This window comes from Arachis stenosperma, chromosome 1 (genome assembly GCF_014773155.1).
Source record: "Arachis stenosperma cultivar V10309 chromosome 1, arast.V10309.gnm1.PFL2, whole genome shotgun sequence".
NCBI lineage: Eukaryota > Viridiplantae > Streptophyta > Magnoliopsida > Fabales > Fabaceae > Arachis > Arachis stenosperma.
This window is the reverse complement of record NC_080377.1, coordinates 131,191,841-131,263,929: the sequence shown is the minus strand read 5'-3', so window position 1 is coordinate 131,263,929 and position 72,089 is coordinate 131,191,841. Positions and strand designations below refer to the sequence as shown.

General features: G+C 34.4%; 5 protein-coding genes across 6 annotated transcripts; 3 read left to right on the top strand and 2 right to left on the bottom strand.

Moving 5' to 3' along the window:
- The first annotated feature begins 16,955 nt into the window (after positions 1–16,955).
- On the top strand, positions 16,956–23,622 carry LOC130941988 (uncharacterized). Of its 2 annotated transcripts, none has more exons than XM_057870684.1 (14): positions 16,956–17,207; positions 18,588–18,678; positions 18,902–18,986; positions 19,110–19,194; positions 19,289–19,358; positions 20,027–20,096; positions 20,765–20,810; positions 20,904–21,078; positions 21,159–21,367; positions 21,574–21,648; positions 22,467–22,542; positions 22,784–22,864; positions 23,052–23,131; positions 23,223–23,622. In XM_057870684.1, the coding sequence occupies exons 1-14, from the start codon at positions 17,101–17,103 to the stop codon at positions 23,299–23,301; spliced, it is 1,329 nt and encodes a 442-aa protein (XP_057726667.1). In that variant the 5' UTR covers positions 16,956–17,100; the 3' UTR covers positions 23,302–23,622. The 2 variants fall into 2 exon arrangements, with proteins under 2 accessions (XP_057726667.1, XP_057726727.1); XM_057870744.1 differs by having other exon boundaries at positions 19,289–19,337; positions 23,223–23,619.
- A 7,168-nt stretch (positions 23,623–30,790) lies between these two features.
- Positions 30,791–37,293, top strand: LOC130933355 (uncharacterized). Its single transcript, XM_057862950.1, has 14 exons — positions 30,791–31,265; positions 32,154–32,244; positions 32,464–32,548; positions 32,826–32,910; positions 33,137–33,206; positions 33,794–33,863; positions 34,556–34,601; positions 34,715–34,958; positions 35,038–35,243; positions 35,566–35,640; positions 36,114–36,183; positions 36,372–36,452; positions 36,829–36,908; positions 36,985–37,293. Exons 1-14 carry the CDS (start codon positions 31,150–31,152, stop codon positions 37,061–37,063), a joined length of 1,398 nt encoding a protein of 465 aa, XP_057718933.1. The 5' UTR covers positions 30,791–31,149; the 3' UTR covers positions 37,064–37,293.
- An 11,997-nt stretch (positions 37,294–49,290) lies between these two features.
- Positions 49,291–51,189, bottom strand: LOC130935039 (uncharacterized). The gene is made up of 2 exons (XM_057864588.1): positions 50,875–51,189; positions 49,291–49,836 (listed from the first exon to the last, which is right to left on the bottom strand). Exons 1-2 carry the CDS (start codon positions 51,187–51,189, stop codon positions 49,291–49,293), a joined length of 861 nt encoding a protein of 286 aa, XP_057720571.1.
- A 365-nt stretch (positions 51,190–51,554) lies between these two features.
- Positions 51,555–52,212, bottom strand: LOC130935032 (protein ALP1-like). Its single transcript, XM_057864578.1, has 2 exons — positions 52,110–52,212; positions 51,555–52,018 (listed from the first exon to the last, which is right to left on the bottom strand). The coding sequence occupies exons 1-2, from the start codon at positions 52,210–52,212 to the stop codon at positions 51,555–51,557; spliced, it is 567 nt and encodes a 188-aa protein (XP_057720561.1).
- An 11,561-nt stretch (positions 52,213–63,773) lies between these two features.
- LOC130933023 (uncharacterized) lies at positions 63,774–69,535 on the top strand. The gene is made up of 4 exons (XM_057862517.1): positions 63,774–64,040; positions 64,366–66,177; positions 66,294–66,486; positions 68,842–69,535. Exons 2-4 carry the CDS (start codon positions 64,565–64,567, stop codon positions 69,058–69,060), a joined length of 2,025 nt encoding a protein of 674 aa, XP_057718500.1. The 5' UTR covers positions 63,774–64,040; positions 64,366–64,564; the 3' UTR covers positions 69,061–69,535.
- The last annotated feature ends 2,554 nt before the right edge of the window (positions 69,536–72,089 follow it).

Here is a 72,089-nt window from a genome sequence, read left to right as displayed (position 1 = left end):
TGGTTATCGTCCAATTCTGCAATGGTCTGGAATAGAATCAAATTCAAACAAGCCATTTTTTGGATATTCCAATTATAATGTAAGTTAAATATATGATATTTTGTTCATTTGTTCTTGCCTGCTTCATTTCATCGTGTTTTGTTGTTTCATTTTAGACAAGAAAAAAGACTTGGTGTAGTATATTTGTTTGGGCTGACATTGGATAAGAGAAAAGTGTTGGAATAGCAGATTCTGATAGAGTCAATGGTAGAATGAAGATGAACCTAGCATGGAGGGTTGGGAGGTTGGAAAATGATGTAAGAAGTCAGAAATTCATGACCAATTTGTTGATTGTAGCTGTGTTTATGATGGTAGTATTTTTGTTAGTGATGTGTTACAAATTTTGAAGAAAAAATTATGGAAAGATTCGTGTGTAATGTAATGTAATGGAATATGTATTGTTGGTGCACGAAATTGCAATCACACTTTTGCAACTCCGCACAACTAACCAGCAAGTGCACTGGGTCGTCCAAGTAATACCTTGCGTGAGCAAGGGTCGATCCCACGGAGATTGTCGGCTTGAAGCAAGCTATGGTTATCTTGTAAATCTTAGTCAGGATATCAGAAATTATCAGGATTGATTGTAAAAAGCAAAAGAACATGAAAAAGGTACTTGTTTTGCAGTAATGGAGAATAGGTTGAGGTTTGGAGATGCTCCATCTTCTGAATCTCTGCTTTCTTACTGTCTTCTTCTTCAAACACGCAAGTCTCCTTCCATGGCAAGCTGTGTGTAGGGTTTCACCGTTGTCAGTGGCTACCTCCCATCCTCTCAGTGAAAGCGATTGCATATGCTCTGTCACAGCATAGCGGAATTCATCTGTCGGTTCTCAATTAGGCCGGAATAGAATCCAGTGATTCTTTTGCGTCTGTCACTAACGCCCCGCCTTCAGGAGATTGAAGCACGTCACAGTCATTCAATCATTGAATCCTACTCAGAATACCACAGACAAGGTTTAGACCTTCCGGATTCTCTTGAATGCCGCCATCAGTCCTAGCTTATACCACGAAGATTCCGATTAAAGAACCCAAGAGATAACTACTTAATCTAAGGTAGAACGGAGGTGGTTGTCAGTCACACGTTCATGGTTGAGAATGATGATGATTGTCACGGATCATCACATTCATCCGGATTAAGAACAAGTATTATCTTAGAATGGAAGCAAGCATGATTGAATAAGAAACAGTAGTAATTGCATTAATCCATCAGGACACAGCAGAGCTCCTCACCCCCAACCATGGGGTTTAGAGGCTCATACTGTGGAAAGAAACGTGTAAGAAATGTTATGAGGTCATAAGGTACGGATACAATGTCAAAAGATCCTATAAATAGTAAACTAGTATCCTAAGGTTTGCAGAAATGAGTAAATGACAGAAAAATCCACTTCCGGGCCCACTTGGTGTGTGCTTGGGCTGAGCAATAAAGTAATTTCGTGTAGAGACCTTTTCTGGAGTTAAACGCCAGCTTTCATGCCAGTTTGGGCGTTTAACTCCAAGTTTTATGCCAGTTCCGGCGTTTAACGCTGGAATTTCTGAGGCCGGATTGCTACGCAGGTTTGGGCCATCAAATCTTGGGCAAAGTATGGACTATTATATATTGCTGGAAAGCCCAGGATGTCTACTTTCCAATGCCGTTGAGAGCGCGCCAATTGGGCTTCTGTAGCTCCAGAAAATCCACTTCGAGTGCAGGGAGGTCAGAATCCAACAGCATCTGCAGTCCTTTTCAGTCTCTGGATCAGATTTTTGCTCAGGACCCTCAATTTCAGTCAGAAAATACCTGAAATCACAGAAAAACACACAAACTCATAGTAAAGTCCAGAAAAGTGAATTTTAATTAAAAACTAATAAAAATATACTAAAAACTAACTAAAAGATACTAAAAACATACTAAAAACAATGCCAAAAAGTATACAAATTATCCGCTCATCACAACACCAAACTTAAATTGTTGCTTGTCCCCAAGCAACTGAAAATCAAAATAGGATAAAAAAAAGAGAATATACTATAGACTCCAAAATATCAAAGAAACATAGCTCCAATTAGATGAGCGGGACTAGTAGCTTTTTGCCTCCGAACAGTTTTGGCATCACACTCTATCCCTTGAAGTTCAGAATGATTGGCATCTATAAGAACTCAGAACTCAGATATTGTTATTGATTCTCCTAGTTAAGCATATTGATTCTTGAACATAGCTAGTGTATGAGTCTTGGCTGTGGCCCAAAGCACTCTGTCTTCCAGTATTACCACCGGATACATACATGCCACAGACACATAATTGGGTGAACCTTTTTAGATTGTGACTCAGCTTTGCTAAAGTCCCCAATTAGAGGTGTCCAGGGTTCTTAAGCACACTCTTTTTGCTTTGGAACACCACTTTATTTCTTTCTTTTTCTTTTTTTCTTTTTTTTCGAAATTTTTTTTTTTGTATTCACTGCTCTTTCTTGCTTCAAGAATCATTTTGATGATTTTTCAGATCCTCAATAACAGTTCTCTTTCTCCTCATTCTTTCAAGAGCCAACACTTTTAACATTCTTAAAACAACAAATTCAAGAGACATATGCACTGTTCAAGCATTCATTCAGAAAACAAAAAGTATTGTCACCACATCAAACTAATTCAACTAGTTTCAGAGATAAATTTCGAAATCCTGTACTTCTTGTTCTTTTGTGATTAAAGCATTTTTCATTTAAGAGAGGTGATGGATTCATAGGACATTCATAGCTTTAAGGCATAAACTTTATTAATTTTATTAATTAAGAACAAGACTCAAATATAGATATAAGATGAGACTAGAAATAGAAAAACAAGAACAAAAACGAAAAAAAAAATAGGCTCCTAATGATAGAGGTGTTCACAGAGTTAGGACTCAACAACCTTGATTTTGAGAAGTGGATGCTCCCTCAGCTTGAGAGGAGAGCTTTTGGCGCTTCATCTCTTGGATTTCACGCCCCTGCTTCTCTTGTTCCTTTAGCAATTTGCAGAGCATGCAGTTCTGATTCTGCTGTTCTTCCTTCAGTTGCTCCATAGTCTCTTGCAACTTGGTGATAGATGCTTCTAAGCTGGACCAGTAGTCAATTCTTGGAAATTCAGGGAGGAATTCCTGCGCCCTCCTCTTGATGGAGTTGTCTTGCACTTGTCCTTCCATTGACTTCTTGGTGATTGGGTGTTCAATGGGTATGAACTCATCTACTCCCATCTTCACCCCAGCCTCTTTACAGAGCAAGGGAATCAAGCTTGGATAAGCCAATTTGGCTTCAGTGAAATTCTTATTTGCAATTGTGTAGATCTCACAAGCAATCACATGATGGACCTCCACCTCTTTTCCAAGCATAATGCAATGAATCATCACTGCCCTCTTGATGGTGACCTCAGAACGGTTGCTAGTGGGCAATATGGAACGCCCAATGAAGTCTAGCCAACCCCTTGCAATTGGCTTGAGGTCTCCCCTCTTGAGTTGGTTTGGGACACCCTTTGAATTGGTTATCCACTTAGTCCCAGGGAGGCATATGTCCTCTAGGATTTGATCCAACCCTTTATCTACTCTCACCATCCTCCTATTAAAGGAGTCAGGATCATCTTGCAGTTGAGGTAACTTGAAGATTTCTCTTATTTTGTCCAGATGAAAGTACATAACTTTCCCTCTGACCATAGTTCTGTAGGTATGGTAAGCGGTTCCAGTCATTCTCTGCTTATCTGTTAGCCACAGATTTGAGTAGAATTCCTGAACCATGTTCCTTCCAACCTTTGTCTCAGGATTGGTTAGAACTTCCCATCCTCTGTTTCGAATTTGCTCTTGGATCCCCGGATATTCATCTTCTTTCAGATCAAATTTCACTTCCGGGATCACTGACCTCAGACCCATTATTTTGTGATAATGGTCTTCATGTTCTTCAGTTAAGAACTTCTCTTGATTCCAAAGATTCTTTGGATTATTCTCTTTCTTGCCTCTTAAATTGGTTTGTTTTCCCTTAGGAGCCATGATATTGATGAATCTTGGCTTAGTGATCACGGAAAAGCACACCAAACTTAGAGATTTGCTTGTCCTCAAGCAAAAGAAAAGAAAGAAGAGAGAGAGAGAAAGAGGAAATTCGAATGGTGTGGGTAAAGGGGGTTCCAAACGTGAATTTATAAGGGAGGGGAGAAGAGATTTCGAAAAAAATAAAAATTTGAAAGGAGATTTGAGAAGATATGAAAAGAAATTGAGAAAAGGTTGAGTTTTTGAAGAAGATTTGGGATTAATTTGAAATAGATTTGAAGAATGGTTTTGATTTGTGAAGATTTGAAAGTGAATGATGAAAGGTTGAAGTGCATTTATGTAGAAGAGTATGGTTAAAAAGAGGAAAGTTTGAAAAAATTTGAGTTGAAAACAAAAATGTGGTCCCCCCACCTTTCTGGCGTTAAACGCCCAGAATGGCACCCATTCTGGCGTTTAACGCCCATTTGTTACTCTTTTTGGGCGTTTAACGCCCAGCCAGGTGCCCTGGCTGGCGTTAAACGCCAGAAATCCTTTGTCACTGGGCGTTTTTCCAAAACGCCCAGGATGCTGCACACCTGGCGTTAAACGCCCAGAATGGTGCCCATTCTGGCGTTTAACGCCCAAAATGGTACCATTACTGGCGTTAAACGCCCAGAATGGTGCCCATTCTGGCGTTTAACGCCCAAAATGCCCCTTACTGGCGTTTTTTCGCCAGTAAGCTCATTTTCTCTGCTTTTTTGAGCTGAATCCTTCTGTAACTCTGTGAATTCCTTCATTTTTGATACTTGCCTCTGTAAGAACAATTCATACAACTTTCTAATGACTGGGTTACCTCCCAGCAAGCGCTTCTTTACTGTCTTTAGCTGGACTTTCACTGAGAATCACTCAAGCCTCAGTTTTGAGCATTCCTGCTCAAAATTTCCTTCAAGATAGTGCTTGATTCTCTGTCCATTTACAATGAACTTTCTGTCAGAATCAGTATCCTGAAGCTCAACATATCCATATGGTGACACTCCTGTAATCACATACGGACCCCTCCACCGGGATTTGAGTTTTCCTGGAAACAACTTGAGCCTAGAGTTAAAGAGCAGAACTTTTTGTCCTGGCTCAAAGACTCTGGTTGACAATCTCTTGTCATGCCATTTCTTTGCCTTTTCCTTATAAATTTTTGCATTTTCAAAGGCATTGAGTCTGAACTCCTCTAGCTCATTTAACTGGAGTAATCTTTTTTCACCAGCTAACTGTGCATCCATGTTTAGGAATCTGGTTGCCCAGTAGGCTTTATGCTCTAGTTCCACAGGCAAATGACAGGCCTTCCCATACACCAGTTGGTATGGAGAGGTTCCTATAGGAGTCTTGAATGCTGTTCTGTATGCCCACAGAGCATCATCCAAGCTCTTTGCCCAATCCTTTCTTCGGGCTATTACAGTCCGTTCTAGGATTCTTTTTAGCTCTCTGTTAGAGACTTCAGCTTGCCCATTTGTCTGTGGATGATATGCAGTTGCCACTTTATGGCTAATTCCATATCTAACCATAGCAGAGTATAGCTGTTTGTTGCAGAAATAAGTGCCCCCATCACTGATTAGCACTCTGGGGACGCCAAACCTGCTGAAAATGTTTTTCTGGAGGAATTTCAGTACAGTTTTGGTATCATTAGTGGGTGTAGCAATTGCTTCTACCCACTTAGATACATAATCCACTGCCACCAGAATATAAGTGTTTGAGTATGATGGTGGGAATGGTCCCATGAAATCAATTCCCCATACATCAAACAATTCTATCTCTAATATCCCTTGTTGAGGCATGGCATATCCGTGAGGCAGGTTACCAGCTCTTTGGCAACTGTCACAGTTACGCACAAACTCTCGGGAATCTTTATAGAGAGTAGGCCAGTAGAAGCCGCACTGGAGAACTTTAGTGGCTGTTCGCTCACTTCCAAAGTGTCCCCCATACTGTGATCCATGGCAGTGCCATAGGATCCTTTGTGCTTCTTCTCTGGGTACACACCTGCAGATCACTCCGTCAGCACATCTCTTAAAGAGATATGGTTCATCCCAAAGGTAGTATTTGGCATCTGAAATTAGTTTCTTTCTCTGCACATAACTGTATTCTTTGGGTATGAACCTCACAGCTTTATAGTTTGCAATATCTGCAAACCATGGAGCTTCCTGAATGGCAAAGAGTTGCTCATCTGGGAATGTCTCAGAGATCTCAGTAGAAGGGAGGGACGTCCCAGCTACTGGTTCTATCCGGGACAGATGATCAGCCACTTGGTTCTCTGTCCCTTTTCTGTCTCTTATTTCTATATCAAACTCTTGCAGAAGCAATACCCATCTGATAAGCCTGGGTTTTGAATCCTGCTTTGTGAGTAAGTATTTAAGAGCAGCATGGTCAGTGTACACAATCACCTTTGATCCCACTAAGTAGGATCTAAACTTGTCAATGGCATAAACCACTGCAAGTAACTCTTTCTCTGTGGTTGTGTAGTTCTTTTGTGCATCATTTAGAACACGGCTAGCATAATAAATGACGTGCAGAAGTTTGTTATGCCTCTGTCCCAACACTGCACCAATGGCATGATCACTGGCATCACACATTAATTCAAATGGTAATGCCCAATCTGGTGCAGAGATGACTGGTGCTGTGACCAGTTTAGCTTTCAGGGTCTCAAATGCCTGCAAACACTGTGTGTCAAACACAAATGGCGTGTCAGCAGCTAGCAGGTTACTCAGAGGTTTAGCAATTTTCGAAAAATCCTTAATAAACCTTCTGTAGAATCCTGCATGCCCAAGAAAGCTTCTGATTGCCTTAACATTGGCAGGTGGTGGTAATTTTTCGATTACCTCTACCTTTGCCTTATCCACCTCTATTCCCCTGCTTGAAATTTTGTGCCCAAGGACAATTCCTTCAGTCACCATAAAGTGACATTTCTCCCAGTTTAAAACCAGGTTAGTCTCTTGGCATCTTTTCAGGACAAGTGATAGGTGGTTAAGACAGGAGATGAATGAGTCTCCATATACTGAGAAGTCATCCATGAAGACTTCCAGAAATTTCTCTACCATATCTGAGAAGATAGAGAGCATGCACCTTTGAAAGGTTGCAGGTGCATTGCACAGACCAAATGGCATTCTCCTATAGGCAAACACGCCAGAAGGGCAGGTAAATGCTGTTTTCTCTTGGTCCTGGGGATCTACTGCAATTTGGTTGTAGCCTGAATAGCCATCCAAAAAGCAGTAATAATCATGACCAGCTAATCTTTCCAGCATTTGGTCTATGAATGGTAAAGGAAAATGATCCTTTCTGGTGGCTGTATTGAGTCTTCTGTAATCAATACACATGCGCCACCCTGTGACTGTCCTTGTAGGAACCAGTTCATTTTTTTCATTATGAACCACTGTCATGCCTCCCTTTTTGGGAACAACTTGGACAGGGCTCACCCAGGGGCTATCAGAAATAGGATAAATAATCCCAGCCTCCAGTAATTTAGTGACCTCTTTTTGCACCACCTCCTTCATGGCAGGATTTAGCCTCCTCTGTGGTTGGACCACTGGTTTGGCATTATCCTCCAACAGGATCTTGTGCATGCATCTAGCTGGGCTAATACCCTTGAGATCACTTATGGACCACCCAAGAGCTGTCTTGTGCGTCCTTAGCACTTGAATCAGTGCTTCCTCTTCCTGTGGATCTAAAGCAGAGCTTATAATTACTGGAAAAGTGTCACCCTCTCCTAGAAATGCATATTTTAGAGATGGTGGTAGAGGTTTGAGTTCAGGTTTGGGAGGTTTATCCTCCTCCTGAGGAATTTTCGAAAATTCCTTTACTTCCTCTGGCTCTTCCTGATCAGTTTGAGCATCTTTGAAGATGTCCTCAAGCTCTGATTCTAGGCTTTCAGTCATATTGATCTCTTCTACCAGAGAGTCAATAATGTCAGCGCCCATGCAGTCCTCTGGTGTGTCTGGATGCTGCATAGCTTTTACAGCATTCAACTTGAACTCATCCTCATTGACTCTCAAGGTTACTTCCCCCTTTTGTACATCAATGAGAGTTCGTCCAGTTGCTAGGAAAGGTCTTCCTAGAATGAGAGTTGCACTCTTATGCTCCTCCATTTCCAACACCACAAAGTCAGTTGGAAAGGCAAATGGCCCAACCTTGACAATCATGTCCTCTATTATGCCTGATGGGTGTTTAATGGAGCCATCAGCAAGTTGGAGGCATATCCTGGTTGGTTTGACTTCTCCAATCAACCCAAGCTTTCTGATAGTGGATGCAGGTATTAAATTGATGCTTGCTCCAAGATCACATAAAGCTGTCTTGGTGCAAGTGCCTTCTAATGTGCATGGTATCAGAAAGCTTCCAGGATCTTGAAGCTTTTCTAGTAAGCTTTTTAGAATGACTGCACTGCATTCTTCAGTGAGAAACACTTTTTCAGTTTCTCTCCAATCCTTCTTATGACTTAAGATCTCTTTCATGAACTTAGCATAAGAAGGTATTTGCTCAAGTGCCTCTGCAAACGGAATCTTTATTTCAAGAGTCCTTAGATAGTCTGCAAAGCGGGCAAATTGCTTATCCTGTTCCGCTTTGCGGAGTTTCTGAGGATAAGGCATCTTGGCTTGATATTCCTCAACCTTAGATGCTGCAGGTTTATTCCTTAAAGAATTGGTTGAAGAAGCCTTGTTAGAGGGATTACTGTCAGCACTCTCAGGTGTCTGATTTTCCCTTGGCGTTTGGACGCCAGGATGGGGTGGAAAATGGGCGTTTAACGCCAACTTTTCCCCCTTTTCTGGCGTTTGAACGCCAGAACTGGGCAAGGAATGGGCGTTTAACGCCAACTTTCCTTCCCTTTCTGCCGTTTGAACGCCAATATTCCTCTCTGGGCTCTTACTGTCCTCAGAGGGATTTTGAACAGTGGTTTAGTTGTCCTCTGTCATTTGTTCCTTATTTGGCTTTTTGCTCTTTTGAACAGTGTTATTCAAGGTCTTTCCACTCCTCAATTGAACTGCTTGACACTCCTCTGTTATCTGTTTAGATATTTGCTGTTTTGCTTGATTCAACTGTAGTTCTATGCTCTTGTTAGCAACTTTAGTTTCATGGAGCATTTCTTTAAATTCTGCTAATTGTTCTGTCATCAGGAGCAATTGTTGATTAAGCTCATTCATCTGTTCTTGAGGATTAGGATCAGTGACTAATGCCATGACCTCCTCCTTTGGAACGAACTCATTGCTAGAATATAAGTATTGGTTTCTAGCAACAGTGTCCATAAGATCTTGAGCTTCTTCAATTGTCTTCCTCATGTGTATAGATCCACCAGCTGAGTGGTCTAAAGACATCTGAGCTTTTTCTGTGAGCCCATAGTAGAAGATGTCTAACTGTACCCACTCTGAAAACATTTCAGAGGGACATTTTCTTAGCATACCTCTATACCTCTCCCAGGCATTATAAAGGGATTCATTATCCTCTTGTTTAAAGCCTTGGATGTCCAGCCTTAGCTGTGTCATCCTCTTTGGAGGGTAAAAATGATTCAGGAATTTGTCTGACAACTGTTTCCATATCTTTATGCTTGCTGTAGGTTGGTTATTCAACCACCTTTTAGCTTGATCTTTTACAGCAAATGGAAACAGTAATAGTCTGTAGACATCCTGATCTACCTCTTTATCATATACTGTGTCAGTAATTTGCAAGAACTGTGCCAGAAACTCAGTAGGTTCTTCCTGTGGAAGACCGGAATACTGGCAATTTTGCTGCACTATGATAATGAGTTGAGGATTTAGCTCAAAGCTGCTTGCTTTGATGGGGGGTGTGCATATGCTACTCCCATATGCAGCTGTAATGGGGTTAGCATATGACCCCAGAGTCCTTCTGGACTGATTAATTCCACTTAAATCCATAATGGACAAAAGGGAAATGATAATGATTGCAAAGAGATAAATTTTGTTTATTAAAATTTTTTTTTTGAAATAACCGAAAAAAAAATTAAAATAAAATAAAGGAAAATTAAAATGAAAATTCGAAAATCAAAAGAGAATAAGATCAAAGTAAATTGAGAACTGAATCAATTAGTTAATTAGAAAGATTTTGAAAACAGCAATTAAAAAGATACGATTGAAAAATTTTTATGAAAGAGATTTGATTTTTAAAAAGAGGAAAGAGAAAAACACAAAAAGACACCAAACTTAAAATTTTTAGAAAATCAAACACTAAATTTTCGAAAATTTTGAGAGAAAAACACAAAGAGGACACCAAACTTAGAATTTTTATGAATCAAAAAGAAATTAAGGACATGCAAATTCGAAAATCAAGAGAAAAACAAAAGCATGCAATTGACACCAAACTTAAAATATGAAACTAGACTCAACTAAAAGACTCTAAACCAACAAAAATAAAACAGTCCTAATCTAAGCAACAAAATAAACCGTCAGTTGTCCAAACTCGAACAATCCCCGGCAACGGCGCCAAAAACTTGGTGCACGAAATTGCAATCACACTTTTGCAACTCCGCACAACTAACCAGCAAGTGCACTGGGTCGTCCAAGTAATACCTTGCGTGAGCAAGGGTCGATCCCACGGAGATTGTCGGCTTGAAGCAAGCTATGGTTATCTTGTAAATCTTAGTCAGGATATCAGAAATTATCAGGATTGATTGTAAAAAGCAAAAGAACATGAAAAAGGTACTTGTTTTGCAGTAATGGAGAATAGGTTGAGGTTTGGAGATGCTCCATCTTCTGAATCTCTGCTTTCTTACTGTCTTCTTCTTCAAACACGCAAGTCTCCTTCCATAGCAAGCTGTGTGTAGGGTTTCACCGTTGTCAGTGGCTACCTCCCATCCTCTCAGTGAAAGCGATTGCATATGCTCTGTCACAGCATAGCGGAATTCATCTGTCGGTTCTCAATTAGACCGGAATAGAATCCAGTGATTCTTTTGCGTCTGTCACTAACGCCCCGCCTTCAGGAGATTGAAGCACGTCACAGTCATTCAATCATTGAATCCTACTCAGAATACCACAGACAAGGTTTAGACCTTCCGGATTCTCTTGAATGCCGCCATCAGTCCTAGCTTATACCACGAAGATTCCGATTAAAGAACCCAAGAGATAACTACTTAATCTAAGGTAGAACGGAGGTGGTTGTCAGTCACACGTTCATGGTTGAGAATGATGATGATTGTCACGGATCATCACATTCATCCGGATTAAGAACAAGTATTATCTTAGAATGGAAGCAAGCATGATTGAATAAGAAACAGTAGTAATTGCATTAATCCATCAGGACACAGCAGAGCTCCTCACCCCCAACCATGGGGTTTAGAGGCTCATACTGTGGAAAGAAACGTGTAAGAAATGTTATGAGGTCATAAGGTACGGATACAATGTCAAAAGATCCTATAAATAGTAAACTAGTATCCTAAGGTTTGCAGAAATGAGTAAATGACAGAAAAATCCACTTCCGGGCCCACTTGGTGTGTGCTTGGGCTGAGCAATGAAGTAATTTCGTGTAGAGACCTTTTCTGGAGTTAAACGCCAGCTTTCATGCCAGTTTGGGCGTTTAACTCCAAGTTTTATGCCAGTTCCGGCGTTTAACGCTGGAATTTCTGAGGCCGGATTGCTACGCAGGTTTGGGCCATCAAATCTTGGGCAAAGTATGGACTATTATATATTGCTGGAAAGCCCAGGATGTCTACTTTCCAATGCCGTTGAGAGCGCGCCAATTGGGCTTCTGTAGCTCTAGAAAATCCACTTCGAGTGCAGGGAGGTCAGAATCCAACAGCATCTGCAGTCCTTTTCAGTCTCTGGATCAGATTTTTGCTCAGGACCCTCAATTTCAGTCAGAAAATACCTGAAATCACAGAAAAACACACAAACTCATAGTAAAGTCCAGAAAAGTGAATTTTAATTAAAAACTAATAAAAATATACTAAAAACTAACTAAAAGATACTAAAAACATACTAAAAACAATGCCAAAAAGTATACAAATTATCCGCTCATCAATTGTGTAAAAATATTTGAATGGAATGAATAAAGAGTAATTTGTGGTATTCCTGTGACTTACACATGATTCAACAAAACTGAGTTATATTTAAATAGGATTACAATAAGCAAGTTAAACAGCAAACTGGATTTATATTAAATTAGTTATCAGAGTTGAACAAAAAAGATGCATAACCAAGCATCATGAGTATTAACAATGGATTGACTGTGACAGAACTCGGTGGTGGAGAACTTCTTCTTCTTGCCGGCAACTTTGCAGGCCTTATATTTCCAGCAACCTATATCATGTAAAAATATTTAGGTTCCAAAGTTAAAATACAGTAATAGGTTATGATATAACAATGGCATTTACATCTTTACCTGCTGAGAATCCTCTTGTTCAAAACAGGTAGGTTGAGACAACTCAAGTTCGACGGGTTGGACATCACTGGCTGCTGAAGCAATAGGTGCTAAATCAAAAGGTTGTACATTTCCTCCTTCACCTTGTTGGTTCGTTCCATCAGAGGTAGCAACGCATGTTTGGTCGACTGTTGGATCTCATCCCCCTTCGCCAACTTTGTTTTTTGTAGCAGCCTCAGCCGTAGCAGCAACAGCAGCAGCAGCAGCTGCTGCTGCTGCATCAGCCAATCTCTTCTTTTTGCAACCTCTCTTGGTGTGACCTTTATCACCACAATAACTGCAAGTAAATTTTCCAAGCTGCCTTTTCAAATGAGTGTTATCGTTGTTCTTAGTATCTACCCTCGATCTCTTGCCTCCTCCATGTTTTTCATCCGAATCCATTCTTCTTTTCATCTTTAATTTTCCTGGTGGCCGCTTAACCTTTGGTGCACGTGGCTTATTAAATTCTGAAACCTCCCACAGCGGTTGTCCAGGTATTGGATTTATGTGATGGTTATATGTTTTCTTGTAGGATTCCATAGTCACTAATGAATGACAAAAATTATCTGGGGACTTATTCACCCTAGACAAGGCAGCACATACATGTACACAAGGAATTCCTACAAGAATGCAGCAAGTATGCATAAGAGTCACCAGAACAGTCCCTAATTATTATTATCGATCCCCATAACAGTCCCTCACTTTCAGTATGACTCCCCATAAAGGTCCCTTACATTCAACAATTATATACATAATAGTCCCTAAATTTTCATTATCGTGCATCATGTCAGTCCAAGTCTAATCAGACAACAACAATTCATAATATCAAGTGTATTAAGAATCATATGTATATCAAGAATCAAATATATGAAGCACAAACAGTATAGCATAAACGTATTCAGAATCATATACGTTACAGTAAAAATTATAGCTCAAACATTGAAAATCTTATGTAACTGTTACCTTTTGCATGTCGGATATGAAGCACCATCCATTGTCTTTGTAATCTCCTAAGTCTTGGTGAAGTAACTCAAGGAACCACTTCCAATTTTCTTTATTTTCTACATCAACAACTGCCCAGGCTATGACATATATATGATGATTGGCATCCTGCCCAACCGCGGATAGAATTTGGCCACCAAATTGAGCCTTGAGAAAGGCACCATCTAACCCAATCATCGGCCTACATCCAGCTTTGAACCCATCCCTACAACCACTTAAACATACATATATTTTATCAAATATCACTGTCCCATCTGGTTAAGGAATGGTTGCAATCTGGATAGTTGATCCAGGATTGGCTTTTAGCAATGTCAGACCATAGTCTCGCACCATCATGTACTGTTTCTTTTCATCACCATACACGATACCTCTTGCATCACACAATGCCCTAGAAATTGAATTCTTATTCAAAGTAAGATCAAATTTTGTCTTGAAATAGGTCATTGCTTCACAATGCCTAAAATTTGGGTACTTTTTAACTTTTTTTACCAATTTACTACATACCCAATTACGGTTGGCAGCCCTGTTTCTGTCCTCTCTAGCACAAGTGTGATCATTGTTGAATGTTTTTATCTGCCAACAAGTATCCTCATGGTCTCTTGAGGCATACACCAGCCATGGACATTCCTTTACTTTACACACAGCTCTCACTCTTTTGCTATCATTTTTTTTTCAACCTAAGCCTCCTTCTTTCCTGAATTGTGTACTCCCTAATAGCCTCTTTGAACTCCCATTTGGTAGTGAATTTCATACCAACCTCCAGCACTAACTCTCCAAACCTTCCTCCATTTCTAAACAATGGACAACCATCATCTGAGTCAACATCTGTTATTTCCTCATAAGAGTTAGAAGGGGTCTTCATCTCTTCAGAATGCCACGAATTAGCCCCATCAGAATCGGCACCAGGATCAAGTCCAAAGTCTACACCAACAAAACCAATGTCAACTTCGCCATCCGAGACATCCTCCACTAGTCCATCATCTTCAATAACAATCTTCTCCTTAAGTTTTGCAAATGCAGAGGCAGAGGCATGTTTAAACTTAAGAAAACTCCTCCTACCTTTGACAGACACAAACCCTTCATCTGAAGATGAAGAACTACCCTCCAAACCTGGCCTATATAGTTCATCTTCTGCACTCTCATAAGAGTCAGAAGAATCATCAGCATGAACTGACTTTTGAGTAACATGTGCTATCCCTCTCTTGGAAGCAGATCTTGTGCAATGCTTTCTGACTTGGGTGGGCTTGCTGGAATTTATGGCACTTGTAGGGTTGGTAGACTTTTTTGGGTTAGTATGCTTGGTGGATGGCTTTGGGTTAGTGGGCTTGGAGGATTTAGTTGGGTTTGTTGTAGACTTGGTGATCATGAAAGGTATAGAGGACTTGGTAGTGCTGTTAGGTTTATTAGAAACATTGGTAGGCTTGGATGGTTGTGGTTTAGGTATAGGGACAATGTTGGCAGTAGTAGGAGTGGGTGTTGGAGCTACACTTAGCCCAAGATTGGAGTTAGAATCTTGTTCATTTGGCTTAGAATTTGGAAGGGGAGCATCAACTAAAATGGGTTTAAAATTAGTTGGAGTCTCACTTGGTCCCTGCCCAACATCTTCTTCATCATCCAAGTAAACAACACTAGTATCACCTTCTAATACCTCAGGAAGTGAGACACCATGCTCATAATACACTTCAACCAAACCTTTGTTTTTCTGAGCATGGTAACACATATCTTTGAGTTCATTATCGCTGTCTAGATTCCTCAAACCTACTTCTAGTTTCCTCCCAGGCACAAGCCACCAACACTTTTGTATTTCACCATAACCAAGTTCTTTGTAGTAGTTTCTCACATAAAATACGTCCAGAGTGTCCACATCAAGATCGCCTAAACAAGCCCTATTATCCGGAGAACAAACTAATCTGTTGTCTTCAGGTTTTTTAAAATTATCCCCGTGATGTATCATAATATCAATCAATTCAGTCATCTACATAATAAAAAAAGAGATAATATAACCTTAGCTTATACATTATACATTATACACTATTCTTTGCATACTTCAGAGATGAAAACCAAAATCTAAAAATCAGTTAAAAATTGCACAACCTTAAAAAAAGAAAAAAAATAAAAACAAACAGGAATTTATATTTTCTTATAAAGCACATAGGTTCTCCATAAAGGTTTTATCAATTTTGAATACTCATTTAGGTACTCCCTTGCTGGAATTTGAATATAATGTAATTAAGGTTTACATGAAATTGTAGATAAAATATTGCCTTGATTTCTTTTTTAAGTACTCATTTGATACTCTTATTTTAGAAATTTGATATGCTTTAGAAATATAGGTAACACAATTAAAACTTTTAAAAAGTTCTAACATAAACTTGTTATTTTTTAAAAAGTTTAAAAGGTTCAGCATACATTTAGTTATTTTTTTCTAGTAGAATTAACTCAACTATAAGAAGATATATGTAGTTTCAATTGGACAATATAACAGCATGTTTAGTCATGGATAAAATTGTGGTGAAAATTTTTGTAGATAAGTACAACAAACTTGATGGTCAAAATTGTTGTGCAGATTTTGGTTTTTATCAAAATTTACTGCATCAAAGCATTACTGCAGTTGTAGTAACTGATCACAATAATGAACAATGATTTTCTTCTAACATTTTAACTGTAATTCTTTTCTTCAAATTGCATGTTGATAAATCCCCCGTTAACTTGAATTTTCAGTGTAAAATTCAAAATTGTTCAAAGATGAAAACCAAAATTCAAAAACCAGTTTAAAATTACATAGCCCTAACCCTATCAACATCATCTCCTGTTCCATTCATAAAAAAAACAGAGCACCCCAACAACCCAACCCAACCCAACGTATAAGCAATCAAAGAAACCCTAGAAAAAATAGTTGCAATAAAGCATAAAGGTTCTCCATTGACAAGAACACTAGTACCATAGAGTACAATCATACATACATTCCAAAAAAATTAAAAAAAATTAAAACCACTAAATCCCAACATTAACGCTTACCTTGGCTAAGAACGAGAGGAGAGCAACCTCCTTCCTTTGAAACACGATTCCGCTCTAACCTAGCCGTGTGTTAGTTCAACTTGGATGATGAATGATTCAGAAACTTTTCACTGGCACCATTGATTAGAGATGAAGAAGAATGATAGAGGTAGAGAAGAAGATGAATATTTTGTATGGGTCAAATTCGTTTCTTCTCCTTCATATACAAGCCACAGCGTTTTTTACTTATTTGGGCGCTAAAGAGGAAAACGATGTCGTTTAGAGAGAGTCCAGCGTGGCAGAGAGAGTGTCATCATGGCACTCCGTTTGCTGAGTTATTACAGGAAAGGGCTGAGGAACTACATTGGTGTCTGGATCTAAATCTGGAGGACTAGTATAGGTAATTTTAAATCTCGAGGACTAAAATGAGTAATCGCGTGAATCTCAACGACCAAAATGGAAATTTAGTCGTAGGGAGCAGGAAGGTCGCCAACTACCGTATCCACGTAAGAAAGTACCTTCTTCGAGTCTCGAGTGTGACACTATGCAGCTTTCCTCTTGTTTTCTCTCTTCCACCCAAAAACACATATGGCGTAAAAGCTAAGAAACCCCCCTTTCCCTCTCGATTCATTGACTCTCAGTTGACTTTGACTTTGACTCTTGTTGAAACTGAAACCTTCTTCTTATCACCTGGATCCTTTTGCCATTCCGCATTTCAGTATTCTAAGATGACGTGGCGGAGGCTGTTAGAGCCTGTGGCTGCACACGCCTCCCTTCTCTGCTTCACTGCTTTGCTTCTTCTAAAGCTTCACCACCGCCTCTCCTTATCGTGGTGGTTAGTCCCTTCTTTAACTTAGTTAATTCAAGTAATCTATTTGAATAATCGCTAATGTTTGATTAATTTGCTTGGTTGCGTCACGTTACTAGTAATCGATGATTCTAGAGTAATCTATCTTCCAAAGTTCCAATTGATGGTCTACATTACCCCTAATAATACGTGTATCTCTGAATTACAACTTAAACGGTAAGTTTTTAAACACTGTACTGTGTTATAGCATTACTGGTAATTACAATGCGTTAATCCTTCTGGGTGGTAATGTGGATTAATTAGTAAGTAGTAATCTTTATTTTTATTTTTTTTTCCCTTTTTGTGCATGATGAGTGAGAGAAATGGAGTTGAGTTTAGTAATTATTTGCTCTGGCCGTCCTTACATGCAATGAACGAATGATTTATGATGCAATGGCTAGAGTTGCATGCAAAATAATCCCAAAGAACTGGAACTCTTTTATCATTGTGCTATTGTGATGGAAAGGGTTTCTTCTGTTGGAAAGGGTCAAAGTCGCAATAGCGAGCTACTGATAAGACACAGTAGAATCCGCTTTGATTCCCTTACTTTTCCTTATAATAATTTGAGGTAGGCTTTGTGGCAAACCTTTTTTTTTTTTCAGCAATGACTTTATGTTTTCTTCTGTAAAAAATTGTTCATATAAGCATCAGAGTCTTCTTTTGTTTAAGTAAATGGACTGGGGGAAAGTGGAAATTAGATAAAGATGAGATGAATGTCTGCTAAACTTATGGCCTGGAGTGAAAATGTGTACAATTTATTATTGTAAACTTGCAAACTTATTGGTACCTCCGAAATAATCAATGAGTGTGATATCCTTTGCTTTTATTGAAGTTGGAATGACGCCTGCATATTGTTGTCTTATTGTAAAGCTTCCACAGAGTGACAGACATAATAGGCCTTCTCTTTTGATTTAAAACATAATTGATTAGAAAGCCTTGGTAGATAGGAATTATCAAGTTGCTTCATATCACTTCACAATGATTGTACCCTAAACATCAAAATGGAAATTGTATTTGATTTAGTATGGGATTCAAATGAAGACATTGTATGTTGTTCCTTAAATCTTTTTTAAAGCCATGTACTCCAGCTCCAAAATCTTCAACACCCTTCTTTGTTGGAGATGATGTAGATTGTAGAACATATTACTATCTTCTTCTTTTCCCCTGGTTTCCTTTTAACTCAATGTATTTTAGCCCAAGAGATAGAAAAGAGTAGGTGTCTTGAAAAAGTGATGGTATTGATGGTTCTATCTGAAAATTTGTTTCAATGTAGAAATTTTATGGTAAGAATGATGTGTGATAAGGTGTGGCATATATTGGATTCTTCGTAGACAATTGTAGTTATGAATTTTTTACTTTGATCAACAGGATAATATTCTTTCCTCTTTGGATCTTTCATGCCATTGTGGCTCAAGGGAGGTTTTCATTGCCAGGGTTGTCAGCCCGACATAATCAAAATGTAAGCCATTTTCATATTCAATATAACTCGAGACTGTTTTGTACTTTTTGTGTGCTTTGGGCCATTGAGCTTCTAACACGAGTTTGAATTACCCTTTGGCAATCACAATAAGTAAAACTCCAGAATATGGTCACTGGCTCTCCTTCGCTTTTTTTTCCCTTTATAAATTACTCCTGTCAACTATGATGTGCAAATACAATACTGAATTTCTATTTTGTGACAGTGGGCAACAGGTCATGCTGTCGTTGCAATGCCATTACTTACTGCATTTGAACTGCTCCTTTGTATATATCTTGAGAGCATATGTGGTACACCTACATTAAAAAACTCTGCCTTCTTGGAAATGAAAGTTTTGTAATAAAAAACTTGAATTCCTGTTGTGACAATATTACAAGTTCTCTTAGTATACTAATGCATTTGCTCTTTTACAGTTCGTGGTGCTCAAGTAGTCAATATGAAGATTGTGTTCCTTCCATTACTAATATTTGAAATCATTATTCTCATGGAAAATTTCAGGTACTTAGTTTGGATGTTTCAATAAAATCGTGATGTGGGCTCATATTTATCAATATTAATCAGCCATACCAACTGATGCTTGTTTTCTGTGCAGATTATGTAGGGCTCTAATGCCAGGGGATGAAGAAAACATGAGTGCTGAGGTAATATGGGAAACTCCTCCTGTAAGGATCCATATCTGCGGTTAATTCATTGAAACGATATGTGTTGAATGCAGTGTTTTTTTGTTGTAATCAGTGTTCTATATGTCAACTTGTTTTTCATGGTCTCTATTGGTTTTCCTTACATATATAACTGATTAAAACAGAAAATAGAAATAGAATAATAAATGTTGATGTTTGGATTGAAGACTTCTTGAGCACCTTTGTCGATGAAAATACAATGACCGAATTTTGTATAAGGGACAATGATCGTAGACAATAATTATACTTATATGGTAAAACTTCATAAAGAGGACAGGGTGGAATGTATATCTGTATGCCTGCAGGTTTTCATTGCTAGGATTATATTTTGTTAAAACCTTAACGTCTTTTGTTTCTCAAGTTCACATTTTACTATATTAATATTTTGTTGAAAGATAGAACTCAGTGGCTTTCTTTGATACATTTAATTGGCTCCAACATGTGGAAAAGGTTTCTTTGTTGTTTTACTAATATCTCATAGAAGACATTTAACTCAACTACAAATTGCTGCTTGGGTCAATTAAATTTTTAGTGATGCTTGTTATGTAATTGCCAGTACGATGTTCAGTTTTCTCTCTTTACTGATGAAAGATAATAAACTTGAGGTTATCGATGTAATTATACTGAAAATACTTGTTTGCTGTTTGCAGCACTTTTCGGTTGCAATCTCTAGGGTCTTCTTCATTACTACTACAATTTTCACACTCTTAAAACTGAGTGGTAATTCTCTCTCTTGAAGTTAAATGGATGAGCTTTTTCATTTACTGTTTCCAAATTCTTTTACATTTATCATTGATATGATGCCAAATATTTTGATCTGATTGTGGAATATTGTTATGGCACTGCTTTGTTGATGTCCTTCCTCAATATTTTCCCTGGCAAACTAAGGCTTCTGATTTTGTTAATAGTGGGGAAATGCTTTTGAATAAATGCATACAAAAATCCGTTTTTTAGACTTGTCTTCATGAATACTGTGGTATCATATAATTAAAGGCCGATAATATGACTGCAGTTGAGCCAGTTTGGCTGTTAAAAAATGAAATAGAATTTGCTTTCCCCCCATTTTGTGACATATACTTTGGATGGCACAATGTTTTTCAACATGGTTAGTTCTTCATGTTTTATCTATCTAGCAAAGTAATTCCTACAAATTATAATTCACTGTAAATGTATTTTAATTCACAGAAATATACATGACATTATACCTACTACTTTTTGGACTGGATTTTATACATATGATATATGGACCAGTACTGGAAGATTGTGGAGTCCATGTCATGTAATTTAGCCCTTTTGGAAGTCGTGATGAGTGGAGACTAGAATAAGATCTTTATTTTCATAAGTTATTCTTTTTCTAATGGTCTCTTTGTTTATCTTCACTGATATAGGTGATTTACTCGTTCTCAGCTGGTGGGATTTATTTGTTAACCTTGCGTAAGTTTACTGTGTTGTTCCTCCCTCTGTGTTTTTTAGAATGTTGGCTTAAATGTGTTAAATAAGTTTTTTAATGGATCTATCATTCTGCAGCATCGTCGAGTGCTTTGCTTTTCTTGTATGTACAAAGTGGTCCAATCTGGTCACCAGTGGTTTAGTGGTTTCTTCAGAGGGAAATCGACGCCTGAAGAGAATGTGTAACATGCAAGACATAATCATGGAAGTACCAGTTATAGTATTCCAGATTCTAATTTGTAGGTATTTAGAGGTAGGTAATGTTACTGAATCATGTGCTTGGACAGTCCTTGAGATATTGTATTAGGGGATCTGATCTGTTTTCCATTCCAGGGGGCACCTGCTTGTGCTGAAAAGAAACCTGCACCGAGTTTCTTTTCTTTTCTTTTCCAGCTGCAAAGTGCTGGTGTAATGTTTGCAGCATCTGCCTTAGTGGAGAAACTTATACTGCTATTAAATAGTGGAGCTGCTCCAAGAATATATTCTAGAGGTGTTTCAAGAGTTCATGATTGTTACTTGGGCCTCTTGCACCATGGTTCTAGGTAAAGATTCTTCTATAATTGTGGTTATTATTGGGGAAACCATTAATAAAATTCTGTTGCTGTCATGGCATAACTTTATTCCAAGATCTTTTATCCATTTTATAACTAAATTTAACACGTCAGTAGTACATGTTGTGACATAACATGTTAGCTTTAAGATATGCATTTAATGTACTTCAACTACATCTGATGATTCAAGGTATCAGATTTTTAGGTTGGTTTTCAATTGCTGAAAGGAGCCAGGAAGAACAGGAAAAATTGGACTGTGAAGGATCTTCTGGGTATGTATTATTATTATTATTTTGTAGTCTCAAATTTTACTACTGGGAAATATTTTTTGATGTCCCAGTTGTGACCTGCAATGTATCTTGGAGCAATTTTTTCTTTCTAATGTCAAGCCTGATTCCTGGATATTTAAAAGATACGAATGTATGTGTCTCAAAAGGCTGCAATAGGATTTTTTTTGGCATTGTTATGATTATATGCATGGTCATAGTTGGTATTTCCATGTGTTGGTTTATTCTATATGTTTGATATAACATGGCAACTTGTTTTTGCCTAGTTTAAATTTTGGTAGATATAAGACAAGCTTGATGTGAGATTCTAAGTTAATACCAATTTAAAATACAAAATGGATTGAAGAAAAGATTGCTTTCTCACATTTGCTCTCTAATATCACAAAGTATGACAATGGAATGAAACATTACCAGCACAATTTTCAAGTTGAAAAGTGTATGATGGTTGAGGTTTACTTGTCTATAATTTCAGCTGCCCTGTGAAAGTTAAAACTTTCAGATAACTACCAGTTTCAACTTTGAAAATGGAAAGATGAACTTTTTTAATTTGTGGCCCCAGAAGTCATCAACTGAGTCATTCTTGTTTGGAAACATTGAGATGAATGGAAACATTAAGGTACCAGATGGTACAATAACTGTGTTGCAAATTGAAAAGACACCTTTCAGGATCAGAATTCTCTTTAACCCTGCTTGAATTAGTTTGATGATCGCTTAAAATAGTTGAGCTATTTTCAATTTATTGAGTTATATTTACCTAACAGTTGTTTACAGTGATTTTTTGCATTGTGCTTCCCAATGTGCAGTTATAATACGTTCTCTGGCAACCCACCTGTACCTGAGATCATTAAGAAAATGCCTAAAAAGGATCTTGCTGAGGAGGTGATGACAGTTGTGTTAATATAAAAGTTATTTATGATGAAATATATTCCTGTCTTTTGCATAAAGATGGGAATATCAAATGTGTAAGAATGAAACATTCTGCATAGTGTTTATGTTATTGGCACATAATCTGCTCAGGTTTTGGTTAGTTATGTTCATCTGTCAATTATATTAGGCACCAAAAGTCTCTATAAGCCAATAAATCTCATCTTTATACTGTGCTTAAAATTTTTAATGTCAGGTTTGGAGACTGCAGACAGCTCTTGGTGAGCAGGCAGAAATTACAAAATGCCGCGAGCGGGAGTATGAAAGGCTTAAAAATGTAAACTTCCAACAATTTAGTCCTTAATTGTAATGTGCTTATGCTGTGTATTTTTCATAAGTTTCTTGTGTGCTTTAATTATAACTTACATTTCTGAATGTTGTTGCTCTTCACTGCTATGTTTAGATCAATGATTAACTTTACTTGCATCCTACCTCTTTGTCTTTGTTCATATATTGTTTTTCAGGAGAAAATATTATGCAGAATTTGTTTTCAGAGAGAGATTAGCATTGTACTACTTCCATGCAGGCATCGCAGTCTTTGCAGGTAAAATCAAATATGTGATGTTCATGAAAACACTCTTTTTCTGGCATTGCATTCATAGCTTGGACTTATGCTTGATTTCCATGAACTGCAGCACATGCGCGGCGAAATGCAAGAACTGCCCAATCTGCCGCGACAATATTATAATGCGGTTACCCGTATATGATGCTTAGGTGCCAACTACTTGACTGTGTCCATAGAATAAGAAAGGTGACTATAGTTGACAAAAGGTTAACAGGGTAAATATTCAGTCCAGTTTTGGGATTGACATTTATTCAAAGCCAACTTCTTGATTGATTAATACTCCAAAGGGTAGGAAGAGTTGAGCATGGTGTTGATACATTGGATTTGAAATTTGATTCTGGTTTGCATTTACTTTCATATGCAGTTTGGGCTGCATGAACTAAATGTGATCACTGTAATTAGTTGGAACTTGGAACTTGGAACTTGGATCTATTCCCTTAGCTTCCCTTCTTCTCATTTGTCTTATAATTCCTTAAAATATTCTAAACATGCAGCTAAATACTACAGAAGTAAGTAACAATACAATATAATCATGAAATCTTAAAAAGTAAGAAGTTCTTTTATTTTAATAATTAGGAAGGTATTTAAGGAAAAACAATATTAGAAGGATAAATTATTTTTCTGTCAAATAATACTAATGTATCTTAATCGCATTACTTATTTATGTTATGAAAGATTCAGCTCAGCAAATGGAACCTCTCAAGACTCAAATCATACCAAATTCTAGTTAAGCATATCAGACCTTTTTTCTATTATTTAAAAAAAAATGAGTGATGAATGATGATGATATAACTTGATTTACAATCCTTATAATTTAAATTTTCACTCCTAAGAGTGTGTTAATTAAACAACATTCAAGGATAAAGTAATGTATAATATATATTGGGTGTATAAATAAGAAAAAAATATATTTTATAACAAGTTAACAACTATTGATCATATCCTCAGAGTATTTTTCTGATTTTTTTTTTCTTAAGTTGTGGTCCTTACCGTTATTATATTTTTATTCCTTATGGTAGGAATATAAGTTCTACGTAGGCTGTGCAACTTATGTTAGTTGTTACCTTTTCCCTCTGAATTTGTCTCACCATAAGAAATCTAGGTGATAAAAATCATGTATCCCAAATATCCATAAGATCATATATGATTATTTTTATAAGCTAAGAAATTGTTGAAAATAGAAAAGGCTAAACAAGATATTAATGAAAAGGAATAATAACAAAGTATCCAGTAAGGAAAATCTTTTGGAGGGGCGTATTTGTCTTTTTGCACAAAGATATCATGGGTTATTTGTCATTTTGTTTAGCATTTGATGGATAATATCAAATGATATTTTACTACTTAAGGGCTTTTAATCCAAACTTGAATCGTTAGTCACTTGTCAAATGCTGGATATGATTTTGTGCAAATTGGTGGGGTTTTGATTGTGACTTGCAAGTTTGTAACGAACGATGGTTTGATCCTTCATTGGATTTGGACCCCAGCATATTTTCTGTTCTTGTTCTTTGGTGCTAAATCAATAATGTTTATACACTAATTTACTAAAACAGTTAATTTTAATTTCCATAATATGGGAAAGGATTAAGAAATAAGGTTGTTAATTTAAAAATAAGACTGAATTGTGAAAAGTATATGTATATTATAAGAATTTAAGCTATGCGACTTTTTTTTTCTTTTTGGGTTGACAAAATTTGGTGGATTTAATATCAATTATTATAACCAGAGATAATGGGTTCCAGAGATAAATTAGTTATAAATTTATAATATTTGTGATACAATAATTATCATTATTATACATATAAAATAGCACATAATTATTTTATATGTTTTGAATAAAAAAATATATTATTTTGCTTTGGAGAAAAATAATTGAATAAAAAAGTGTATTGCATTATAAATTGGTACACATAATAAATTTCAACTAGATTAAGATTTACGGATGCGTGAAGAGCTAAATTAAGTATATTATATAATATATATTTAAAATGTTATATTGTTTAGTAATATGTTATATAATATTTAAGTTAATATTAAACTTAAATGCTAATTTGTAAAAAATATTGTACAATATATTTATTTGACAACTTATATAAGATTCAATATTATTATTTGACAAAAGTACAAAATAAAAAATATACAGTTTTAATATAAATAATAATTGATTAAAAATTTTAAAATTTTATTTAGTGCCATATCAAAATTAATTTAAATTTTATAGCAGTTGATGATAAATGATAATTTAAAATAATGAAAATTAATTCAAAATTAATAATTATAAAACTAATAAAATTATACATAAATTAAAGTATAAGTAATAAAAATATTCAATTAAAATTTATTTTCTTGATTTTATATTATTATTAAATAGTTATTTTTATTTTTTTAGGTTATATTTAAATATTATAGTAGAATGATAAAACTATTAGATGAAATATTAGTATGAATATTATTAATATTTTGATAATTAAAATGATATTTAATTTTCTAATTTTATTTTATATTTTCAACAATATTATTACAACTAACTGATAATAAAAAATATAAATTGTTGAAAGAAAAAAAGAAGTAATATTAAATAATAAAGACACTATATAACTTATGAATACAATTATATAAACGAATACAAAATGAAAAAATAATGAATACAATCACACAATCACATAGTACATACATTTAGTAAATTAAAAAAAAAATTAACAAGAGTGGAGAGAAAAAAAGAGAAAGAAGTATGAAATTATGTGAGAGGAGATAAAAAAATGTGTAAAGTAAATATTTTTTTATATAATAAATATAAAAAAAGTAATGAGTATGAAATGAGAAAAAGAATTAGTTTTTAATTAAATTTATATCTCTTAAAAAAATTAACATTAATATAAAAAATAATAGTATAACCTATATAAAAATAAAGGATAAGAGAATATAAAAAATAAAAAGTAAATACTAATTTTATAATAAAGAATAATAAAAATAAAAAATAATAGACTTAATATGAGAGAATAAAATAACTTTTATAATTTAATTATAACTATTAAAAATAAATAATATAAAAAAGAACCATATAATAACATTATACAAATATAAATTATTATGAAGAGATCAATATAATAAAAATTATATAATATATAATGCAAAGATAAAAAATTATGTCACTTAAATATTTTTTTATGTGATAACATAAAGTGAAATTAAATATTTAAAAGTAATTGTAGAACTATTTTATATTTTTTTAATATATTATAAATAGATTAGATGAACTTACTTCTATATAATTGAAATTTAAGTAATTAATTTAGAAAAATTATAGGTCTAATATTTTCATTATTGCTGACAAATCATATCATATGCATGTCCCCGGTATAATTTCTTCCTACATATTATTTTTGTTGTCATAATAGAGCACCAATTCAACTATAGAAACAAGAGTTTATACCCAAACAGATTTTTAAGGGATTTTGTGTTGTCCGTTTTCGCTTGAAAATTTTTTTTATTACATTGAAAATTTTAAATTTTATAAAAATAAATATATAAATCTCTATTTTAATTAAATTTGTTATTTTTATTTAGACAAATAGATTTTCAAGAATATGACAAAAAAAATCTATATATTATATTTTTATAAAATTTTAGAATCCTCAAGCTAATAAATTTGTTTGGGGAATAAAAATAGCAAATTTTCTTAGTAACATATTTAAATGTATACTCTAGAAACAAAGAGGCACCGATATTTAATTTGATGGTGTATTATATACACTCCTATACAACTAATAATAATGACTCAAACAATTGTTTGTTAGTGCCATTTCTGTTTGTACTATCTCAAACTGGGACCAAATAATACACAGGATTAAAATATTAAATATCAATCCAAAATTTTTGAATTTGTTTAACAATTAGAAAGATAGTTAGAATAACTAATTTTAATTTTGATTGGTTGAATAATTAATTTATTTGTTTGTTTAAACAAGTGTTAGATTTGAATTTTATTTAGATATATAACAATTCATTAATCAATAATAAATTTTTTTAATAGAATATATTATATTATTTGATACACATATGTTTAATCTTGATTATTGATATGTCATTTTTTTAATATTATATGCTTTGGCTTATGTTTGGAAAAAATATATTATATTACTCAATACACATATATATGTTTAATCTTGATTATTGATGTGTCCTTTTTTTAATATTATCTGTTTTGGCTTAGCTCCAAATTCTTGTTTCTTATGGATAAGAGTATATAATTAATAAAAAATTAAAAATTATACATGGTACTGAATCCGAATCGTGGGATGGTAGATTAGCAATTTGTCAACCATAATGTGTTCCCTATTTAATTTATTTAACAAAAATTGCTCTGAACCCTAATCTCGTGTATATTACTATATTGTCGATCATATATCTCTATCTTTCTCTTTTGGGTGGTTTCTCCACAAATATATATCAGTGCATTTTACTATAATAATAATAATTAATAAAACTATGAAAGAATAAGAAAAAAATATATAAATCATTTTTATTGTGTGTTCTTATTGTTGTATTTTATGAGAGAATAATATTATCTATTTATATTATTATTAAACTAATTTTAAATTTTGAAATAAGTTAAAACAATCAAAATTTTTAAATAATTCTGTTAAAAAAAATATAAACATAACTTATTTAGAAAAAATGAGCATAATAAATTTTGTTTTTAAAAAAATAAGATAACAAATAAAAATAAAATAAAAATTTAATATAATAACAATAATCTCTATAGTATAAAGTTTTAATTAAAAAAATATGGTTAGTAATTTTCACAATGAGCCGTGGAAGATACAACAAACATAGCATGGGATGCATGCATTCTTTATTTATTTTTTTATTAATATAAACGTTGCGTAACGTTTGTGCCTGCGAATTTATGATTAGTAGGCACTTAGCAAGCTTTTGAGCCTTTCACTTTCACAATTATAAATTGAAACTAATTAAATTTAGAAAGTTCTAAGAAAAATTGATTTTTTTTTTAAATTCATTATTTAAAAAAAGTAAAATGATCCTTAAATAACATCACTTATAAATTTAGATGTGATAATTACGTAACTAGTTTAATAATTTCATTATTTATGCTTTCTTATATTTGTTTCTTGTAAATATTTAAAAAAAAGAAAAGATTTGGATCTCTTAATAAATTTATTTGACTCAAATTAAAATAATTTAACAACTAAAATATTAACGTGGTAACGAATATATATTATGATCAGATTAATATTTTTTTAATACTTTTATATAGTTAAAAATATTTAATTTCCACACCTTATTTTTTTAAAAAAATCATTCTTATATACTACATTACGACGTCTAACTAAATTTCATTGTAAAATTTAAAAATTAATAATAAGGCAGAAAACTTGAATTCAAAATAAATAAATAATAAACAGGATTAAAATATCATTTTGATTCCAAAAAATTTAATTTTTGAGATTGAAATTTTTTTGCACAAGTTATCACAAAAAAATATTTAATAAAAAATTAATAGTTTCCTCGAATAAATAAATCAGAGCAGGGTTGTACAATAATGAATAATGTACACTGCTACTTGTACGGAGCATTGACTCTTCAAAATTCACCGATTGCATTTTTTTAATTTAATTTTAATAAAATGTTTTTTCAAAGCCAAAAAAACTTGAACTCATTGTCTAAATGAGTATGAAAAAATTATGTCATTTAAGTTATAATTTATTAGCTTATTTTTTTAATAAATTCTTAATATAAAAGAGTTTTACATATTTATTTAATTATAATATTATATAATACTATGATAGAAAAGATAATAATTATTAAATAATATTACATATTTATTTTTTTTGTAAATTAAATCTAATCAAATTAAATAATAAAAATTAAAATAATATTAATTATAGTGATTGTAGATGTTAAGGAAAAATGGATCATTTTTAATTTTTTTAACACTTGATAGAATCTAGTGTGATATCTCACTTTTAATTCTATAAGTGAGATCAGAAATAAATAAAAAAGAGAATAATAAATAGTTAGATTAAACACTACAAATCATTCAGTTTTTTGTTCACCGAAAAAGATCCACTCTCATGTTAAGGGGTGGTGGTGGTGGTATTTGTAGCAAGGATAAATTAGTATTTTGATATAAATAAAAATTTAGTGTATTGTGTATATTGTTACCAAACACAATAAAAAAATTGTATATATTAATAGAAACATTTTAAGTATATTAGAAATATCGATATTCCAATTATTTTAACCGTTGATTTTAATTAATATATATTATATATATTTTTTATAATTTAAATCAACTGTTAAAACAATTAGAATACCAATATTTTTGGTACACTTAAAACTCTTCCTATATTAATATCTATATATTGTTATGACTTTGTGTATCTATTTACTCTTTTATATCTTTGACTCTTTTTTTTGGTGATTATATCTTTGACTCTTTGTTATCAAATGAAGTTTACAGAATGTTAAAATGATATTTTTGTCTCTTTTTTTGTAATTTTTAAAAGAACTCATTCTTTAATTCATTTTAAATATTTTATGTTAACTAATTCTTTCTTTAATCCATTTTAAATATTTTGTGTTAACTAATGTTAATTTTATCTATTTTATAAAAAAATAAATTATTTTTTATAAAAATATTCTTTAGCAAAAATTTAATTTTGTTTACTAAAATATCTTTTAACAAATTATTTTTTTAATGGCTAAATTATATTTTTACCAAAATAATCTTTAAAATATTTTTAATAATTAAATTATTTTTACTAAGATACTTTTTAATAAATTTTTAGTTACTCAATTATAGTTTACCAAAATTTTCTTTAAAAATTTTATTGTTAATTTTATGATATTAATACATATTATTAAACATGAATTTACAAAGTCACAAAAAAAAAAACATGGATTTACAAGTATGGTTTAATATTTTTTTATATTTACTATTAGTCTCACAGGAAATTTTTTTAATTTAATATTAAAATAATATGTATTGATATCGCAATTTAATTACTAGAAAAGTAATATTAAAGGATATCTTAATAAAAAATGAATTTAATTATTATAAAATATTTTAAAAGATATTTTGGTAAAAACATAATTTAATTACTAGAAAAATAATTTATTAAAAGATATTTTAGTACACAAAATTTAATCACAAAAAATAAAATTTTTATTAAATTATATTTTTTTTATAAAAAATAATTTATTTTTTTAAATTGAGTAAAATTGACATTAGTTAACACAAAAATTTTAAAGAAAATTTTTTTAAAATTATAAGAAAATAAAATATATATTCTATAAATAGAGAATGTGAGAATGTTATTTTAACATTTAAAAAAAAAATGAAATTTTTTCATAAAAATAATTATTTTTTATATTAATTACGTAAATAATCATCTAAAAAAATATGATTACAGTTACACAACAATATTAAACATTTTACACCGTTTAGCGCATCAAAATTAAATTCATAATCTTTAACAAAAAAAATATGTTGGATTATGTTTTAATTGTTTCTAAATTAAACTTTTTCATTTATTATTTTCTAAAAAGATGACATAGAGAGTAAATAAATGGGTTTTGTTTTATATTCATAAAATTGGGAAAAGATGATGAAAGAAAACAAAGTGGATTGATTTGCGTTATTGAATGAATTCTTCATTCATTCATTCATATTCATATTCAGTCAGCACCACCACCCTTTTACTTCGCTTTCCTCTTTCACATGGCGCCCACTCAAACAAAACTCCACAAACCCCTTTCCTTTCTTTTCTATCTATTTCCCTAGCTAGCCTCTGATTCTCTCTGTGTGTGTCAGTGTCACCGTAAATTACTGCACTCAAAGTTAGGGCTTTTGTTCTCTTTTGGATTGAAGGAAAAAGAATCTGTCTTTCTTAGTTTTTGTGATTGTTTCGGTTGTGAGTGGGTTTGGGAATTTGGGTTTTTTTTCTGTGTGCTTGATTGAAGAACAGAAAAAGAAGATGAGTTGGCGGAGGGTGTTGAAGTCTGCGCAGGCACTTGCTGCACACACCTTTCTGTTGTGCTTCACTGTTTTGCTTGTTCTCAAGCTCGATCACCGTCTCTATTCATCTTGGTGGTTAGTCTCTTCTTCTTCTTCTTTTTTTTTTTGTGCTCATTATTTATTTATTTCAGAAAGTTTTATTTTTGGGGGCTGTAATTTGCTTTCGTTGCATGTTGAATTTGGGTTGTCTTTTTGAAAAAAAATTGTTTTTGATGGTTTTATTGAGGGTTAGTGAGCTGGGCAGGCATTTGCTTTTTTTTTTTTTTTTTGAAGCTGTGTTTTCTTACCGTGGCTTCTGTTGAATTTGTGGGTTTCAGTTATGATGATTGTTGTTACTGTTATTTCTTTGAGTTGATGAAGCTTTTACACCTTTTTTGTTTGTTTGTTTTGTGATTGAGAAAGTGAAGTGGGGTTGAGTGATTGTGATTGTTGTGACTGGTCCTACATGCAATGTCTTCTCTAAATCTTAAGGGAAAGTCTCAAATGAGATAGAATTTGTTAATCATTGTCCCTCTGATCAACCCAAATATGGCAAAGGTTAACTTCAGTGATTAAATTTTCCAGTGATCAATATGGCTACTGATGTACCTTATTATTGAAAGTGTTGGTGACGCTTGTGACGGGTTTCAACAATTGGAAATGGTCACAATCACAATATCTGAGCTACTGATAATAGTAATTGTAATGTCTTCCCTCAATTTCTTGTCCACAGTTCTCAACACCCTTGTGTAGAGGATGTTAAAGAATAACATATTATGATCCTTTATGTTTTTCCCCCTTATTTTTTTTGGTTTTTGTGCAAGTCCATCAAGTTCAGAGTGTATTCTAGCAAATAAACAGGAAACCAAGAACAGAAAATGGAAAAGTTCCACAAAAATATGATTAGTTTGATTGTGCTATCTGAGGTTTGACATTTTAGAATACAGAAGTTTTTTGCTATCTGACTTTGACTTTGATCAACAGGATAATATTTTTCCCTCTTTGGATGTTTCATGCTGTTGTGGCTCGAGGAAGGTTTTCACTACCAGCGCCATCAGCCCCGCGTAATCGAAATGTAAGCCATTTTAATTTCTAATGAAATTTGAGAGCATTTTGAGTAGTTTGGGAAACTTCAGAACCATTGGTTGTTTGTGTGTTGTTCTTTGACTATTGTCGATAATTTAAACCCCAAGATATGGTTGTTGGCTCCTCCTTTTTCTCTTTTACAAAATATTATTATGAAGTGGATTTTTTTCGATGATCAAATGCGAGACTAATTTCTGTTTTATGACAGTGGGCACCGTGCCATGCCGTCGTTGCAATGCCATTGCTTATTGCATTTGAATTGCTCCTTTGTATATATCTTGAGAGCTTATATGGTACATCAAAATTCCTTACCTTTTTCTCTTCGTAATTTGGGATTTTCATTTATTTTCATGCATTCAATGTATATTTTAGTAGTCTTTGTGTGGAGTATTTATTTAGAAATAAATTTTTAAGTTGGTATGATTTATTCATCTGGTTAGATTGAAGCTGATTAATTCCTACAATAGAATTGTGAGAATTTAAAAAACTTTCTTGTAAAAGGCTTAAGTTCCTGAAGTGACATCAATGCAAGTTATCCAATTATACTAATGCATTTGTATTTTTGCACAGTTCGTCACTTTCCAGCAGTCAATCTGAAGATTGTGTTCCTTCCCTTACTAATATTTGAAATCATCATTCTCATTGACAATTTCAGGTACTTGTCCTGGATAGTTTTGCTAAAACATACTTTTTAGGCTGGTTATTTTCTTCCATTACTAATGTTTGTGCTGTCCTTTTTCTTTCTACTTCCTTGAACAATTAGATACCGGTTATTGGTGACCATTAGGTTTGTTATGAAGTGCTTTGTAAAATTGGTTGGTGTGGGTTCATCCTCATTATTATTTCTCAGCAATACCAATCAATGTATGTTTTCTGTGCAGAATGTGTAGGGCTCTAATGCCAGGAGATGAAGAGAACATGAGTGATGAGGCGATATGGGAAACTCTTCCTGTAAGCCTTTTCATATCAATAACAATCTTTTGAAAAGATCCGTAAAAGAAAACATGCAAAACCGGCTGCGTTTTTCAAATTATAGTTGGAAAGAGTGATCGAGATGGATTTTGCATTAACCAAGATGCCTTCACTACCAAGATTCTTTTTGGTCAAGAGTGTTTCCTGCATTCTTCTGTTTATCTGTTTCTCTTGTCAACGCATAGTTCTATGCTTAGCTTTACCTTTCTAAAAGCAAAACTTCGCTAGGTTTTATATGTCATTAAAGAAACCGTAATGTTTTCCATTTTCATGCTCTCGTTTTTGCTATAATTTTTCATATAAATATAAAACTATATGGTTGTTTGGTCCCTTTAGTTGACTCTACCTGGTGGAGAAAAGGTCTCCGATGTGTGGCCTTTTCATAGAAGTCATTTAACCTTATTAAGAATTGCTCTTGGTTCAGTTAATTACTTAATTTCTTTGTGATGGTTATGTAATTGCCAATGTGACCTTGACTTTTCATTATTCAGTGCTCAAATACTTATAATTTGAAGTTCATAGTCATTTCACGAATTTGATTAATAATGTTTGTCTGCTTTTTGCAGCACTTTTGGGTTGCAATCTCTATGGTCTTCTTCATTGCTGCTACAGTGTTCACACTCCTAAAACTTAGTGGTATGTTGCTTCCCTAAAGTTTAATGAATGAATGTTTTCTTTTAGTATTATTATTGTTATTATTGTTAAACTCACATAGCAAATTTCTTTGTCATGTGATCTATCGTGTAATATTGCCATGTGAATGATGTACATTTTGTTATTCCTTTCCTCAACATTTTCCCAGGCAAAATAAGATTCTTTATATTCACAAAAAATGAAAACATTTATTTTTAATAAATAAATGCCTAATATCACTCTTCTGGACTGTAGTTTATGATTCATAATGTGTTTTAAACAAAGTGGCATTACTTTTTCCCATTTTATGACATTCTTTGAGTGGCAGTGTGTTCCAAAATGGTCATTTTTCATGCTTTCTATTGCAGAAAGAAACTTGAAGAGTAGTATGCTGTAAATGAACTCTTGCTATTGAAATATACATGCATGGATACCTACTACGTTTGGATTAGATTTTGTATCTATTTTATATATGGACACACATTGAATGGCCATAGAAAATCAGGATGTAACTTATTAATTCACAAATACAAATATGGTATTTATGTTGTGAAATTTAGACCGTTGGAATTTGTGATAACGTTTAAGTGGAGACCGAATTTTTCTTTTTAATCACTCCTCTTGCTTTTGCATAAGATATCTTATATTCATAAGTTAATCCTTCTTTAAGGCCCTGTTTTTCTTGTCTAATACAGGTGATGTAGGTGCTCTGGGCTGGTGGGACTTATTTATTAACTTTGCGTAGGTTTCCTTGTCTTGTGGCCTAGAATGTACTTCAATGAATAGCTTTGTATTTCTTAAAATGTTTGATTGAGAGTATAACATAAGGTTTTCATTGATCTATTATTCTGCAGCATTGCCGAGTGTTTTGCTTTTCTTGTATGTACAAAGTGGTCTAATCCGGTGATTCATAGAAATCCAAGAGAAGCCAGTTCTTCTTCTACTACTGTTAGATATCTTGACTGGAACGGCGGTTTAGTTGTTTCTTCCGAGGAAAATCAACATCCAGAGAGAATGTGTAGCCTGCAAGACATAGGAGGCCATTTCATGAAAGTACCGATTATTATATTCCAGATTCTTCTTTGTATGTACTTGGAGGTAGGTAATATTACCGAATTGTGTGCTTGGCAATCATTGAGATACTATATTAAAAGATCTGAGCTGTTTTACATTTCAGGGGACACCTGCTTGTGCCAGAAAGATACCTCTACTGATACTTTTCTCTCCCCTTTTCACGCTGCAAGGTGCTGGTGTACTGTTAGCTGGATCTAAGTTAGTGGAGAAACTTGTTTTGCTGCTAAACAGTGGAGCTGGTGGGGGAATTTATATTAGAATTTCTTCAACAGCTCATGATTGCTTGGGGTTCTTACACCATGGTTCTAGGTAATTTTTTTCTATAATCGTGATTGTTGGTGGTAACTTTTAATTAGAAAATCTGTTGTTTGGCTCAGACCTGTTTGCATTCAATTCGTTGAAACAAACTTAACTCACATCATTTCTGTGTTTGCAATGGTGTCTTTGAACCCCTTGGATGGCTATTATCCTGAATTTGTTTCCTTATTATTTTTAACACGATGATGATTGTAGTTGTAAAATCCAATGTCTATTACAATCGAAGTTTTCAAAATGCAAATTTGTGATCTTGTTGGATTACCATAAATGTGTGTAAGATTTGGCAACTGAATCTGACAATTCATTGAAGCAGGTTACTAGGTTGGTGGTCAATTGATGAAGGTAGTCGGGAAGAACAGGCACGCTTATACCAAGAGGGAGCATCTGGGTAAGCATTATTTATTTCATTGTCTAAATTTGCTCAGGAAATATAATTTCCGTGTTGTTTCACATGTCACATACAACATGTCGCGGAGCTCTTTTTTTTTGTTTAATTATTATTTTTATTTCTACTATGAAACTTAACTTCTGCATATTTGAGAATATGAATATAACCTTATTTGAGAATATAATTATATTCATGGTGGCAGATATTACTTGTTATGTTTGGTTTGTACTTGCCTAATCTGTTTTGTATATCTTGGCAACTTCTTATTTGCCTATTATTTTAAATTTTGCTGCATACCCATGCAGGTATAATGAGTACTATCTTTAATTATTCTGTTAGAACCTATTTGATTTTATGAGTACTATCTTTAATACATCCTTGCCCTCTGTAATGATACATTTGGAATGTATTGAATATGTTCACGTAATAATTATTTTTGGTGATCCTTGTACATTGGGCTTTCAACTGTGCAGGTATAATACGTTCTGCGGGTATCCACCTGAGATTGTTAAGAAAATGCCTAAAAAAGATCTCGCTGAGGAGGTGATGACAGTTCTTATAATACATATAGATAAAAATTTATGGTGAATATAAGCGTATGTTTTATGATTGAAATAATCTGCTCAGGTTTTTGTTTATGTTCACCTGTTCAATTATCTTAGGTGCAAAATTTCTAAATAAGTCAGTGACTCGTTTTAGTTCATAGCATGCTCAAAATTGTCTAATGTCAGGTTTGGAGACTCCAGGCAGCTCTTGGTGAACAGACAGAAATTACGAAATACAGCCAGCAAGAGTATGAAAGACTTCAAAATGTAAGACTTCTAATGTTCTTTAATCCCTTGTAGAGTTATAGCTATGTGCTTATCCTATGAATTTTCAACATACAAAGTAAGTACTGATGTTTAATGCAGTAAATGGTATCTTTCTATTACAACATTCTTCGTATAAATCTTGGTGCATACTAGGCTTAACACTAAATATTATTTGGTAGATCTTTGTTTTTATACATTGTTTGATGGCATGAATCAACATTTATTAATCATATGAAAGGCATGTGAAAATATGTGACCAAGTTGGTGAGTGTAATAAGTAATCTATTATGCATTTCTGAATTCTGCTCATTTTTCTTTTTTTGGATCCATCTTAAGTCTTCGTTTAGCTAATCTGTGTTCATATGTTGTGTATCAGGAAAAAGTGTTGTGTAGAGTTTGTTTCGAGGGAGAGATAAGCGTTGTACTTCTCCCATGCCGGCATCACATCCTTTGCATGTAAGAAGAATCAAGTATTTGATGTTTTCGCATTGTGTTCATGATTTGGCCTTATACTTGTTTCCTTGAACTGCAGCAATTGCTCTGAGAAATGCAAGAATTGCCCGATTTGCCGCGTCACCATCGCAGAGCGGCTACCTGTGTATGATGTTTAGGTTCCAACTTGGCAAGCCTTTATTTATTTTAATTTTTGGTGCAAGGCCATAGAAGAAGAAAGAGGATGACTAGGGTTGAGAAGACTGGTTTTAACAGGGTGAATATTTTGGTGCAGTTTTGGCAGTGATATTTTAATTTCAATGCCAACTTGTTGATTTGTCTAATTAATACAGGTCCATAGAGTAGGAAGAATAGAGCTTGCATTAAATACATGGGATTTTGAGTTTGATTTTGATTTTGTTTTGCTTTTACTCCCATATATGTAATTTTAATTTTAATTTGTATATATATATATACACCAAAGTTTTTTACAGGTTCTGAATGAATGAATTTGGTTAGTGTAATGAATTAGAACTCCTCCCCAATCCTCCTTTGTTTTTCTCTATTATTTATTGATTTAGCTGGATTCTTTCTAGTGTGCTTTTGTGGAAATGGTTTTAAGAATTGATGTTTGATGATTGAAAGGTATAAATTCAAAGAGAAATGTAATAATTACTTTGAAAAATGTAATTTAAGGTGTAACCTTTCAGTCCACAAATCTTGTTATGAAAGACAACGAGCTTATTGTAAAATTGAAACTAAATGATGAGTTTGATATATTATATATAGATGTTTATACCTTTTCTTGATTGTGCATTCCACTATGATGCAGTGAAAGCTTTTCCAAAGTTGTACTATTTTATGTCATAATTATGTTTCCTAGTTGCAATTATCTGGTAACGAAACAAGAGTAGTCTTTTTAAGTAAAGTTCACTGCATAAATCTGATGTGGTAATTGCATTTTAGTAACATTTCTGAGTAGATTACATCTTGAAAATAGCATATTAACTTTGTCTTTTATTAACACCTGGCCAAAAGTAAGTTCTATATGTAACTCTTGTTACAAAGTTTTATCAAGTCACAACCAAATAATGTAAATATATATATTTGTTTTTGTCCACAGTATCTCTCAACTCGATAGGATAGACCAAGGACTAATCCATTGCAGATTAAATATTATGACTTTTTGAACTAATATAATTGTTTGCTACATTTATTATGGGGTATATTAGCTATACAATACTTTTGAATTGCTATTATTGTACAACTCTAACATTAAAGATGTATTCTTGAACCCAAAAAAAATGATGTATTGAAATTAATGTCCTATTTAAACATTATTTTCTTATGTTTCAACATTATGATAGGGGTAAAAAATTTAGATAACCTACCAAACATTTAGATATTATTCATAAAATTTTAGGTTCAAATTCTTACTTCAGTATATTAAAAACGAAACATTATATCTATATAAGTGAATATATATATATATACTATCAAAATCAATGTTAAAATACAATTTAATTTTACATAGTTATTCAATTGATTTATGCGTTTAAATAATTTTTCAAGTAGTCAACTCGCGATAATATTCTTCGAGACCACCACAGAAATTTTAGTAAAGTTTTTTTTTTTATTGGTCAGGACTAAAGCTTTTCATGCAAGTTTGGGAACATGCTTTTTGGGTATCCTCTTCGGACTTTCAATTGTATTCCAAAAAAAAAAAAAAACAATTTAACGCTTATATTGAAGTAGACTCCGGAATTGCTTTGGACTTCTATCAAAATTATTTGAACAATTTTCGTATAGTCCTTCCTCTTGTTACACAGCTATCCAGTCATTGCTTGAAAAAGATTGTTATTCATGTGTTTAGAGAAGATAATAGTTGCATATATGCATTAACCAAACTTGGTCACACTCAATCTCCCTTTGTAGTAGTTTATAATTCTCTTTTCTCTACATATTTTGAGTACAATTTATTAAGAAAAAATTTTGTTTTAAGTTAGAAATTGAGTTCGATTTATGTGTTAAAGTGACTTTTATCTTGAATAAAAGTTAAAGAAGTTTGAGTATTTAGAAATTAAAGGTTTTGATGCTAAGATTGAAAGTATACTTTTGAAGGGATGTGGAAGTAAGAGTAGTTGATTATTTGGTGATATGGAGGTATGTGTAATTAAGCAGTGATGCAGAGGTACATTTAATAATATAGGTGATGCGGAGGTGTGTGTATATAATTAGAGATGTGGAGGCGTAATAAAGAAGAAGAAAATGAGGAGCCATTGATGCACAACTGTTTCGTGGTACATCTTGTGCTTAATTGAGTGGATTTTATCCACTATTCTCACATTTATTCACAGAATCCGCATGTTTTACCCTTTCCTTCCTGATTTTGTGCTATGATTGAAAACATGTTTCTTGACCTTAAAGTTGCTATGTTTAATCCTCTCTTATTACCATTTGATGCCTTGATATGTGTGTTAAGTGTTTTCAGAGATTACAGGGCAGGAATGACTTAGAAAATGGAAAGGAAGCATACAAAAGTAGAAGGAAAGAATACAAGAAGTTGAAGGAATTGCTAAGCTGTCAACCCTGACCTCTTCGCACTCAATTGATCATAACCTGAGCTACAGAGGTCCAAATGAGGCGGTTTTAGTTGCGTTGGAAAGCTAACATCCGGGGCTTCGCAAGGATATACAATTTGTCATAGTTGACCTGGCGTTTGGGGATGCGCACGCGCAAAGCACGCGTACGCGTGGATTGTGCGAAAGTTCAGTGACGCGTATGCGTGCATGACGCGTACGCGTGCATGAGCCACGTTCTGTACGTACCCGGTGATTGACCCAGTTTTCGGCCCAAAAAACACAGATTAGAGGTTGCAGAGTGGAGGAATGAAGGACATCACTTCTTATTCACACAATTTAGGTTTTAGATGTAGTTTCTAGAGAGGGAGGCTCTCTCCTCTCTCTAGGTTTTAGGATTCTTAAGTTTAGCTATTTTCAAATTCAGATTTCTACTCTACTTTAATTTAGTTTCTCTTCCACTCTTATTTATTCTAGCACTTTAGTTTCTCTTCTCTTGGTGATTTATTTATTTATCTACTCTAGTTTATGAATTCTCATGTTAGATTTAATTTTCTATTTAATGCAATTTGATGTATTTTATATTTACGATTGCTTTCTTCAATTTGTGTTATTGATGCTTTCAATTGATTGTTTGAATTTAATATTCTCATATTAATTTTCTATGTTTTTATTTTGTGCCTTCCAAGTGTTTGACAAAATGCTTGGGAGGATCTCAAATTAGACTTTTATGTTCTTGGCTTGGGATGGTAACTTAGGAACTCTTGAGTTACTAATGTCCAAGGAATTGATGATTGGGAGACATTAACTCTACTTCTCACTAATTGAATTGGTGGAGAGCTAGGACTTATGGACTTGGTTCAATATAGCTCATTTAAATTTTCTTTACTACTAGTTAGAGGATGACTCAATGGGATTGATCCTTGCCAATTCTCATGCTGTGGTTAGTGATAAGGATAGAGATCCTTGACCACCAAACCTTGCCAAGAGCTTTTCTAGTCATTTGATTTTCCTTTGCAATTTACTTTTCTTGTTTCCTTATTTCAAAAACCCCAAAAGATACCTTTACATAACCAATTATAAGAACACTTCCCTGCAATTCCTTGAGAGACGACCCGAGGTTTAAATACTTCGGTTATTAGTTTTATTAGGGGTTTGTACTTGTGACAACCAAATATTTTGTATGAAAGGATTTTAGTTGGTTTGGAAACTATACTTGCAACGAGAATTTATTTATGAATTCTAAACCGTCAAAAATCCGTTCATCAAAATGGCGCCGTTGCCGGGGAATTGCAAACGTATGCCTTATTATTGGTTATTATAAATATTTGCTTTTTGCTTGTTTGTTTGCTTTTGTTTTTAATTCTTATTAGCTACTATGAATTCTCACCCTTTTGGCTATGAGTCTGGTTACCATTGTGTTGCAGGAAGAGGAGATTACAATGAGAACATGCATCAAGGTTGGAACAACCAAAGATGGGAGGCGCCACAAGGATTTGATCAACCCTTTTGGCAACAAACTCCTCCAATGTGTTACAAGCAACAACCATTCTGTGATGCATATCAAGGCAATGGCTATGGTGGACCTTTCCGTGACAATCAACCTCCACCACACTATACCTATGAGCCCCCTCCTCAACATAACTTTGAACCACCATACTCACAAGCCACCCACTACCAAACACCCTTCTATGATCCTAATCCTTACCCACCATACCAACCACCTTATGAGCCATATGAACTGTATATAGAGCCACCCCAATTCCAACCCAACTACTTTCCAGAACCACCACCTCCATATTATAATATCCAAGCGGAACAAGAGTCAAGGGATCGTCTCAAGGAGACACTGCATCAATTTCAAGCAGCCGTTCATCAATTGGAGCAAGTGGTAAGCCAAAAAGCACACGACGCTTCCATAGCTAAAGAATCTCAACTTGAGAACAAGGAATTGAAGTGTGTTACGCAACAAGTGGACAAGATGGAGAGTGTTGAATCGCCACATCCTTATTATGATGAACCACCCTCATATCATGAACCTTTTCTCCCAAATAATGAACCCTCATATCCACCCCATCTCCAATAGATAACACTCTAAGTGTTCTTCTTTCAGAGCAAGGAGAGATGCAAAGGCCGACACAAGAGTTCCAAGGAACTGTGCTAAATTTTGTGGCCGTCTTGGGCGAGTTAATAAATCGATTAGCTTCCCAGTGGGTAGAGACTCTAGGAACTCCCATATATACATGTGGAGAATCTAATAGCATGGAGGAAGCCACGACAGTTGTAGAGGAAAAAGTGGTTGACGACCTAGGAGATGCTGAACCTCCAAGGGAATCTAGAGCTGTAGAGTATTTTCCCAAGAAGATTGAAATTAATGTTGAGGACGATCGTGCACAACCTCCAAGACATGTACCCTATGAAGAATTGGACGGAATAGATCAAGAAACAAGTTCCCTTGGTGAATATGATCAGGGAGCAAGTGAAGACCCTTCTTCGATTGAATCTGAGACTGATGTGGAAGTGGAAGCCCTTCGGCAAGGATGGAAGGGAGTTGAACATGGGTTATCCAGATCTTTGGAGACTTCTTTACCTAGGTTGCCGTCTAGTACATCGTTTGAGTGGGTAAGACTTATCTCTGTTCAAATTTCTATCCCACTTAAGTATGGTATTCTTGAAACGGACAGCCGACTTAAGAAGCTGCATGGCATCAAGCATAAGAGAAGACTGTTTAGTGGTTGGAGTTGCAATTCAAGACTCATCAAGGTTGCGACTGCAAGAGCTAGATGCAAAGGCTCGACTAGTGATTACTAGGTTCGATCTAAGAGATAAGTTTGGTACTTAATTGGGAATTAAGACTATCTGCACCCGGTCGGAGCGATGATGGTCCACTTACAGACGTGTGTAGAAACAAGATTTGGGATCCAGGTATACAAGAGGATCAAATTTGGGAGCTCAAAGCTTGTGACAAAGTTCATCAAGGCTTGAGGGATTTACATGATCTTAATAGAGCCGATTGGAATTGTAAGCATTGGTGGGGATTTCTGGACAAGTTCAAGCATAAGCCGCCATGACAAGGAGCTCACCACATGTCCAACTTAAGGACTTTAATTTTGGGAGCTCAAAGCTTGTGACGAAGTTCATCAAGGCTTGAGGGATTTACGTGATCTTAATAAAGCCTATTGGAATTGCAAGCATTGGTGGGGATTCCTGGACAAGTTCAAGCACAAGCCGCCATGACAAGGAGCTCACCACATGTCCAACTTAAGGACTTTAACTAAAAGTGCTAGGTGGGAGACAACTCATCATGATATGATCGTCCCCTTTTTATTCTTAATTTTGTTTTATTTTATTTCTATCAGTGTTAATTCTTAAGCTCTGCATCATCTGCATTTTGCAAAAAAAAAAAAAAGAAGAGAGAGCCTTCGACGCTTACGCATCTATGACGTGCACACGTCCTTGGGGGAATTGAATTTATGCCCAAGTTACAAAGGGTTCTGTGGGAGCCGTGCAGAAAGCATGCCCAACGCACAAGCTCACCCATGCGTACACGTACCTGACGCGTACGCGTCCCTCGCAGTTTCGGCGACCCACGCAGAAGTATGCATGGCGCGCACGCGTGCCCCTGGAAATCGGCATAGTTGAGTGTTTTGGCCGAAAGTTGTGCTGGCCTCGCGCTGAATTCACGCTAGAGGCATCGCCTCGATCACGCGTACGTGTACTGGACGCCTCCGCGTCCCTCTCCTTTCGCGTAACCCATGCGGACGCATGCAGTACGCGTGCACGTCGGTTGCGCCGCACCACTAAATCCCAGTGCCGCCAGTTTTCACTCTCTCCCACCCTCCAAATCCTAATTCTCTCTCAATCCTACTTCTTTTCTCACTTTCTTCTCATCCTTATTCTCTTTCATTCTCTTTTCCATACTGCATTTGCATACCTTCCTTCATTGCATTTTGATTTTATTCACATTTTTTCTTCTTTTCTAATTTCCTATTTTATCACTGGTGTTACATGTTCTTATTCAACTGTTGCAATTTTTTCTGAATTATTTTGGTGCTTCGTGACTTGTTTTAAACTGTTGGGTGTCATTAATTATAAGTCAATGCTAATTTCTTATGATACTTGTCTTCCATTTGCATTGATATGCACTTATATTGTCTTTCATTACCCACACTATCTCCCCCATTTTCGCAATTTTTGCACTATTGATATGCCATTTGCTTTTACTATTTTCTCACTTGTATGTTGTAGCTACCATATAGTTGATACCCTCATTATTAGGCATTAACCCACCCATATTTTATTTGTTTTTTATCTTTGTTTTTGGGTTACCTTCCTTCCTTTTTCTCTTCTTTCAGGATGGCCATCAAAAAAGAAAAGGGAAAAACTTTTAAATGGGGCAAATAACAAATCCATCTGCACAATCTATTAAAGAAAGAGCAGCGATTGTCGCTCACAACCCCCATCCACTTGCACGTCTTTGCATGCACCGAGGACAGTGCAACCTATAAGTGTCGGGAGGTCGATACCGACTTTCGCGGGTTAGTTAGTTCCTTCTCAACACCAACGTTTAATTTTCTATGTTAGTTCATTGTTACATTTGCATGATTGATTGCATGTTTGTTAGATTTTGTGCATATTCTACCACTGCTTGGTTGAATCAATAATCTCTTTTTCAAGAAACCTTTTTTTTATAGCATTTCACTAATTTGAATTAAAATTTTTATTGAACTTGTTTGAAGAAATATATTTTGGAACATGGTTTAAAGCTCGAACACACAAAATCTGTGAGATTTTGAGCCTAATTGATTGGTTGCATCTTTTCAACCAATGTTTTAATTTTGGTGTGTGTTGCTCTCTCTAAAATTGTGATATTTGTCTTGCTTAATTATATGTTTCCATCATTTAATATATGCATGCACTTATATGATTGAGGCCTTTGTTTCACTGAACTTACATACCCATATGGCCTTAACTCTTTCATTTTCCTTTGCAAACCAAAGTTGAGCCTATTTTACCCCTTTGTTCTTTACTTTAGCACATCATTAACTCTAAGCGTAAAACAATAATGTCCCTAATTTGAATTTTGGTTAGCTTAGACTAGTGAAAATGCTCATTATTGCTTGTTGTATTTTCTTTGTGATTGTGCTGGTTGTCTTATTCTACTTTGCTTATGTGTTCAATTGAATCTCTGGTACTATTAGTTTATGTATTGAAGTAATTAAGAATTAATGTTGTAAATGAGTTTTATTTGAAGTTTAGAAATTTTAAAAAAATCAAGTAATTGTCTAAAGTAAAATTTAAAAGTATTTACAAAGGTTTGATAAAAGAATAGTTTTACGGAGTAAAGTCAATTATTTGCATTTTGTTCATTACTTTATCGGCATTCATTGTCCCTAACGAGAACATGCGAGGACGACGTTCTCACCCCCCTACAGATTTCCCTTTCAGCAATAGGTTTAGGAATCCTTGGTGCAGAGCCGCGATTGAATATCGGAGATTTATGTAAATATGTATCCGTATTTTCTATAGTTAGTTTAATCTTAAACTTTTTCCTCGCCATTTATTGTCTTTGATTTTTAGAGGGGTAGGACTTGTATTTGAGAAACTTGAAATAAGTCTATGTATATAATATTATGTGAATATGTATATCTTTGAGATTAAGTGGTTAGGAGTAAACTTTTCGCTTTAATAATTAAAGTTTCGGTTTGTATTCGCAAAGGCTCAATACTAAATAAAGATAGTGTATAATAAAAAGGTTTAGAGGTAAGTAACGGCTAAGCTTTTAGTACGATCATGAGGTGCTAAAAGTTAAGGTGTTACATTATGGTATCAGAGCAGTTGTTTATGTTAGAGCCTTGGGAATAGACTGATTATGCTTCACTGAATACTCTGAGTGTCTGTCATGCATTAGGACTTGTCGTAATGACAATAGTTTGTGTTTCAGATGTATGATTGTCTATTATTTAACGTTGTTAGTTGACCGTTGCATTTCTCATGGTATTAGGTTTGGCCAACTTAATATTAATGATTCATGTATATGGAAACACTAATGGATTATCATAGACAAAATAGAAGTAATAGGTAACGCAAATAGTGGGTTTTGGAAGCATTAGAAGTTACATCTCGGAGTTGCTCGGTTATGTATCTTGTTCCTCCATAGTTTGTCTTGAAGTTTTATCTGAGATTTCTTTCTTAGAAAAGTGAACTAATTATTCTCCAATCATGTTCCTTGTTCATATGCATTTTTCCTTCGATCTTAACTGCATATGTTTGCTTGAATTCTTCGAGATACCCGCTTTTCCTGCGATATCAAGCCTACCTTGTAACTTCTGCTTTGCAATCACACTTCTACTCTATTATTTCTATACCATATGAAAATCTAAGTATTTTAAATTGTATATGTATCCATATGAATTGAGACTTTTTGTTTTTTTTTTTCATAAGGTATTTAAAAAAACATTAAAATAAAGTGTTGAAACTATGTAATGTTTTGTGTAATATCCTAATTTTCGAGAACGAAAATTTTTATAAGTGAGGTAGGATGTAAAATTTTTGATTTTTGAAAAATTAAATAATTAACTATTTATGAGTTATTATATTACATTGAGATGTAGTTTTTAAAAAAATTATTTTTAACAAAAAAATAATGAAATAAAATTTTATGATTATTGAAGTTTAATTTAATTATGATTTATTCTATTAAATTTAAATTATTTATTAAAAAATATTTTAATAAGACAAAAATTAAATTAATTTTTATTGTTATTATTATTACCATTATGATTATTATACTATTATCATTATTATTATTATTGTTATCATTATTAATTTATTATTATTACCATATTATCATTATTATATTATTATTTATTTCTTTCCTTTGGCCGAAACCATTAAGAAAACATGAATAAAGAAAAGTGAAACGTGGCTCATGTACAAGTGTATGTATATATATATATATATATAACCAATGTCACTAAGGTAGCGTTTGTTTGCAAGACTGAGACAGAGAGACAGAGACAGAAAGACAGAGACCAAGAGACAGAGACAGAAATAAGTATAGTATTGTGTTTGGTGTGATGGTGTACAAGACTGAGTTATGTCCCAGTATCGTGTTTGGTTTGAAGTAAAAGTTGAAGACTAAATTTGGAAACTTACTAAAATGCCCTTTAATATCAGCAAAGAACCCTAACCCTCCACCTCTCCCCGAAAACGATTTCGTTTTCGATAGTGGCCAACCCTCACCCCCTTTCTCCTGGTAGCCACCGTTCCTGCTCTCCTCTGCGGGCAACTGAGGCTGGATCCGGAGCCCCTGCCGCTTGGACCCTAGGTTTTCACTGGTGTTGCGTCCGATCGACGACGGCCCGTGGGGAGTGTTGCGGGGTTCGGCTGGGTGGACCCGGAAGCGCCAACTGTTTTGAGCCGCCGCTGCCGAATAGAAAGTTGAGGGTGTGCGTCGCGACGGAGCCGTAGCTGTGCCCAAGGTCGTCGCCGTTTGTGAGGTACCTTTTGCTTGCATTCCTGTCTTTTATGTTTTGCTCGTTTCTCAGAAACGTTAACTACTTGATATTTAATTTTGGCTTCTCTGTTCAGACCTGTCAACAATTTGCCGAAAATAGGATAGAATTTAGAAATTGAATTATTGAGTGAACGCATTTCTCAGGAGTTGCTGTGAAAACTTGCTCAGATATGTCTTCCAATGGTATTTCGTGTATGTATGTTGGACTATGAAATTGGATTTCTGCTGGCGAATATTATCTCTGCTGAGAGGAGAACTGAGGTTAATTAAACAGGTACATGTTCCAGCAAGTATGAAAAAATTAACCTTTTATCAGTTAAATAACCTGTTAAATTTGAGTTATTGATTTATTTGTCCACTTAACCATCTTCCTGGTTTAATCACTCATCATACAGTGTTGATGTGTAGTCAAATTTTTTTATTTGAACTTTGCCAAATGAGAGGTGACACAGTTAACAATTGAAATGCAAGTTATTGTAGAATTTTGCTTGTAATTCTTTGTGACATGTTTGCAACGAAAGTAGCTGTTAGACCGTTTTGCTGTAGTTAAAAGATCCTCGTAAGATGTATCCTGTACTTGGTTCTGTTGGTTCATGTAATTGTCTTGCAATTTAATGCAATTCAGAGTAGGGACTGTTCTGTGACCATACTTTACTGCTAAGTGTAGTAGCAAGTAATTTACCTAGATAATGCACTAGGCACACTGCATGCCTTGAATTTTTGTATGTATTAAGTTTTTTAGAATTACAAAATTTGTGGTTTCAATGAGTTTGTCCCTTTTGCTTCGTAGCAATTGTTCGTAGTGCAGTTGTTAGCAAGAGCCTTTTTGTGTGTGCCTGTGTATTAATTTGTTGTTGTATATGGTTGGGAGTGTTTATGCAAACTATCTTGTAGAAACTGTATAGACATTGTAATTGCGCAAAGTGGAAATGTTTTGGTGACTAATAATAGACCCTCCTACAAAGGATTTGTTCCTGTCTTGTTACATGATGGTGATTGTAAGTGGTTGACCGTATTGAATGTTGTTATAATGTAACCTGCTGTTTCTGAATGGTGATTCAGTTAACAATTTCTGAATCAGTGGAACCTGGCATACAAGTATACAGCAGTGTTGATGATATAGTATGTGTGGATGCTGAAACTGTGCTAAGAAACGTTGTTGCTGTTTTTTAAAAAAATCATAAGAACTGGTACAGAGACATGATATTGCAACCAAAAAATTTGTGTTACAATTCTGCATGTGTTTCATTTGAATCATCGCTGGTTGTTTCATATGTGAGTCGTTTGCTTCTGTTATATGTTGTGTAAAGTACATTAAAATTGTTTCAGTTACTGTTAAATGTGTAGGGTGGTTAGTAATGGCTTCCTCAAGTCGTAGATCAACAAGTGGTACGTACGGCAGCGGGAACATAACGAGAGACCAGTTTTGTGATTGTGGGTTACGAGCACCGTTACAAGTTTCAAATAGCGCGGCCAACCCGGGAAGAAAGTACTACGCGTGTCCAACAAGGCGATGTGGATGGTTTAGATGGGCAGGCCCAAATGTCAAGCCTTCTGACTCCGGAGATGATCGATCTTCTCAGCCTAACTTTGATTTTAAGCCGAGCGAACGAGTGGAAAGACTTAATGCTGAAGTTGTGTATCTGAAGTTTCTAATGTGCGTTCAACTTCTTGTTTCCCTTTTTTGTGTTGTGTTGATCATTGTAGTGTTGTGTAAGTTGTAGTATGGCCTTCGAAGTCAAATAGGGAATTCAGAAATTGTAATAAATATAGCACATACTTGGTATAAAAGATGGAAGGAATTCATATTTTGAACCAACATTGTGTCAAGCCCATTTTTGCCTGTGAGAGAAATTTCACCTCTCTTTGTATAAGTGGATATGTATTTTGACAATCATAATGTAGTTCTGAGGAAGGCATTTGGCTGCCAAATGTATAAACATTTTGCTTATGCGTGAGATGGATAACACTATTTCTATTGAAAAGAAATAAAACAGATTTTCTAGACTCACTAGGATGTAATCGTTGTAAGTTAAATCGTAGTACAAATTAATGTGCATGGAAAATGGAGGAACTTGTTAAGCTTGATAATCACCCACCATGGTATTCATCCAAAAAAGAGCAAAACAAAGGAAATTATGTAGTTAAGGAACGATAACATAGCAACACACAAAAGGGTACCAAACTGTGTACCGTGTTACACATGACAATGTTCTTAAATCCTAAGACCTAAGACTCAAAAAGTTAACACCCTTAACCATGGTTAATACCAGAATACACTGTTAATAAACTTAACTAGTCTTGTACTTCATATAATGGAACGCATAAGCGCAATCATTTGTGAATCTGACAAGCCCCAGAAATGTGCATACACATTAGGACTCTCGGCAAACTTCAGAATCGCCCTGACGACCTCGTCATCACCGAATCCAAGCTGTGTGAGCTTCTCGCCAACCTTCCACTTCTCGTTCACACCAACAATGGCATCAGCTATCAGCTGGGCATTCTTGCGCTGGTCAGCCGATGATTGCTGAATCTGGTCGGCCATCCTCTCCAGTACATCAACTTGTTTTCTCTTCCTCCCGCATAGCCTTGTGCTTCCGGCGGTCGCCCCGGCCTCAGAATGTGATGCTTGTCCTTGCGTTGCTGCAAATCCCTCTTGGTCTGGAGGTGGAGACATCTCAGACTGATCAAAGCCAGCAGCGGTGTCGTCGGTCTCCTCGTTAACCTGCTCCTCCGCATCGAAGCCACTTACGGCCCCGGCTCCCGTGGCTCTATCCCTGCCAAAGATACCTTCCAGCCGGTGAAACAAAGGAAATGGCTTGCCAGGAGTGTAGAACTTGGTAGGATGTGCCTGCGAAACATGTACACCGGAATTAGTAATGTTTAGGAAATAACACAATTACAAATAATCAAACTCGTGAAACAATACATGCGTAGTAATAACGAATCTGAATTAGTTGTCATTTGGGGTTAAATACATGAGTAGCTTATGAACTGGATGCAAAATCAAAGTGCTAAAAATGGTTACGCACAAAAGTGGCACAATGCATAAATAGCGTCCAAAAGGAAACATGAAAGGAAGAGGTTAAGGTATGGGGACGTGATATTGTTTTGAAATAAAAGGCTAATTAGTCACTTTGCAACAAGTCTTTTCATAACCTTATTAAGAAGAAAAACTGGTAAACATTTTTCTTTTACAAGTGGCTCATTAGTCACTATGCAACAAGTCTTTTCATAACCTTATTAAGAAGAAAAACTGGTAAACATTTTTCTTTTACAAGTGGCTCATTAGTCACTATGCAATAAGTCTTTTCATAACCTTATTAAGAAGCAAAAGTCAAACATTTTTCTTCTACAAGTGGCTAATTACTCACTATTCAGCAAGTCTTTTGAAAACCTTGTTAACAAGTAAAACTGAAACATTTTTCTTTTACAAGTGGCTAATTACTCACCATGCAACAAGTCTTTTGATAACCTTTTTAAGAATTAAAACTCAAACATTTTTCTGTTACAAGTGGCTGATATGTCACAGTGCAACAATACCTGAATAGTTAATCCTATTAGCTTGGTTCGTTAATTTCATTGCCATATCTCGGGATCAAAGAAAACAAACTAATTAGGGTGAACCAACAACATAATATACTTTTATAAAGTGTCATATATGTGTAATATTCATTACTATTTGGCAGAAGGTGATTGGGTTTGAATTGAATGGATTATATTTTGATGGAAGAAGTACGAAATGAAAATCTTAAAACGGATATTAGCATTTTTTTGATTAAATTATAACCAAGCATGAATGATTAAATTATAACCCCCTGGTCAAACAGTTATACTAAATTAACACAAAAATGGCAACCACCCAACGGAATTCCTAAAACACACGCACCTTCAACCAGGCATCAAGGACGTCTTTGCTGTCAACCTCTACACATTCTTTCTCGTTGTTCCATCCGAATCCGCTACAAGCAAGCATATCAGCGGCGTACTGGTATTTCTCCTTGAGCCGCTTGTGCTTATTCTTGCAATGCTTCGCGGTCAGTGTACAACCAGGGAAAGCCTCCAACATCTTCAAAGCCAGCTTCTCGAATGTTCCCGGTTTAAACTGCCCACAGTCAGCCCTCTGACCGTCAACGACAAACTCCTCCATGAAGCCAACAAAGGCCAGTGTCTCTTCATCACTCCACATTCGCTTGTTCTCCATTTCTTGCTTCCAAGATTAAGCTAATTAAAACCCTACATTAATAAGTTAAGTTAGAATAACATGTATTTTGCAAAGGTAATAAAATATGCCATCAAACCACACAAACGGATTACCAAAGACTTAGACATATCCAAAAATTAGTAAAACTGGTCTATGCCATAAGAAATGAAATCAGGAAAAAATACACAAGTAGTTTAATTATTACAACACTGGTCGTTGCCACGACAAACAGAAATAAAACAGCAAACAACAGCACAAACACACAGTAGCCGAAAATTAAAGAATGTGCTTTTACAATGTCTCAACACTCTACTATTCATACAAATTCACTTGCCGTCCTTACAACATCCCTAAAACACACAACGCTACTCCGTACGACTTGCACGCCACTCTTCATACATCTCATGTGCTATGTTGTCACGCCAGTGACTCCACTCGTTCGTGTTTTCGACCACATCGATCATTCCATGCTGTTCCTCGTCTCCATCGGGCGTAAATTCATCCAAAATGCTACCTTCCTCCTCCGGGTCCATTTCCATACTCTTTCGAATGAAATTTTGCAGCAAACAACAGGCAATAATTATTTGAAATTGCGTCTTTACGGGATAAAAGCTAGGGCTCCTTAAGATGGACCAGCGCTTCTTCAGCAAACCAAAGCATCGCTCAATGATATTCCTTGCAGACGAGTGTACCCGGTTAAAATATTCTTGGTAGTTGCGCGGTGCACGTGCTCCCTGGGCCCACTCTCTTACATGATATCGAGTCCCTCTATACGGTGCAAGAAACCCCGGACCATTTGTGTAGCCAGCATCAACTAAATAGTAATTACCTATGCACAAATAACGCAAACAACGTAAGAGGATAGCTATCATGAACTCAATCTAGATGTATATACTTAACTCTAGACATGGCAGAATTACCGTGGGGTATCTTAAAACTATTACGACGAGTTATTGCATCGCGAAGTACTCGTGAATCAGATGCCGAACCCTCCCATCCACTGAGTACGTACACAAAACCCATCTCCCGGTTACACACTCCTAACATGTTGGTGCATATTTTACCCTTTCTTGTGCGGTACCTTGCCCTCTAAGACTCCGGGACTGTCACCTCTATGTAAGTGCCATCTAATGCTCCCAAGCAACCCTACCATCCATAGAAAGCTATCATATTCAGATAGAGAATCCATCAGATAAACATCAATCACACAGAACATCGAATAAGGTCTACCTTAAACCTTCGCCATGTCGGGTCAACACAGTCCTCGGCAACTGGTGTAGCCTTCGCGAACAACATCCCTTGAATCCGTATTACAGCCTTCAAAACTTTATTAAAATACTTGCTAACTGTCTCGCCGGACCTACAAAATCTAACCTGTAGACTACGGTTTTTCTTGTGATGCGCTAAGATAATTAAAAAGGTCGCAACCTGCTCCGGCAGACTTACATGACTATCCTCTGTAAGTCCTCCCTGAACTTGCAGCAACTCACGCAAGTTAGCAAAGGCATTTGTGTTCATTCTCAACTCCCAGATACAATTCCTATCACCCTCACCAACAATACGCTCTAAGGCCTCACGTCTAATTCTACTATTCATTCTTCCCCCTAACAATAGTCGGCCACTAGTTCTACCCCTAAAGTAAACAAACAGCGTAAGCACAAAGAACAACATTCTTTCTTCATGGTTGGATCTCGTCTCTTCATAAAAAGACACGCATCGCTTAATAATTTCCGACCGATCCATTTCTTCCTAGCAAAATCGTTTCATAAAAAAAAGGCATAAACTTTCCAAACAACTCTTAATAAATCCCAAACAGGGAATGGCTGCTCAATAATAAAATATTTCTATGCGCAAATTTTAAGGTCTCAGGGAAAATAAAATAGAAAGTAAAACATTGTTTACACTCTTAAACTAACTATAACTACCAACAATACAATTAATCACGTAATTTGCATGCACATTCAACTGAGTAATATTATCATACAATCATGCTCAAAATTATCTATTACACATGAACGGTAGCTAACCTACTTACTAAAAATCCTTTCAGGTCAAAATATTAGAGAAATTGGCATACATTTCGATTATTTACTATCATTTAAAAATAGAAACAAAACTAAACTCATGATGCAGAACCTGACCTAGGGTAGATAGTCTCTTAAACCAGTCAATCAGCTTAAAACAACGAAATAGAGAGGGAAAAGTACAAGAGGATATACAAAATTATCAATTGCAAGAATAAAAGTAGTGTTCCTCTATACATAACTAATTACACAACTTCAGAATTTTCCTTACCATTTATTTATTAATCACGTGCTTTCTTCCTAACAAATGGTTACCAAATATTTTTATTAACTTCAAGAATATGAAAGACAAAACTTTACAGGGAGTATGCAGTTTGGGCATTGGGATTTTTACGAAAAGCATGGTTGACAACAAAGCAATGACAGCTTCTCAATTAGGATTCCGTCATTCATTTCATTTCTTCCCTAACTACAAACATAGCATCAGATTCACAAAAAATAAACACATCACAACCATGGACACAACTTCATACATTGTCAGTTGTCACGAACTATGAAAACCTAATTACAACATAAAAAATGGATTCTATTTGTCATATACAACGTGCACTGTCTTTCAATTGCATTCATGAATTAGATAAACACTGAACACATGCATAAATTCGAATTGACCATGCAATTTGTGGTGGTTAACCTTCTACACAGCTTGTTTCAATGAATAATCCTCTATGTTCAATTCTTACTATGCCTTTTTCAGGACCCCTAAACAGTAAATAAATCATTCAATCCACTTCAACCTTCTTCTCCCACTTCCCAAACCCAATAAACCACAAACAGAGCATAAGCCACAAAATGATTCACAACCGAACCCCTTCATACGAATTGGATAACACACCAATTGAAGACACCACAACCCAGATCAAAGAAAACGAGCTTAACTAACCTGGATACACGAAGCTGTGCTCGCAACAACTCCCAGATGGCCTCCACACCGACACCGAAGCTTCCCTCCAGTAGCTTCGTCGAACCACCAAATCTGTGAGGAAGCAACAACACATCACCAAAATGGAAGGCTCAGAAGAGGACGTGGGAAGTGCCAACGGCTTACCTTCAAGTTCTTCGTCTGGCGCGGTGGCTTCTCCTTTCACTCTGGACGCCGATCAGCACCTCCTTCAAGCAAGAAAGAGAAGATGTCCTCGAGTGGCTGGCAATATACTCGAGCCCTAATTTGAGATTTGCAAAGGGTAATGTTGGCATTACAAAATTACATTAGGGGTATTTTAGTGATAAAAGAATTGGTTGAAGTTCTGTCTCTGTCCCAGTCTCTAGTGTCCCCAAATTTTTGAAGCACTGAAATACTCAAATTATTGAGACAGAGACACAATTTTCAGTGCTAGTCTCTACCTCAACAAACACAATACTGAGTTCCTGTCCCCCAGTATCAATTCTAGTCTCTGCAAACAAACACTACCTAAAGGAACTAAGAAAGAAATGAACGTGGCTTGCATGCTATTATACTTATATATACTCATGACACTTAATAATACTTTCACACCACAAACCATCATTCATTAATAACATCATTCTCTTTTAGCACTTTCATTCATTATAGCCGAACTCCTTAGAAAGAAAAAGAAATGAAAGGACGTGGCTTATATGTATACATATATCTATGCAACCATGACACATGTTTTATTCATTTAATAACCAATGACACCTAATAAGCCTTACTACCACAAATCCTTATTAATCACCATCATCACTAATCATACTTTATTTTTTCTTCATGCATCACCGAATCAACTTTGAAAGAAAAAGAGAGACTAAGCCGTGAGTGAGAGGAACGAGAAACTATGGAACCTTAACCCTTCGGAGCTTGATTTTTTGTAATTCGTAATTCGATAAAAAATCTAATTTGATAAAAGTGTTTGTATCTTCTTTTTTTATACGTTGGCATCATTTTTGTTTAGTGGAAACTGACGGTGACGTAGCTCTCCTTCTTCTTGAGTTTGATCAATTAGAGTTTTAGGAGACATAGACGATTTCTGACGTTTTTTTCTTTAGTAGCTTGGTCAGAAAGCTTTTCCAAAATTCTCTTTGATTCTGATTTCGTATGGAAATAAGGGATTCGTTTTAAAATTATAAGTTTTTAATTTATGAATGCTCAAAAGCTTAATGAGTAATTGTAAATAATTTATGATTGTCTGGACTGGTTGAATGACGAATTTGTGTTGGATTTGTGACTGTGAAAATAATTGAATTTGATAAATATGTGTTTGATTTCCTGAATGTTTGAGAATGCTAAAGATTCTGATTTATAGCTGGTTGTGATGAGAGTTCTCGAAATTGTGGCTGTGAATAAATTATGTGTATGTTTTGGTAAAATGATGTAAGAATTGAGAATAGTGTATGGATGGAGATAAGTTAAGGAATGATGAAAGTAAGGAAGTCCGTGAGGGTGATAAAGTCTATTTTAAGAAAAAATTCTGCCAAATTTTTGTAAAATATAAGAAAATGTGATTTTATTTTGAAAATTTGATTTACAAGCTTATTTGAGAATATGACACTATGTTAGAAAAAGATTTAGTTTACATATTTACTCATAATTGAGAAAAGGATTTTTGTATTAAAAATTTGACTTATTGAAAGTGATCTTTGAGAATTGAAAATGGATTTATAATATTAAATTTAATTTGTTTGAATTATCAAGAAGGGATTTTTGAGAATTGAAGATGGTTTGGTATGAGTCATTGAAGGATGACAAAATCCGGATTTTAGAGAAAATACTGTAGAAACTTTTATAAAATTTCGAGGCTTGTTTAATGCGTTATTTAAAAGAAAATTTGATTTAAGAATCATATTAATTGATTTTGATTTATTAAAAAAAGTATAATATTTTGAGTTCAATCTATTAAGCAAAGATTTTGTTTTAAGTTTGGCATTGAGTTCGGTTTATGTATTAAAGTGACTTTTATCTTGAATAAAAGTTAAAGAAGTTTGGGTATTTAGAAATTAAAGGTTTTGATGCTAAGACTAAAAATATACTTTTGAAGGGATGTGGAGGTAAGAGTAGTTGATTATTTGGTGATATGGAGGTATGTGTAATTAAGCGGTGATGCAGAGGTATATTTAATAATATAGGTGATGCGGAGGTGTGTGTATGTAATTAGTGATATGGAGACATAATAAAGAAGAAGAAAATGAGGAGCCATGTATAAAAGAGATTACTGAAACGGATAATGAATCATGAAAAGTGTATGTCGAATGGGCCTTGTGCTAAAGTGCTAATGCGAAAGTGCCCGCTTGACTGATAGCCTAAGATTGCTAATGCGTGAATGTCTGCCTAACTGATAGCATATTGTATGTTAAACGGGTCTTTGTGCCAAATTGCTAATGCGAAAGTACCCGCCTATCTAATGGTCTGAGGTTGCTAATGCGGAAATATTCGCCTAACTGATAGCCTGTTTCTATCGTGATACCAAGATATTCTAACTGACATGGCTTTGCTCATGATGATAATTGTGTCTGATTGACACGGTAAAGAAACCATATTCGTGGTTCGCCTCGAATAACGTCGGGTTGGAAGTAGACAACTGACGCGTGAGCTCATGGCCTGCTTAGGACAGACATGCATCATATTGTTTCTGCATTTGCGTTTTGGTTGTGTTTTGCTTGTTGTATTTTCTTTGTGATTGTGCTGGTTGTCTTATTCTGCCTTGCTTGTGCATTCAATTGAATCTCTGGTACTATTAGTTTATGTATTGAAGTAATTAAGAATTAATGTTGTAAATGAGTTTTATTTTAAGTTCAGAAATTTTAAAGAAAGCAATTAATTGTCTAAAGCAAAATTTAAAAGTATTTTCAAAGACTTGATAAAAGAATAGTTTTACCGAGTAAAGTCAATTATTCGCATTTTGTTCATTATTTTTACGGCATTCACTGTCCCTACTGAGAACATATGACGACGATGTTCTCCGCCCTTCAGATTTTCCTTTTAGCAATAAGTTCAGGAATCCTTGGCTTAGAGCGGCGACTGAACATCGGAGATTTATGTAAATATGTATCTGTATTTTTTGTAGTTAGTTTAGTCTTAGACTTTTCCCTTGTCATTTATTGTCTTTGATTTTTAGAGGAGTAGGACTTGTATTTGAGAAATTTAAAATAAGTTTATGTATATAATGTTATGTGAATATGTATATCTTTGAGATTAAGTGGTTAAGAGTAAACTTTTCTTTCATAATTAAAGTTTCGGTTCGTATCCGAAGGCTCATATTAAATAAAGATAGTGTATAATAAAAAGGTTTAGAGGTAAGTAGCGCCTAAGCTTTTAGTACGATCGTGCAAAAAGTTAAGGTGTTACAATTATGGCCTCTAAAAGTAAAATCATATATACAATATAGGTGAAAAAGTATTTATCTAGGAGCCTTTTTAAGAAAAGAGTAAAATATCATTTTTGTCCCCAACGTTTAGGGTAAGTCTCAAAGTTGTTTCTAACGTTTGAATCATTCTATTTAAGTCCCTAACGTTTCAAAATTGATTCAATGTTGTCCTGCCGTTAGAAATTTGTTAACGAAATTGACGGCAGGACAAAGTTGAGACGATTTTGAAATGTTAGGGATTTAAATAAGACGAACACGTTGGGGACAAAAACGATACATATAAATAAATTTTAATTTTATCATTCAATAATATCAATTTTTGATGGTATATGGTTATTCAATTATTTTTTAATCACATCTAAGGAAATTATATTTAATCACATTAATTTTATTCTAAATAAATTTATTTTTTTATAATTTTATTCTTAAAAATTTTTACTCATCATAAAATGTTTGTAGAATGATTAGTACATAAACTTATGGTAAAAAATGATATATATACAATAAAGTAATGTGATTCTAGTCATTTTATAAACATTTCATGATGAGTAAAAATCTTTAAAAGTAAAATTATAAAAAATTAATTTATTTAGAATAAAAGTAATGTGATTAAGTGTAATTTACTTAAATGTGATTAAAAAATAATTGAATAACTGTGTACCGTAAAAGATTGATATTAGTGAAGGATAAAATTAAAATTTATTTCTATGTATCGTTTTTGTCCCCAACGTTTTCGTCCCCAACGTTTTCGTCCTATTTAAGTCCCTAACATTTTAAAATCGTCTCAATTTTGTCTCGCCATCAATTACGTTAACAGATTCCTAACGGTAGGACAACATTGAGTCAATTTTGAAACGTTAGGGACTTAAATAGGACGATTCAAACGTTAGGGACAACCTTGAGACTTACCCCAAACGTTGGGGACAAAAACGATACTTTACTCTTTAAGAAAAGAAAAGCGCATATCTCTCGACGTCGATAAAAGTGAACCGTATAAGATAAGAACAAAGTAGTATGGATACCTAAGAGAAGAGTTTCAAAGATACAAATAACAAATCTTCTTACTCGACTCGCGAAGTTAAGACTGGCCAGAGCATATATATATATATATATGTGTGTGTGTGTGTGTGTGTGAAACCCAAAATACTGTTTACAGAACCTATTTCTCCAAGTCAACCTCTAAGAGAGACAAAACATAATATATATATATATATATATATATATATATATATATATATATATATATATATATATATATATATATATATATAGTGGAGATATATAACTATGTACATATGCATCTAAAACAAAAATGAAACCCCAAACAAGTAGAGCCCTTCGCTTGCAGAAAGCTTCCAGTATGCCTCAATGAGGTGCTTCACGTCCTACATCTGAAAACCACAATATTTTGTATGGAATGAGAACCGGAGGTTCTCAACATGGTAATGATACCAACATAATTAACATATAAGGTCTCGAGAAAGGCAAAGGCAATCCTAGAACTTCAGACAATAAATTCAAACTTAAAACTAAAATTGAAAACCATAAATAGGGTGGGGTATCTAAAGATTTTTTATTCTATCTCAATTCTAACTAAATCCCTAAATTCATCGCCTTTCCTCCAATCTTCCAAAACACCGGTGAACAGACAAACAATATAAACAAAGCAAACACAAGTAAAATACAGATACAGCAGGTAACCAATATAGCAGATAAGCAAACTCAAGTAATGCAAAACCAAACAAGACACATAAATGCATATGATGCATGCCTTTTCTACTGGCCGTGAGCTCATGTGTCAGTTATTTTGCCAGAACCCGACACATCCGGTACCTAACCCGGATGTCGTCCTCTTGAAAATCGGTGGACGGTACACCACCAGGAACCCCATCTGGCAGGAGGTACACCACTACAAACCCTACCATTGCGAGCGGTACACCACCACGAACCTCGCAAGATCTTCAATTGGAAAAACAACACACACGTGGGCGGTAAACAACCACGATTCCTACCTTCTGTGAGCGGTAAACCACCACGATCCTCACAAACATTTCGACATTGGGCAAGCAGTAAATCACCACGATCCTTGCCAGGTCAAAGCTCAAAGATAAATTTCATTTCAAATCATTATAAATCATTCATTCATTCATTAACTCGTATAAGCATCTCCGACATATTCGTAACTTTTCCGCGCTTCCTCAATTACTCCCAATTATTTAATCATCAATCATATATTCATCCTCAATAATCTCGATCAATCATCGTCATTACAGCATTCTTCATATTATATTCAACACTTTCTCAAATCATTCACATTAACTCGATCATTCATTACATAACCTACAAGTTTTCGAGTTCCAATTCAACCAACCATACCCAAAATATGCGTAAACACTTTACATTTATTCCGCATCAAGAATAGCATTCAAAATTTACTTTCCCTCTCAACAATCCAATATCAAGCAACTTCATTCAACAATCAACACATTCAATAACTCCTCTACAAAATCAACAATAATTTCATTCAATTGCACTAGTCTCATACCACAACATGCCAATATATATTCTTCATATCACACATCAATCACATATTTATTCACTAACCAAAATCTATTCAAACTTATCCTATGGTCAACTAAATTGTTTAGTGAGTTTTATAGGGGCTTTCGAGATGAACTCATGGCTACTGACGGCTCGTCAATCGGAACTCCGAATCGAAAGTTATGTGAGATTGAATTTTGGAACCAAGGGTTTGCATGTTCTTTGCTCCCCTTTCCCAAAAACCAGCGTGCTTCCAATGAGGAAGGAGAAAAAGAGTTGAAACTCACTTATTAACTTGTTATTGGGTTGGGCCTTGGGTCTATTTTGGGCTCGATTCAATTAGTTTGATCCGTTCGATCTAATTTTGGGTCAAAACATTTAAAATTAGTGGCAAAATTCATATTTTAATTATTTCTTCCATTCTAAACTATAAAATTTAATTTTCTAATTTTTTTAAATAATAATTAATTTATTGGCCCATCATTCACTAATTTCTCAAATTTTACAGTTAGCACTAATAACAGAATACCGTTATATTCTATTTCTATTACTCATTCATATAGCATCAAAGTGTAAACTATGAGATTGGATTTGACTTGTAACATACTCATAACTCAATATACGTTTTCTTAGTTTCTTTACACTTTCATTGCATTCTCTTATCATTCATATCAATTTTTCTTCATGGTATGAAGAGTTTTAGGTTGAGAATTCATGGCTAATGCTATCATCCCTCATCAATCTAATCTCATTAACAATTTCAACAACTTTAGATTCACAACTCTTCTTTTGGACAAACTTTATGAAACTTCATTTCGTCCCTTGGCAACAACTTGCTCTACATGACATCCATGAAAACAAAAAGGGGGGGGGGGGGGGATCATCTTCTTGCAAGCAAGATTTCACAATATGATTTTGATGAAGCAAGAATAGCAGGTACTGAATCAACAACTTACACAAATTAAAAGTTGAAGGACGATCAATTAATAACATGGCTCTTAATCTCCATCAATATTTCTTTCAAGAACAGGATACTAGAGTGTTTTTCTCATCAAGGTTGGTCTAATATCCAAGATTATTTTGCCAAGATTTTCAAAATCAAAGTATAACAATTGAAAACTCAATTAAAAAATGTGAAGATGTGTATTACTGCGTACTTAAGACGATTGGATCAATTATTGATGCGCTTACATGAATTGGTCATTTTTTACCTCTAGAAGATCATATATGAGAAATCACTAATGGACTTAATGAAGATTATCACGTCATATTTTTAGTATTGACAAAATCAAATTATATCTCTCTTATTGAAGTAGAAGTCTTATTACTAGCTCATGAAGATTTGAATGAAAGATTAAAAAAATAGAATTAAAATCTGTTCATGCCAATTATTCTCAAGGTCCATATCAATATGGCCATGACAATAACTTTACAAATCCTAGTAAGAGAGAAAGAGAAAATCATGCTTTTAAAGGAGGCAGAACTATGAATCCGAAACTAATAAATGGAGTTCTTTAATAAATTTAAATTCAAACTTAGAAGTAACTCTCAAAGAAATGATTTTAAGTTTGAGAGAGACTAATAGAGTAGATAGATAAATTGATCAAGATTAATATAAAATTATTTTACTGTTCTATTTTTATATATTTTTTTAAATTAGAAGTGGGATTCGAATTTAAGACCTCTAAATAAAGAGAAAAAAAAATATGTCATTTGAGTTATATTCGTTAATTATATTCTATTTCTATTACTCATTCAATTGCTATATAGAAAGGGTTAAGTACTGTTTTCGTCCATAAGATATGAGGTGAAAATCAAAATCATCTCCGACATTTTTTTGTTATTAAAATCATCCTCAACGTTACAAAACGTTATAAAATCGTTATTTTCCACTTCAATTTTATTTTTTTACCATATTACCCTTCATTATTAATAAAAATAATATTTTAAATGAAAAAGAGCAAAACCCGACCCCACCCACTCCCCAGCATCTCTTCGGTCTCTCCCCCTACCCCTCCCCCAATCCCCTTCCTTCTACTCTTCACTATCACCCTCTTCTTCTCACCTTCGCCGTGGCAATTACTACTGCTGGAGGACACCCATTCTTCTTCCCCTTCCTCTTCTCACTCTTCCCGAATTCCCTTCCAGCTTCTCACTCTTCCCCAATTCCCTTCTTCTTCTCACTCTTCTCCAATCCCCTTCCACCTCCTCCCTTTTTCTTTCCTCACCACCATCACCACTGCCACCATAGCCATTCATTACTCACAACACTTTTTTTCACCAACAACAATAGTCCCAAAATAAATTAACAGCAACATTCACAAAATAAATCAACAAAAAAAATCAGAGACAGAAAAAGCATAACAATTTCAATAATCACAGTAATTTCAATAAACAATAATTCAATAATCATCAACTACAATTTCAGTTTTCAGATCCAAAAATAGCAAAACAACAAAAATTAAAAAAATTAAAAAATCACAGAAGAAGAAGTAGAAGAAGCAGAAGCAGTCACAGAAGAAGAAGCAGCACCGGCGATGTCTCCCTCCTGATGACAACGCGACGGCGGTGGTGGCGACAAACCCTAGAAATGAATAAGTAGGGCGGCGACGGCGGCAAGAAGAAAAATTGAGGTTGGAGTTGGGGTTGGAGTTTTGAAGAGAGGGACATGAGGAAGGGGATGAGGTTACGGGAGTGGGGTGAGGGGGTGGGTTTTGTTTTAATTTTTTAATTATTTTTAATTATTTTTATTAATAATAAAGGGTAATATAGTAAAAAAAATTGAAGTGAAAAATGATGATTTTATAACATTTTGTAACGTTGAAGATAATTTTAATAAGAAAAAAAATTGGAGGACGATTTTAATTTTCACCCCAAACCTTAGGAACAAAATAATATTTAACCCTATTATAAACCATGAGATTGAATTTGACTTGTAACATTATTTATAACTGAATATACGTTTTCTTATTTTCTTTACACTTTCAGTGTATTCTCTTATCATTCATATTAGTTTTCTTTCACTTATTATGCAACAATACAAAAATAGTTACTTGTATAATTTTTTTTAACTCATCATGCATAAAAATTAAATTTATTTAAATAAACAATAAATTTATCACCAATTGTAATAATAATAATAATAATAATAATAATAATAATAATAATAATAATAATAATAATAATAATAATAATAATAATAATAATAATAACAACAACAAATTTATCACCAATTATAATAATAATAAAATTTAATTTTAATACATTACTAATATAAAATAAATTTATATTTATATTTAATTATATAATAATATTAGTCAAAATATTTATTTTTTATATTATTTTTGTAAATAATCATTCAAAACGAACAATTATGTATAGTAAGACTTTTCTTCATCAAAATTAAATTCATAAAATAATAATAATAATAATAATAATAATAATAATAATAATAATAATAATAATAGTATTTAATCATTCCCGTTTGGGGGATAAGCATAATAGCATATACAAAACGGTAATTTTGTTATAATTTCTACCCCTTGCATTGCTCCCAAAAAGAAAATGAAAAAAAAAAAAAACAGAAACTAAAAACAAATAGAAGAAAACAAAATACTCTTCATGTTTGTTTGTTTTTAATTAATTTCCTTTTCTGCATTTAATTGCTCATGTATGCGGTTCTCTCCAAAAACCACAGGAAGTTCATAGATTTGGGTACCCATTTCAGTGTGGAACGAAATTCATGAATCCGGAGCCACAGTTGCTGGGGCCAATGCCTAAAACTCGAAACTTTGTTTGATTTCCCTGAGATTCCATTGTTTCCGATCAGTTTTGGTTTACGTTTGTACCGATCCAGATTGGTTCTTCCCAAGAACAGTATCTGTGTTCCGAAAGTTCCAATTTTCAGGTATCCCATTCGAAATGATCTTGTTTGGAAATGAATTCCTTTTGTTTTTCCTCCTCATTTTGTTGCTGGGAAAATGACAAGACTATATGGATTGTGGATCTTGCATAAGCTTTCTTTGGTTCTGAAAAACTTGTTTATCTATCAACCAAAGTAAAACAAGTAGTTGAGTAGAATGGTTTGAACTTGTGTTGCAATTTTCCCTCCCAAAGTTGCTATCTTTTCGTTTTGGGGTTTCTGCTATATCATGCTAATTTGTTGTTAATTACTTCTCCCAATTACACAACCATATCTGCAAACTAATGCATTGTTTTGGGTTTATTGTTAGGCTGCAAGTTCTCTATTGAGTGGGAGAGAAGAAATAAAATAGAGCGTAGAGAATTTTAAATTTGAAGTGTAAAAGTTGGATTAAACTTGTTTGATCAATGATGGTGCTGCTGGTTTTCTAGCCCAAAATGGTTGCCAAAGGTGTTGATGACGGCATTTTGATCAATGCGAGTTGGTATTGCTAGTGTTTTCTCTCGGATATGAGTCGGTCTCCTTCTTTCAAAGTTAAAACAGAACAAAGTCCTAATCTTGATCCAGAATCTTTACAGAGATGGATTGTTGCATTTTGTGCTATAAGATTTGACCTTGAACAAGGCCAACTCGTAGAAGTGTGTTATCCGCCAGGATGTCTTACACAGGAGGAGGAGCTTGAAGTTGCTTATAATTCATTTCCCGATTCTGTTTCGCAGCAGCATAACCGATCAAGCGTCCATGACTGTATATTCTTTTTCCGATTTCCCAGGCGCCTTAAATCTCAAACCAGCAATGCTACTCATTCAGAGATAACAGAAGCTGGCAAGGAGTTTCCTTCGAATTCCATAGAAAAAAAGAATGTTAGTAGAAGATTATCGAGTACAAGCGATGATAATGTTTCGAAATACATGTATGGCTTTGTTTTTAACAGACAGAGACATGATGAGAGGCTAAAACGAGGAGGGGAGCAAAAGTCTGTGGTCATTCTGTCTCACAGTCCTTATTCTAGTGTGTTCAGGCCTTTGCTACAGATTATAGGTCCCTTATATTTTGACATGGGTAAAAAAGCACTCGAGCATATTGCTGCTTATGTGTCGACATGGCCTGCTCCTGTTCCTGGTAAACTAATGGATCTTCCAATTGGAAATGCAACACTTAAAGTGAACTTGCCACCTGCGCATAGCTTGCCCGTGGAAGGTGGAGCATCTGTTGACGATTCAGCTTATTCTATGGCACCTCTTCTTCCTAATAATCAATCTATCCCCCAGGGACTCTTCCATGATTCGGATCTTTTTGGTACCTTTCGTAGCCTGCTATTGCAGCTTTGGATATTATGGGAGTTGTTGCTAATTGGTGAACCCATTCTCATCATTGCACCCACACCTTCCCAGTGTTGTGAGGCTGTTGCCAGTCTTGTGAGTTTGGTTTCGCCATTACTTTGCAGTGTTGATTTCCGACCCTATTTCACTATCCATGACCCTTTGTTTGCCCGTTTGAACTCAATTCGAGAAGGGGAGGCTTTCCCTCCAATGGTTTTAGGGGTGACAAACCTTTTCTTCCTCAAAGCTCTCCGTAACATTCCACATGTTGTCTCAGTTGGTACCCCTCCTACTAATTCGAACAGAGTTTCCCTCTCAGCTAAGTCTACTGGAAGAATTCCTGGTAGATCCGAGGGCCTTGGGCTTCAACAATTTTCTCTAAAGAAGTTTTCTCCTTCAAGTTTATTGGGTGCAGTAAAGCTTCGTAGGGATGGTCCGCTCTGTCTCATGACAGAACATAAGGAAGCCATTTGGAGTACCTACTCTGCCGCAACTAAGCCAGACACCTCTATCTTAAATAGGCTAATAGATGCTGGAGTGTCGGCAAGAGTTGAGGAGTCAATGTCAGTTGTTAACAATGAGATATTACGGCGGCATTTCTTGGAGCTCACTACCAATTTTTTGGCCCCTTTTGGTCCATATTTTAGGACTACTGCTCCATCTGAAGGATCTTCTCCATATGTAGATCCTCCTCCTCTGCCTCCATTTAATGCTGATGAATTTGTTGCAAATTTATCAGCCAGAGGTCCGGGGAAGTTCTTACTAAAGCGAATGAGATCTAACTGGCTTGACTTCTACACGTAAGGAATTTTCTTTACGCTATTTTTTCGTGCTACCATTTGCTACCAACCTTTATATACGATAGTGTTTACAGTGTGACCTTTTCTTCACGAGTTTGCTTGCATGTTCTTATCAGGCGATTCCTGAATGGACCAAACTTTATGCCTTGGTTTAAAAGGAGGCGTGCTGTAGCTGAACAAGAACAAAATAGGCTGTGGAGGCATGCAAGAATGAAAGCTGACATACAACAGCTTATATCTAAAATGTCTGAGTTGGAAATTGTGGATTTCTTCGGTGTAATAGAGAGATTTCTACTTAGAGAAGTACAGGTAACCGACCCTCCTAATATCCTTTCAGTTATGCAGTTAATTTGCTTCACTGTGCCTTTCTCTTGGCCTTTTCTCAACATTGAATGAACAATGCTGCTTTTACATATAATAAATTATTTAGGATGAGTGGACACGTTAAACAAGATAGGATTACAAATGATTGTACAGAAAGTTAAAAAAAAAAGGTTGAAGCACTTATTGTGGAAAAAAATTGTAGAATCTTGTCATGAATGGTTTGATCATATGAAGAAAAGTCTTGTGGAAGCCTCTGTAAGAATAGAACTTAGGTAACTGAGTCAACCAAGTGGGAGTTGTGACAAGCGCTAAATACCGGTTTAGAAAATTCACAAGTTTAAAGCTCAAGATTCGTCGTAGCTCTAAACTGGAATTCAACGCTCTTCAAAGTTTAGTGAAAATGTCACAAATTCAAATCAAATACCGGGAGTTTAATCCCGGGTCGTTCTCCCTAGGACTTGCAATAGGATGTACATCATTGGTTATGGAAATCGGGGTTTGAACCCAATTACGGGAATGTAAATCAACTAGAAACTAAAAGAACATGTAACAATTAAATTGCAACAAAATGAAATTAATAAGTTAACGATGAAATAGGCAAACATGGAATAAAGGGAAACAATTAAAGCGATAACTACACTATAAAGCAACTAAAGTGAGATAGAAATGATTAAGGCAATGAACTAATAAAGAGATGCAATTCAAGTTCTTAAAGGATCTTGGCTAGGGTTGACAGTCAAGAATTTCTATCCTTGTCATTAACCACAAACATGACAATTGTTAAGAGTTAATTCCACTCTGTCAACCTCTAAACATTGAGGAAAGTCAAGTAGGCATAATTGATCTTAATTCACAAATCATAACCAACTTACTAATTGAGTTTAGTAAAAGGTTAGTGTTAGTGAAAACAAAATCAACTAACAACTCTAAATCACTAATCAATATTGAACATCAATGACTCAAGGTCACCTAATTTCTCAACTCTAAGCCAAGAAAAGGTAAATCTACTTCATAATCAAAGTAAACATTTCATCAACCAATTCATTAATATAAACCAAGAATTCACCAAGTTCATAGAATAGTAAAATGGAAGAAGGCAAACTAACACCAAATTCTAAGAGAATTATAATGCAAGAACAAGAGAACAAGTGTCAAAACTACAATTAACACGAGCAAAATTCAAAACTAGTAGCAAAATTAAATTAAACCCTAGAAAACCTAGAGAGAAGTTGGAGTTTCTCTCACTAAAACTATGAACAAAACTAAGAAAAATGTAAAATGGTGAGTGTATGAGAGTTCCCCCTTCCACCCTTCCTCTTGGCATCAAAATACATCAACATATAGCAATTGGGGGGCCTTTGGAAAGCCAAAAAACGAGGATGCACGTGTTTCATTAAACCAGGCACGTGGGGGTTTTTCGCGCATGCGGAAAATGCTCGCGCACATGAGAATCTCGCATACGCGAGATATGGTGGTTTACGCGGTAAACTCGCCTAAGCGAGAAACGGCTGCCCACGCGAGAAAGTCACCCATGCGAGGTATGCTTGCCCACGCGAGCATTCAGCAATCTCCACTCCGAATCGCTTCCCAAATTCGCTTATTCGCTCCATTCTTTTTTATCCTTTGAAGCCATTGAAGTACCTTAACCCTGAAACACTTAAATGAAATTGATCACGGCATCAAATGGCATAAAAAGGAACCATGAAATTAACGATTAGGAGCACAAAAAAAGCATGCTTCTCACACACAAGTTCGTTGGAAGCAAGATTCGAAAAACTCAATTAATTTAACTAAAATTGTGCAAGTTTGTTGATAAACTCCATACTTTTTAACACAATTTATAATGATAAAATGGAGTTTATCAAGTTGCTTTGTGTGTTTATTTATGTTATTTATTAACAACCATAACAATAGAGTGTTATCCCACTTCGTGAGGCCGACTACATGGTTTTTGTTTATCAGCTGTTATTTATAATAGTAATAAAAAAAAGTTGTTTAAGATAAGGGCTCAACTGCATCCTTTAATTTAGATAACTGACTTAACCATGCGGGAAATGTTCTATTGTGATTGTTGTGTTTTTTGCGACTAAATACATATTGCTACATTTCACAAGTTTAGCGTTGAAGAGGCTTTTTTCGGTTGGTGGGGTACACCATTAGTTAAGCTCAAGAATAGCTACAAAATTTCATTGGCCCTTCGCAGCGGACTATGCTTTTAGCAACACATTGTTATTCATTACATAATTTGCTGCAGAATATGATATGACAATACTCAATCTTTTTTGGCTGTGAATGAAACATAAACATTGCTTTTATACCTCTGTTGAATGCAATTACCAGCTGCAGCAATCTGGAAATGGAGGTCTCGATTCCAGGGCAACTTGTCAGAAACTAATGGGAGACCTTCAGGCAGTTTTCAATGCACTTTCAAAGGACATGCAACAAATCATGCTTTCGAATCCACAAAGGGCATCCCTATTGCATGGTAGTCCAGAATTGAAGAAACTTCCAGGGCATCCACTCGTACAGGTCGTCACTTCTACATCACCCAAACAATAAGAATAGCATGAAACATGCGATCTTCGATATTATGAAGGAGAGATTTCCGGTAAATTCACAGCCTACGTCTCTCTGATTGAGAGTTTCGCTGTCTTTCGACAAGTCATGGGGTATCACACATTTTCGCGACTATCCCATTTTCCTTTGTAGATCATGAATTCATGTTAGTAGAACATATACGCTAATTTTTCCATCTCTGGAAGAGAACTGTGCAATAACCACAGTTTGATTGATCCCTCCACATCAAGCAGCGGGCGCGGGACAATATGTCGTCCCCTTGAGAAACATACGTGGAAATTCGATTCTGTTATAAACCTGTGAGGTTTTGTTGATTGTCTCTATTGGCAAAAACTGTCGCTTCACATCGTTTCTATTATGATGGATCAAGATGTAAATTATTCACCTTGTGTAAGCTTTTGCTAAAATTTTCTGCAATTCAAAAATTCTGAGTTTTATGCAATGAATTGTCTCTCAAGGTTAAAATTCTTTACTTGGATGTTCTGGTTATGGTTGTAAATTCTGAAACTTCTCTATGTGCCTTTGTAACTTGGCCAGTAGAGGGTATCCTGATAAATGTCAACTCTGTCTCTTCATATAAACTATTTTGGTAGTTTCATTAGGATTTGTGAGTTGAATTGCACCATCCATGTTTTAATTACTTAATATTTTTTGCACATTCTAAAAAAAATATGTCCAAACATCTAGACATGAATAAGTAAAAGTGGATTATTAAAGTGAACTAGTATATGTATCCGTGTCTTGCGCCGAGAAATATACACAAAAATATATAAAATAATTTTTTGAAACTTTTAAATAAAAATACATAACAATTATTGTTATATAAATTTGACAAAGTTAATTAAATCTAAATTTAATTGTTTTTAATGTCGAAAACAATGAGTAATTATTTTATTTATTTTTAAAATAGAACAATTATTTATCGATAATAATACATAATTTGTGATTAAATTAAAATATTTATATTAGGATCCTATGTTTTCGAACATTTCATTTTAAATAATATTGGTACTTGAATTTGTAGATATTTTTTAATGATTCATGAATAAACCTTTTGAACTCTCATACTTTTATATTAAAATCGATTTGAGCAAGTACAATTTAATATGAGATAAAATTTATCTTTGAACCTTCTTTATTATTATAGTAAAAGATACTAATATTGAAAATTGTCTTTATTAAAATCTATTTAGGATTGTTTTATTTGTTGGTACTATATTCATTTTTTTGAATTAAAGTAATACGACCAACGTTGTTACCTATTGAAACTTATCAATTTATTTTGTCTCTTCTTGAGTTGAAGTAGTTATATTTATACTTAGAGATAATGCCTTTTTTTTTTTTTGTTAGTTTGAACACCTAATAAAACTATTAAAGATAGGATGAATACATAATTAAATACAAGATCTTATCTTAATTCTCGTAGAATGATAGGAAGGATCTGTCTAAAGATATGAAGCACAGACACTTCTTCAAGTTGCAGTGTCCACGTATAAGATACATTTTGGACACAACACGATACTCATTTGACACTTGTCCGACATCCGTGTCTTGTGAGTCCAACCGTGTTTTAATAAAAAATACACAAAATGCTTCTGCGGACACGCTTAAACACATTTAAATACTATTATCATATTATGTGTCAACCGTGTCCAACCTTATTAGTAACTTATATTCTTAAAATGAGTTTACAAATAGTATATATTATAATTAAATCTTTTTATAATTAAAAATATTAAAAACAGTTAAAATATATAATTTATATTTTAATATGAATACCATATTGAAATATTATTATCATTTATCTAAAAATATACCTTACATGTTTTATATAAGTTTAATTTTGATACATTGACACTATACAATATATTTTACACAATTGTCTAATCACATTTGTTTTTTAAGTTAAATATTCACGTGGTCAATGTAAAAATTAGTTATTTTTGCTGAAATGACATTTTGTGGTTGGATGCACGTGTAATACTGGTTGACTATTCACGCATGTCTAGTATCTGTGCCAGTGTATGTGTTCCATAGGTCTAAAGCCTTTGCCAAGTACAACCACATTTTCTTCCAAAATAAAAATATTTGTTATATAACATAAAAACATCATGATACCACTAAAATATTTTATCATGTGCTTCATAGCAATACCTACTAATCATATGAGTATCTTCTTAAATTATACGTTTGGTTCTTACTAACAACATTACTTGAAGGGAATTGGGTTAGATCTTGAGACTTGAATAATGGAATCATCAATTATATTTAATGGTATTTTGAGTCTTAATGTACCTCATTCTTCTATTATGAAGGAGTAAAAATGTAATATCATTTGAAATATCAAATTCCGCCACCATAAACAAAGCCAAAATCTATACTACATGATACACAACTGTAATAACTTTATCAAATATATATTTTTTCTGCTTAGATGTATTGCAATGACTAACGTGTTTGAGACTATTTGTTTTAACTCATCACTCTCAAAATTTAGTTTTTTCATAACAATTCTTTTAACTAACAAAGAACTATCAACTTCAATTGTTAAGCGTATAAGAGATAAAGATAGTCTTTCGTTGTTTTACCATAGGATTGTAAGCTTTCATCTATATCAAATAAATATAATAATAACTTAATCTCATCATCTGACATAGTTAACTCTGCATATAATATAAAATAGTGTTAAAATTCAATCAACTTAAAATGATCAATAGTTAGAAAATTTTTATTATTTGCAGTTAATGAAACTCATCTTTTATGTTTAATATTATTTTTCACAGATATAAAATATTATTTGAGAGCTCATGCCAATAGCTATCCTAGATGTATTTTGGTTTTGAAATATTATTAGAAGTTAGTAGAATGATAACCTATTGACATATGATCTAGAGGTTCTATGAACTTCGTTTCATGAATGGCATCTATGAATTTTCTATCATCTTGTAACAATCTAAGAGTAAAACATGTATCCTTGTAAATATAATATGGATCATCACTCTTGTTGTCTT

Bases quoted from the DNA above. Each gene is read 5' to 3' on its own strand.
- LOC130941988 (XM_057870684.1), top strand. From the start codon at position 17,101: ATGACGTGGCGGAGGCTGTTAGAGCCTGTGGCTGCACACGCCTCCCTT. The intron at 22,865-23,051 runs GTAAACTTCCAA...ATTGTTTTTCAG, and splicing joins AGTATGAAAGGCTTAAAAAT to GAGAAAATATTATGCAGAAT. The intron at 23,132-23,222 runs GTAAAATCAAAT...CATGAACTGCAG, and splicing joins AGGCATCGCAGTCTTTGCAG to CACATGCGCGGCGAAATGCA.
- LOC130933355 (XM_057862950.1), top strand. From the start codon at position 31,150: ATGAGTTGGCGGAGGGTGTTGAAGTCTGCGCAGGCACTTGCTGCACAC. The intron at 33,207-33,793 runs GTAAGCCTTTTC...TGCTTTTTGCAG, and splicing joins CGATATGGGAAACTCTTCCT to CACTTTTGGGTTGCAATCTC. The intron at 36,184-36,371 runs GTGATGACAGTT...GTCTAATGTCAG, and splicing joins AAAAAGATCTCGCTGAGGAG to GTTTGGAGACTCCAGGCAGC.
- LOC130935039 (XM_057864588.1), bottom strand. From the start codon at position 51,189: ATGGAGAACAAGCGAATGTGGAGTGATGAAGAGACACTGGCCTTTGTT. The intron at 49,837-50,874 runs GTGCGTGTGTTT...CATGTTTCGCAG, and splicing joins TCCTTGATGCCTGGTTGAAG to GCACATCCTACCAAGTTCTA.
- LOC130935032 (XM_057864578.1), bottom strand. From the start codon at position 52,212: ATGGGTTTTGTGTACGTACTCAGTGGATGGGAGGGTTCGGCATCTGAT. The intron at 52,019-52,109 runs GTAATTCTGCCA...ATTTGTGCATAG, and splicing joins TAGTTTTAAGATACCCCACG to GTAATTACTATTTAGTTGAT.
- LOC130933023 (XM_057862517.1), top strand. From the start codon at position 64,565: ATGAGTCGGTCTCCTTCTTTCAAAGTTAAAACAGAACAAAGTCCTAAT. The intron at 66,178-66,293 runs GTAAGGAATTTT...TGTTCTTATCAG, and splicing joins AACTGGCTTGACTTCTACAC to GCGATTCCTGAATGGACCAA. The intron at 66,487-68,841 runs GTAACCGACCCT...TGCAATTACCAG, and splicing joins TTCTACTTAGAGAAGTACAG to CTGCAGCAATCTGGAAATGG.